Source organism: Cajanus cajan, chromosome 10 (genome assembly GCF_000230855.2).
Source record: "Cajanus cajan strain Asha chromosome 10, NIPB_CcT2T_4, whole genome shotgun sequence".
NCBI lineage: Eukaryota > Viridiplantae > Streptophyta > Magnoliopsida > Fabales > Fabaceae > Cajanus > Cajanus cajan.
Genome location: NC_138526.1, coordinates 42,591,002 through 42,644,523, shown reverse-complemented (window position 1 = coordinate 42,644,523; position 53,522 = coordinate 42,591,002). Strand labels below are relative to the sequence as shown.

The window sequence follows — 53,522 nt, the reverse complement described above, 5'->3', positions numbered from 1 at the left end:
CAAGATTTGTTACTAAGTATATATGGTTTTGTTGGAGGAAGAAAGAAGTGAAGATATATGGTGTCTATTTGACTTGCATTGATGTGAAGTATTTGGTTGCATAGGAACAATATTATTTTCAATAACACCATGTTAGATTGTGGGGAAATATTAAATGCTATCAAATATAGATCTTAAAAATAATTGTATGTAAGGTTAAAACATAAACATTTACTGATTGTAAATTAACATACTCAGCCTCTAATATATATTGAATAATTACCTTAAATATGTATATAGATTAGAGTACCTCTTGTTTTTTAATTAATCTTTAATAATATATTTTTGCTTATAAAAAAACTGTTTGTAAATGGACCATTAATTACAAATAAAATAAAATAGACGAACCACTAATTACAAAAAGTAACGGGTTGTAAACAGATCATTAAAAAAATTAAGAAATTCAATTATAAATTTGTATAGTGTAGAGACTTATTTAAAATAAAATAAAATAAAATATAGACCTATGAAGTTATTATTATTATTATAATGGGCTCTTTAACTTTAACTTTCTTGTTTGTCTTTTTTTTTGTTTTTTGGTCCACCCCTTCATAATATTTTGGTTCATGATATATACACCTCATTTTTTTTTATAAGTATACTTCCTTTTTGAAAAAAAAAATATTAAAATATTAAAATATTTTTAATTTTTAATTTTTTAATTTTATATTTACAATATTTAATTTAGTACTTTTTTTTCACACATCTTTCTTTTTTTTTGTTCAATTTTTACATGCACTCCCTTACCTTTCCTTTACCCCACCTATTTTGGTAGCATGTGAAAACTAAAATTGAAAAAAAAAAGTGTGTGAAAAAGAAGAAGAAAGTAGCAAATTAAAAATTGAAGGTGTAAAATTAGAAAATTAAAAAAAAACTACAATATTTTATAATTTTAAAAAAAATAAAGGAGGTGTACTTAAAAAATAAAGGAAATGTATATATCATGAGCCTTTTTATAAGTGCACCTCCTTTATTTTTTAAAAAACTATAAAATATTGTCATTTTTATTTTATTTTTTTAATTTTATACCTTTAACTTTTAATTTGCTACTTTCTTTTTTATTCACACACTTTTTTTCTCTTTCAATTTTCACACGCTACTGGGTGAAGGAAAGGTAAGAGAGTACATGTAAAAATTGAAAGAAAAAAAAAAGGAAAGATGTGTAAAAATTTACTAAATAAAATGTTGTGAGTGTAAAATTAAAAAAATAAAAAAAATAAAAAAATTTTAAAAATTTAATTATTTTTTTTAAAAAAAAGGTGTACTTATAAAAAAAAGGAGGTGTATATATCATGAAGCTAATATTTTAGTATGGGGTACGTGTAACGGGGTCCACTAAAAAAAACAGAACCATGGTGTATGGTAACCTATTTTGTACCCTCAAATATAATATAAAATAAACATGTGGCTATTATTCAACACCACCATTAATTAGAACGGAGATGGTGGTACTTCATAACTTTAGTTATTAATAAATAAATTATCCCTTTAGAGAAAAGGAGACATTTGTTGATGTTTTACACAAAATTAGCACTGTCCAGAATCATCTAATCCTCCTCACCATTTCACCACAACCTTCCAGGACTCCTTAATAAATTTCAAAATCGGATTTGTACCCTCAAGAAATTGTTTTTTATCAGTAAAATATACATTATCTTTTAATTTTTCTTCATTAGATCGGCTCTGCTCTGGTGATTTTTAAAGAAAAATTAAAAAATGAGGAACTAAACAGCAATTTCAAGAATAAAAGGAATTTAAAATAAATAGTTTGAAAATATCACGACTTGCTGAAACCGGTGGTTTTAGTTTGTGGGCCATGTAAAATCAACCTACATTGGGTTTCAATTTGATTGGGTAACGACAGAAAGATATTGGACCCGTTGAAAAGTCATTTAGCCCAACAAGAAAGGCCCAAAAAATAAAACAATAAGAATAAGAATAGTAATATTTTCATAGGCCTTTAAAGTCAACAGCACCAGTGGTCTAGTGGTAGAATAGTACCCTGCCACGGTACAGACCCGGGTTCGATTCCCGGCTGGTGCATCCTCTGCGGGGATAGCTCAGTTGGGAGAGCGTCAGACTGAAGATCTGAAGGTCACGTGTTCGATCCACGTTCACCGCAATATTTTTTTTCATTTTTTTTATTTAGTCTCAAATATTTATTCTTGAGAATATGATATGATTTATAAATAATGGAAGATGTTTGAGTTTCCCAAAATGTCTATTTTCACAAATTGTTTTTTATGTTCTACAATCTGCTAAACTAGTATATATAGGTTATACATTCATATATATGCATGTGATTATAACTTAAGTAGCAAAAAGTAGCACTAAGAAAAAAGAAAAGTAAAAAAGTTGAAGATTCGTATGACGAATAAAAAAAGTGTCACGATCCGTTGAGTGATGAGTAATGTAAGGTCTTATTCCTGTATGAGACGGGACATGCATAGTTAGAAAATGGTATTGATGTAACTTTGACCTAGAAAAAGGTGGAATCAAATAAAGGGTACGTATAAAGTAATTAAAAACATAATAAAATTGTGAGGTATATCCGGATATTGATTCAGTCAGCACAAACAGGAACTTTGTTATTATTAGTGCATTTATGATATAGATACCAATAAGAGCCTGCCAATTAATGTGTGCATAATGGTTCATACGTTTGCAATATCACCACTTAGTGGAAAATGTGACGTAAACATTATTAGGATGAAGCATGATCATACCATGAAGTTATCTGACTTCTTGTGGTTGTAGCATTACAAAATTGAATCATTTTAACTTTGCTTTCCATAGTCAGCGTAGTTTAAATGCAATTGTCATTTCTCACAGGCTTGATGAATGAAGATGTTAACACCGCACTAATGAATATATTATGTATGAGAGACATTATTGATGGGAATTTATTTAAAATTATAACCTTGTGTAAATCATATTTATTATTTAATTAATAAATTATTAATTGTGATCTTATAATTTCTAAAAAAATATTAAACTAATAATTTCTATAAAAAAATTAAAATTCGTTAGTTTGATTAGTATTACAGTTGATTCTCAAATAGAATAATTTTAATGTAGTTAACATTTTGAAAATATCTAACTTCCAATAGATATTCATGAGAATATCATAATACAAAAAAAAATAGTGTATGTTTTATTAAAAAATATGTGATGAGTTACAATACTGAAATCATAAATGAACTAATAAATAAAAAATATTCAAATATATGCTTGAGAATATAATGTCATAACATATCAATTCAAAAGGTGAGACTAGCTCTTTTCACTAGACTCAACTCCCACCCACTGTTAAATATACAAGAAATTTAAATCTTAGAGGTGTCATTTTAAAAAAATAAAAATTATTTGATTCGTAGTCTTGAAAATACATAATATTATCAAGGACAAAAAGTAAATGAGAAAAAAAATTTATGAAATACACTTAAAGTATTTTTATTTTTGTGTGAAAGGGTTGGTACGAAAAAACAGTTGAATACCTTGTTTGACCAATCAGATGCATATTCAACTCTGGCGGCATTTGTCGATTTTTATCACTCATTTTATTTTATTTTTATTTTATATTGTTTATCTTTTCTCAAATTTTTTCTTACAAACACAAATACACTTTCTAAATAAAATAATTGTTTCATATATATACACCAGCTAATTCTTCCTATTCATAGCTTTATTACACTGTAACAAAATTTGTTATGAATGACAATTATTTAATGACAATAATTTAATTGTTACTATATATAAAAATATTAATGACTAATATATAATAGCCACTAAAAATATATTTATATTACACTACAGTACTGTTAGCGACAATTATTTATTAGAAAAAATTTAAGTCTCACATCGATTGGAGATAAAATAATTAAACAGTATATAAGTGAGTAATAACTATCACTTTACAGGTTCATTTTATAGGGTTGACTCCTAATTCATTATTCTAAATTAGTATCAAATCACCCATTATTATCAAGTTCAATAGTGCTATAAAACAATTAGAGAACAACTTTCACTTTATAAATCTCACGTCTCTTAAGAGACAAGACAATTAAAAAATATATAAATAAAAGACAACTCTCATCTTACAAATTTCACATCGAGTAGAGATAAAAAAAGTATATAAGTTATGAATTTAGAAAAGGAAATTATAGGAATAAATTATTTAAAGTAAAGGAGATAAATGAAAAAAAATTACTTTTTATAGTATTAGCGACACTGGATACATCAGCCATTATTTAAATGCTGGTAAAAAAATAATAACTATTTATATAATCGCTAAATAATAAATAAATTGTCACAAAAAAAATTAATTTTGGTGTAGTGTTATTTTGAATTTTAAAAACACTTTATTTGCCAAGTTGGTGGAGCCTGTCAATTTGTGTTTGTCTCCTTAACAGGAAACTTGTCAAGGAATATAGTTTATTTTTTTACGTCAAGTAGTACTAGTTTATCTCGACCAATATTTGCACTTTTACTGTTCTTTAATCTTTAATTACTTTTATAATAAAATAATCTCGATCTTATCTTTAAACACCAATAAGGTTTCCACAAACATTGCAGCTTTTTGGATTATTTGGCTTGAATATTCCGGGATAATAGAGACCAGAGATGTGATGTAGAAGATATATAACTCGAATCTTGTACTATGCTTGATTTGATTAGATTTTAAGGGTGTCTTTGGATTGACGAGGATGTAAAGATAGGGTTATCTTTTAATTTACAAATTAAAAAGTTTAAAAATAATTGTATATAAAAATATATAAGAGATAATGGGAATTTTTTTCTCAAATAATATTTTTTTTTAAAATACCAAAAAAATATCTATTACACACTATTTACCCAAATAGACTTGTTTACTGTTCACATTCAGAATTCAGTTCCCGAGAAACCAAATTCTAAGCAGTGTTTTTTTTTTTTTTTGCATTTTAGTTTCTGAGGAAGAGGAAAACTAGATTCAGAGCGGGCCGTTCTGCAATTAGAACGGGCCGTTCCAGATAAAAAATATATACATGACGAATGGATCAGAACAGACCGTTCCAAGCAGAACGGGCCGTTCTCCGAGGAGAATGACCCATTCCAGTTGCATAATTGACACATTCCTGAACCCAAAACGAAAAAAAAAAGAAAAAATTTAAACACTACTTAAAATTCGATTCCCCGGGAATCGAATTCTGAGCATAAAAAAAAAATACGCTGCTCAGAATTCGGTTTCCCAAGAACCAAATTCTGAGTGTGAATAGTAAACAGGTCTATTTGGGTAAATAATGTGTAATAGATGTTTTTTTGGTAATTTTTTTTAAAATATTATTTGAGAAAAAAATTCAGATAATGGAGTTGTAAATTTTATTTCTTCTTTTTTGAAATATGGCGAGTCTTATTTATATGTCTAGAGTCTGTTTGATTTACTAAATAATAGGGGAAAATACAATACAAACTTATTTTTTATATTTAATTTTAAAAATATCACGAGACATAATAAAAAAAGTTGACAAAATAAAAATATTAAATCTTATAATCCACTAAATTTATACTTTTTGTTTCGTGCTTAGTAAAATAAAATATCATAATTGACATGTCTTTCTTCTCCATCTCTTGTTATGTTGTTTCTTTTCTTTTTAATGCTTTCTTTTGTTTCAACTAATATATTATTTTTGAATTCAAATCTTTTATTTATTTTTTTAATTATAAGCATATATCTCAATTTAAAGTAGGTAATTAAATCGAAGAAAAATGTCAATTAATGTAAACAATTCAATTGGAAAAAAATATAGCAATGTCTGAGTGATTATTTTAAAACAGTTTCTATAAATATGGTTTGATTAATCACGTGTAAAATACTTGTTCTCTTTCTAAGTAAAGTCTCTGATAAGGTGAGTTCCTCCACACCTATAGCATTTGACACTTGAAGCTCCACCTTGTGTAGTCATTGGAGGTCTCTTTGAAACATAGCTCCTTTGCTGTTGAAAAGGTCTGTCATAAGGACTCCTCTACTATTTGCTCCTCTTGGACTTATAGATGGTCCCTCCTGACCTTTGATTACCTTATTTCCACTCTCCAACTTCTCCACATTCCTTTCTTCTCCACCAAGGCAGGAAACTTCATGATGACCATAAGTATCACCACCCACTTCAGCTCATGCCTCAATCCCTCACTGAACTTCCTGCACCTCCAAGCCTTAGAAATAGCTTGGGAATAGAAATGAACCAAGCGCTCAAACTTCATAGCATACTTTATAACAATCATGCTTCCTTGATGCAACCTTAGAAATTTTTCCTCCTTAGCATACTTCACACTATTAGGAAAATTCTTTTCAAGGAACATCCATTTTAAGTATTCTCAATCCATCACAACAACTTTATTTTCCAACATTTGTTAGGTATCCCTTTACCAATACTCAGCCTCACTAATCAACATGTAGACTACATAAATCAATTTATTCTCCTTGGAGCACCCCATCACTTAGAATATTTTCTCCATTTCATTGATCCATTGGTTAGCCACCTTCGGATTAGCCTCACCCATTGAGGAGGATTACATTTCCTAAACTCACCCAAGTCCTTGCACTCTTGAGACACCACCGATGGAAGCAAAATTAGCATTTTGTTGTGCATAGCTACAACCATCATCTTCGTGGCTCTAACTATCTAATCATACTAGGTATAACCATCCTATATTGAGATCAATAATTCCATGAGCAACATTGTTCAACAACTACACTACACAACACAACATTCACAATAGAAACATAATGAGATCACTCTTACAGTGTTTTCAAAAGACTTGATCCACTTTGATACTATAAAAGTGTAACGACTCAATAGGTTTCTACACTTTATAGCTCAACAATTAGCAGGAAAATATATAATTATTATATCATATGGTTACAATAATATATATATATATATATATATATATATATATATATAAATAATAGTTGTTCCTCATGGAACTGCATCACAATCCTGCACACACACACATAATAATAATCCAAAACTGAAAAAATATAAACCTAGGTTTCTAATCAAGCAACTACTAAGACTAGTTACACTAGGGTAGCTCCAAAACAACTTTGCCATCCTCCAACATGGCTCTCAACACATATGTCCTCTCTAGTCTATCCCTATCCTACCCCCATACCAAATATGATCATTGTAGTCCAATCATAATAAAACATACAAAGGCAAGCTTCCAAAAAACAATATAACAAGTATAGGAATAAGGTTCAACTATACTACCAATTTACACTTAGCATATCAACACAATATATGAACTTCCCCATACAACTCTTACATCTTTTCAAATTAATCAACATAACAACACTTCAACTTACAACAAAACAAATGACAAATCAAAATATCAACTTAATATGTGAAAGTTACAACTATTTTACACAATAATTGATCAACAATATAGTTCACAACATAACAACTTAGACAACATTTTCACATATCAACTTCACAACTCATCAACATATATAACAACATAATGCATCGCCACACATTTTAATTAAGAGATTTCTTACAATACAAGTGAGTAGTCTAAGTGGTTTGGCCTACCAAACCAACTTAACAATGTGATCTTTTTAGACTTGTTAGATCAACAATAAATTTGGATAAAAAATCCATAACACAACATGGTTTCTTAGATTTTTTTACTTGAACTAGGTAAGCTCAGTATTTCTGTCAAGGTTTGGATAACTTGAGTGTGAGTCTACCGTGATCTTAGTATGCATAACTAAGCCTATTATGAAATTAACCCACCAACTACCCTTTAAATATTGTGCCCCTTCTAGTACTTAGTTAGGGATTTGGCCCTAGACCTTGCACCTTACTGATCAGTTTGGTCACTTTATACACATATGGCTTGATTCGACCGTCATACATATGAAACATTTTCAATTTTTCCCTTAAAATTTTTAGAACTAGAAAAATTGAAAATTGAAATTGTTTCATTTTTTTTAGTTCTTTAAAAATGGGATCAAAAAATGAAAATCTATTTTTTGTAGAACAAATTTGTCCATTGATTAATTACCGAATTTGGAGGGTTCTTTTGTTTTAATTTAGAATGAAATATACCTTGTACTCCAAAAAAAGAATTCTTTATTTCATTTTTAAGAAATACAAAATTTTCATGATATTTAAAAACAGATCTTAATTTATATAGGTTAATGTTAATAATCTGGGTTTGTAATAATTTTAAAAATACATATGCTTGTGACAAAAAGGAGACATCACAAGAATTCTATAGTTGGTTGTTTTATAATCAATGTAGCTCAACACCACTACTACAACACTACGCAACATGCATTATTACTATTGTTCAACGCCCAACGCTTGCAACTATGATCAACATAAATATCAACAACCATCATACTAGATCAAGATTTTACGAACTAGAATCATACAACAATATACAACATGAGAGAAATTTAACTTAATAGATATATGTTCAACGCTTAGTCAAATAATCAATCATTCTTCATTCAGCAACTTACGTCTATCACCACTCTCCCAATGCTCAGCATCATTGAGGAAGAGAGCTTTTAGCTCGCCCATGCCAGAATAAATGAGGCAAAGAACCCTTGTGTTAATCATGCTTAGCATGGTCAAACTTACATCCAACCTCATTCAAGTAGAGAGTCTCTGCCTAACTCATACCCAATGTTACAACACTGGCGTTCAACATCGTCTAGGCAAAGAACTTTTGTTTTGATCAAGCTTGACACCACTCAACTAGGGTTTGACATCACCAAGTTAGAGAGCACTAAAGATATCCACGCTTAGCGCTCCTCAACCCACGTACGATGTGACTAAGTCAAAGAGATCTCCTTTGACTCACATTTGGCACTATCAATCTCACGTCCAATGTTAGTGAGGCAAAGAGCTTTTGGCATGCATCATATCTAACGTTTTGAAGTTGCACCTAATGCAATGATGAATTCTACACTTGGTCGATTCACGTTTTGGCACAATTGACTTGAAACTCAACAAAATTCCAACATGCAATACAAGATATCACAACTACACATCATAAGCACCTCATATTTGTCTAAAATAATAGCATGCAACCATTAAAATTCAAAATCATGAATTCCCCCTTCAAGAACAACTAAAAACTCAACATAAGCATTTTATTTTTCAATTCAGAATAGAATCACAACAATTGATAAAACCCAAGAACAACTAAAAACTCAACATAAGCATTTTATTTTTCAATTCAGAATAGAATCACAACAATTGATAAAACCTAGTAAGGATCAACTCAAAAAACACAATCAAGATCAGTTCTACAAGCTCCCCTTTACCTTCGAATCTCCTAGAACCAGTGATAGAATGAGAAGAATGAGATTTTTCTAGGAACTCTACAAAACACTTTGAAGACTTTGATTCAAAGCTCTCTAAGCTTGAATCTCTACACAACAACTCAACTATCTTCAAGGAAGGATCCTAGAAAACTCTAGTGAAATTAGAAGAGGAAGGAAATCTTTTAGGCTCTAGAACTCCTCTCTCTAACTTCCCTATAAATTTTCTTAAGAATTAAACTTTTGAAACTCAAGTCTTAAAAAAATCTTATATACATTCTTAAGACTATTGAAATTGACTTTTACTTAAAATAACCTCCTAAGCAACAAAAACTCGTTAAAATTTCTAAATTCTTAGAATTTCACAACTATTCAACTAATCACAATCACATTTAAACTAATAAAATCAACAATACTAATAAAATTATACATTATTACATAAGTAATTCTTTTTCCAAATGTAGAAGTTTCTGAGTTTAAATTTTGGTTGTTATATTTAGGGTTGCTATATATCTAACTTTCTAGCAACATGTTTATGACTCTCTTGTTTAAGGGAATACTTGTTAGGATTTGAGTTACGTTCACTATGGGGTAGTTTATTTAGAATTAAAAAAAAAAATATTTCTAAGAAATATACTTTTAAAATAAGTAATTCTTTAGAAAGTAAATAGAATTTATTAAACAAATCAGAAAACTACTTTTAAAAGAACAGTTTAGACAAAGATATATATATATATATATATATATATATATATATATATATATATATATATATATATATATATATATATATATATATATATATAAAAGAACACTTATTTTTATTAAAAAAAATACCTTTTAAGAGACAAATTAAACAAACAAGCCTTATGTTTATATTTGATCATTTCATTTGATAGTTAATGTTGTGATGGCTTCATTCGAGTACATAACCATTTTACCGTAAGCATAGATGGTTTATATTCTATGAAATATTAGATTTGTTATTTAAAAAAATATTTAAAATAATTTTTTGATAAAATAAGTAATTTTTTTAATGTATTTATCAAAACTATTTTTTAAAAGCATTTTTATTTTTATTTTTTTTTAGAAAAAACTCTTATATATTTCTTAAATAATTATATATATATATATATATATATATATATATATATATATATATATATATTAAATCACTTTGTTAGAAATATTTTTTTAAAACAAACTGGTCCATTCAATTTGTCCATTATATATTAAATGTATTAATCTTATTCGAAATAATAATAATTTTTTTTTGCAAATTTTATTGAATCTCATAAAATCCAACAAGTATAAGATTGAGTTTAAATTTTTTTTATTTTTCTATCACTATTATTTGTGTAATATTTTGATAGAGAGCAAATATCAAACTATGGTAAATAACCTAAAAGCCTACCATTAAAGTTAAAGAGAAAATAATGAAGGTACAAATATGATCAAATAACTAAAGACTGTTATTTCTTTATTGATAATCATATAATAGGGAAATATAATTTTGTAATAATATAATAGTTTATAAGAAACACATACAAGTGTCAAGTGTCATTATTCTAATTTTAAAAAATTAAAATAATACTAATAGATAAATAAAAAGTATCTTAATATCTCAAATGTATTCGTATAATCTTTTAATCATATGTTTATTTATTTATTTTTGGACATCTATTGGCCCATTCAGTCATTTATATACTTAATTGAAATAAAAAATAATAACTTGTAAAAGATAGAGCATAGTTTAAAATTAGCATAAACATTTTGCCCTAACCACTTTCTCTCTCATTCATTCTCATTTGAATATTCTCCATTATAAAAGGATATATTTTGCCCTAATGTATAAGTCTCTTATATTTTTCATATGAACCATATGATTCATTATTTAAAAACTATTAAAATAAAATATATTTTATCTTCAAAATTTCAATATCATCCCTTTACATCCATTTTATATTTAGTTATAAAAGAAAAACCTGTTATCTCTTTTGAATATATTATTTATAAATTTTACTCCTTTAAAGTAAAGAGATTTCACTTTAAAGAATAAAATATAATAATAACCATTAATTAAAAAATAAATGATAGATATTATAATTAACTTTAGATTTTATTATGCAAATATTTGATTTTATCACAATTTTTAATAGTTGATTTTCTATTAAACAATTGTAAACATACTTTATCCTCTAAAGTACACTCATTAATTTTAGAGGAGTTAAATCCATTATTTTTATTAGCTATTTGAATATATTATTTTCATATTTATTTCATTATTTAATAAAAGATCATTAATAGTTAAAAATAATTTTATACCATAATATAAATTGTTTATCATATATTTAAAATATAATCTATATATTTAAAATTATTTATTTATTATAAATTTTAATTATAATACAATAAATAATATATAAAAGTATTTATTTCTTATAAATTCATTAGTCATATAAAATAAATAATTATTATGTAATGCATTACACATGCTTAAAATGCTTGGAAGCTTATATGTCTATAATTACATTAGTATGATCTTAAAAATGTTTTTTTTAATACAAGTATTTTAGAGCGAACATAAGAAATACAAAACATTAAGAAATAACAATAATAATATAAAAAATTAGAAATCTCATATCATCGTATTTTCTCCCCAACTTTACAAGAATACATTATATTTCCCATAAATGTTTCTTATTAACTTTCGCAATGCTTTATAAAACAAATAAAAATATATTTAATATGGTCAAAATAGTAAAGAAAGAACATTCAATATTTTATAATCAGTAAGTAAAAAAAGTCATTAACAAGTTTAGAATTATTTAGAAAATTCGAATGTATCATAATGATTTTATCTGTTTCCAGTTATTATTTTTGTATAAATTGAAGTGCTAGGTTTCCCACTCACACATTCAGCATACACTCACTTTGGAGAGCAATGGCCGCAGCTTTGGACACAGAATTCCCCATCTTTCTCGTCACTGGCCCCAACAGGATGGAGATGGACCAAAACGGCGACGTATTGTTCAGTTTTTCCGACACCGTTTTTGGGTTTTGGGAGGATCTCGAGGCCCCACCGGAAAATTCATCAGTCTCCGATGACCCTTTTCAAGACGACGATGGTGATCGAGAAGAAGATGAAGATGAAGCTCTTTGCTCTGTGGAAAACAACAAAGTTTTCTGGGAAGAACAATACCACCTTCTCCGGGTATAATTAATTTCATACATACCAAAGTATTTTTTTTCTCTCCAATTTTTTTTTTTTTTAACCATGTGACCAGTAAGAAATATTTATTGATTTCGTGATTAATTTCTATAAGAAAATTTGATTGACTATTTTTAACTCTTTAATCATGTTTTTCTATCATAATTTATATATAAATAAAGAGAGAAAATTTGTTTAAATATAAATTTATAAGTGTTTTTGAGGATTTTTTTATATTAAAAAATACTATTTAATTTCTTAAAAATATTTATAATTTGTATCAAAATAGACTCCTTATTATCATAATTTGTGAAATAATCGATATACCTATAAAAATAAAAAATAAAAAATAAAAAAACACCCACAAGACACAAACATATAGAGACAATTCGAGTTTGAGTTGGTGACATTGTTTTTGACTTTGATAGGCAACTTTATACAGGACTAGTTCAATCGAGGCAAGAGTTAGGAAAGCTACAAAGGAGGGTCTAAGAGAATTGAATATGTCGGAGAAGCAGTGCATTTGCCGGCGAACGGTGGATGTTAAGAGTTGCCGGAATTGCTTGAGGAGGGAAATTTGTGATCGCTTGTTGAACCTTGGTTACAATTGTGCCCTATGCACATCTAAATGGAGGACTTCATCGGAAATCAAAATATCGGGTATATTTTATGATTTTCTTTTTATTTATTTATGTGTAGTAGTACTTCATGTTTGGCTGAAAAGTGATAAATAAAAAAAAAAGGTATCAATTTGATTATATAAATGAAATTGATTCTTCTGTGGGTTTTTTTTTCTTTAACAATTAATAGTATTAATTAATTTTGGATAACATGAGAAACACCCATTTAATACACACAAGTACGTACACGATCACTTAATTAATTTTGGATATCATGGCATGCTTTCATCCGATATACAAAGTTGTCAGAGTCAACTTAATATTTTGAAATGGAATAGACAACGTATGTTTGATCTTCATTATTTTACTAATATTAGAAATAGGATGCCTTATACTTTATCGCTTGTGATTAAGTTGACTAAATTAGTAAAATATAATTAATTTATATGATATTTAACTAATTAAGAGACCAAAATAAAAAATATTTAAACTCAAAGAGAACAGAAGTTACAGAACTAAAATAAGAGATTGTTAAAAAACCCAAAACATTAAAAAAAAAAAAAAATAGTTCATGATTCAGTGGACCAAAACATATCGGTATACAAGTAACTACTGTTATATGTACATGAAAATATAATTTTGTAATTTTGGTATAAAATGAAACTGCATGAGTCATTTCTAATGTCACTCAATAGCAATTACTTATATATATATGCAGCAGTGACGACTTTGTATAGCACAAGTAGCATTATTTAAATTTCAAAATAAAAGCATCGTCATAGGTGGGGCAGGTCTGAAGGACAGCCACATGTTCTTTAGGTATCAGCAAAATGAGCTTATAAAATGATCAAGTTGGATTAATTTTAATATTGTTCGTTGTTTTGCACGTAATTATTTCAGGGGAGCACACTTATCTGGAAGTAATGGATAACTCAAACACTAAAAAAGGAGAAGTAAAAGTGGTAATTGAACTGAATTTTCGAGGCGAATTTGAGATGGCACGAGCCAGTGAAGAATACAACAAATTAATTAGCCAGTTACCCGAAGTATATGTTGGAAAAATAGAGAGGTTACGAGTTATAATTAATATTATGTGTTCAGCTGCACAAAAATGCATGAAGGAAAAGAAAATGCACATAGGACCTTGGAGGAAAAAGAGGTACATGCAATCTAAGTGGCTTGGCATGACAAATAATAATAGGTCCAAAATGACACCACTTCCTATGGTTTACTCTGAACAACCACGAAATTCTAGGGCTTCAATGCTCACCTGTGATTTTTACTAGAAAATTAGTATTCATGGCCTTTATATGTGTTGCTCGTTGCTGAAGTTGTGTGATTATAAATGGTGAATAATTTTGCCCACTCTGTAATAGTTCTTTAATAGTTTATATATATATATATATATATATAATTCTTTCTGTCCTATAAAAGTGCATTAAAAAATTTAAAATAAGTGTTATGTTAATTTTTAATATAATATTAATTATTTTTTTTATTTATAATTCTAATAATATAATGTAGAAAGTGGTTTTTATATTGTATTATTCTATAAAAAAATTAATTATAAAGTTAATTATGTAAAATAATTATTTTATTTATTTTTTAATCTATACAAAATATTTTAAGACATTGTTTATTATAGGAAAAAAATTGTATAGATGACTGTATCCACATTTTTTTTATTTCTGCAACCCCGGAAATATGATGGAAGTTTAAGTTTTTTCGTCAAACTATTGATGATGCCAAATTTTTAATTCTAAAGTTTTAATCATAATCATGAATATTAACTACATCAAATAATTATGACTTGAATATGTTATTTTTCTTGTGTGTCTATTTTTCTTGAATTTTTTTTATATACTGTGATTTTCTTGTGAACTTTTCTCCAATATGTTCTTAATTATAAACATTATTTTGACATTATCGTTATGGATGTGAGATTTTTAACACTTATAATACAAATGACTCGTTAATTTTTATTTTTTTTTATCACATTATATCGGTTATTATGTTTTTCTCTTCTCTCTATATTTCTCATTGGTGTTACGGGTCATTTTTGTAATTTTTTGTCATGACCTAGACGGCTAGATCACCACCCAGTTTTACGTGTAAATGAAGTTTTAGGTTTTATTTTTTAGTACGTCACACATATTGACATCGTGGTCATAAGATTTGTCAAATTGCTATTTAGTCCTTGTTTTAAGTGTTAGAAGCCCGTGTTTGATTGGGTCCTATGAAGGCAACCCAATGAAGTTAGGCCCACGACGAGCTTCAAGAGCGAAGGAGAAATCGAGCCCAAAATTAAAAGATCAACATTATATTCGTTCATGATATATATACCTATTTATATTAATAATACACCTCTATAATTTTTTTTCTCCAAAATTAAGAAAAACAAAAATATCCATATCCACAAATATTTACGGATAAAATCTATCATAAATAATAAATAAATAATCTAAATAGATATTTTAAATAGATATCATAAACAACAGATACAAGTATTTTTTTTACTCGTTTATAAATGAGACGGGGACCAATATGAGTATGATAATATCCATATTCATGGGTATCCACTAAATAATATTAATTAAATATTTATATTTTTATCTTATATTTTTTATATATTATTTTTAACATTTTAAAAAAATTATTATTAATTACAAGTTCAAAAATTAATATCAATTACTTATCTTTAATATTTTAATATACTTAACATCAAATATAAGTTTAAGGTTGATTATAATACTTTTAAAAAAAAAATTAAAATGGGTACATGATAGATTTTTATCTAACAGGTACAAGTATCTTACTACTGTCCCCATAGAATCCATTACCATCCCTATCCAAAATACTCTTATGTTGTGTTTGGATGAAGAATTTTACAATTTCAAGGAATTTTAAATTCTTGGTATTTGAATTACTTTGATTTCAATTTCTATCATTCTTAAAATATTTTGTTTGGATAAGTTAATTCAAATTTCTCAAATTTTAAATTATTGGGTTGGATATGATAATTTGATTCCGCCATGGTAAAATTGATTTTAAAAATATATTTATATGTTGATATTTTTAAATTAAATTTTATAAAAATAAATATTAGCTAATTTTTAAATATTTATAATAATTTTAAAAATTAATATTAGATAATATTTAATAATTTTAAAAATATTTTTAAATATTCAGTAATTAAAAAAAATGAAGAAATAAGAGATAAGATAAAATATATAAGTGAAATAAGAAAAAAATATATGAGGAATTTCAAATTCTTACTTTTTTGGGAGAATTTGAAATTCTACTATTTCAAGGAATTTCACAAATGCTCGAATTTCAAATTTCTTATAAATTGTCCATCCAAACAAGGTATTTCACATCAAAGAATTTGAAATTCTTCAAATAAATAAATTACTCCATTTAAATTCCCCATCCAAACACACTATTAATATATTTATTTTAATTTCTTGACTTTACAGATTCCCTTATTTTCAAGGTTCAATTTTTTTTTCTTCCAAGTATTCACTTTTTTCACACACACTCCCTTTGTGCCTCATGTCTTTAACATGTAACTTTTTTAAAGCACTAACTACTTTCACATTTTTTTCTCAAGAATTTGTCATTCTTACATGCATCCTTTTCTTGTCTTATTATTTTAACATTCAATTTCTTTTCAAGCACTCACCTCTTTCATATGCATCTCCTTCCTCCATTTTTAGGATTTCAAAATAAACTAAAATATTTTAATTATAATTTTTATTTCAAAAACATAAAATTGTATGGAAAATGTGTTTGGTTAAATTGTTGAAAACATTTTTTTGAAAACATTTTCAAAAATAAGTCAAAAACTGAAAATAAAAAATTATTGTTTTGAACTTTTAACTGAGAAAATAGAGGAGTGAAATTGAAAAGAGGTGGTATCATTTGTAATTTTAACAACAATTTTATTTTATTTTTTTATTTAAGGCATGTTAGTGGAACATGATGCATGTAACGTTAAACTTTTACTACACAAATTATTCAAATTAAAATTTATTTGTAATTAAAATAATAATACATTAGTATAAAAAAATTTAAAGAATTAAATATATTGTGTTTTCTTACCACTGCATATAAATTATATTGATAGTAATATTACATTATAATTAATATATATATATATATATATATTAATTTTTTTTTACAAAAATAGGACACGTTTCTTATTTATAATGTTTTTTATCTGGGATATTTTTTAGACCTAATATAGTCATTTCAAATATAAAAATAGAAAATGAGAATAAAAAATGGTTAAACTCAACATATTTTCAATGTTTTTATTTCCAGAAAAATGAAAATGAGAAATCAAAACAAATATATTTTCTAAATTCTTGAAATTTGAAAATGAAAATTGTTTTAAAAGAATGAAAAGAGAAAATAAAATTAGAAAATATTTTCTCAAGCTAAACTGACCCTAAGATTCTTGTTTATCTGTCCTTTTACACATCTGATTTTTGTAATATTAATTTTAGTGTTTTTGAAAAAAAATTAAGAGAATATTTTATAATTACAAAAATTATTTTCTAAAAATGTATTTTTTTTTTTTTACATATTTGTATAAAATACTTTTCGCAACACTAAAGAAGAAGAAGGAAGAGGAGGATGACAATGAAGGAAGGGATGTATATGTCATTAATCAATTATATTTTTTGTTTCGTCCCTGGAGTATCCACCGCCGATAGCAGTGACTAATCTCCTCGCTACGTTGGAGGCACCTCAAAGGATGGGATAGCTGGCTCCAAGATTTAACGCGGCTGCATACACAAGACAGGATTCGAACCAATATTTAAAATTAAACTTTCAATTATTTTTTTCCAAACAGATACTTCTTTCATGTGCATCTTTTCCTCCATTTTTTTAGGATTTCAAAATGGAAAAGAATTTTGAAATTGTAATTTTTCTTCCAAAACATATGATTTTAAAATTATTGCACACTCTTCCTTTCACACACATTCAGTTTTAATATTAATTTTAATGTTTTGGAAAAAAACTTTTCAAAAGAATATTTTTGTAATTACATAATCATAAATCTTTGAAATTATGATTCTTAGAAATCATGAAAATTTGTTTAGTTGATCATAAAATGTTTATGAGAATGTTTTTAAATATTATATGAGAATCAAGAAATTTTAATGCATTAAATAAATAAATAAAAGTAACATGACATTATTAATTTTTTAAAAATATATTTTCTTTTTTGTTTACCAAACACTCCATAAAGAAGGAGAAGGAAAAAAATGAAGGACGATGTGTATATAATATAGGAATATCAACTGAGTAGGGTGGGTACATGTAGTAGCCCCCACTACTCATCCCATCACATAAATATCTGTTATGTATTCATCTTCATATCCGTACAGATATCCATTATGTGGGTACTCATGTATTTTTTCAATTTCTACGACTATCTATAGATATTCGTACCCATTTACTACAGATATCAATTTACAATATCCATTTTCTATGTGTAACAGATTCTTTTCTTACATATCTGTTGGTAAGAATTTTTTTGACACCCCTATATATATGTATATATATCATGAGTCAATTATCTACTTTTAAAATCAATCTTTAAACTTTAACATTCAATTTTGTTTTTTCACACACTCACCTCTTTCATATTTACTCCCTTCATTCATTTTTCAGGATTTTAAAACGGACATAATTTTTAAAATTTAATTTTCCTTTTGAAACATATAATTTTAAAATTCTCGTGTACCTTTCCTTTTCATATGTATATAGTTCTCGTAACATTAATTTTAATGTTTTTAGAAAAAAAAAATTTAAAAAGTATTTTTATAATTATAAAAGTACTTTTTAAAGGTGTGTTTTTTATATATACTTTTAAAAATTATTTTTTAAAACACTAAAAAAGATGCATGTTAAATGAGTGAATGCTTAAATAAAAAATTGAACAAAATAATAAAACAAGAAAAAATATATGTATAAGGAAGGTGAGCATTAAAAAATAAATAAACTTAATGCAAAAGGAGAAGAGTTCATAAAGACAAAAAAGTTAAAAAAATATTTAAAAAAACATATAATAAAAATATAATTAATATTAAAACGGTATATATCATTAGCCTTATATTTTATCCCATGAGCTGCTACTATTTATGGAAGCCCGGAGAGGATAAACGGATTGGGCAAAAGGGGGAAAAGTCAAAACTACTAATTAGTGTGAGAAAGGATCACGTAGAAAGAATGCTATTTAAGTTCATCACCATAGGGTTAAAAATATATCAACTCATCACCCTAATTAATAAATAAAACATAATAAGATTTAAATATATTTTTAGTCTTTTAAATTTAGAATAAATTTATTTATTTTTCTTAAATTTAAAATTACTATTTTTAATCTTTAAGATTTTCCAAAATATTTCTCAAATCACTAATAATATATTTAAAAAATAACATATTGAAATAGTTATGCAATATCAATTAGATTTGGTATGATATTTTTGTTACCAAAGACACTAATAAACAAATTTTATGTGATAATATTTGACAATTTATTTTTATTAAAATTCAAGTATAAGAACTAAAATAATTTTTTAAAAATTATAAGAACTAAAAAATTAATTTTAAATTTGAGAGTTTAAAAACAAATTTAACTTAAATTTAAAGGACAAAAATATATTTAAAACTTATGATTATAATATTAAGTATAACAGGTTGAAATAAATTAAATATAAAAATTCATGTGCTTGGAAGATTTTTTTTCCTTTCCAAATATCAAAATTTTAGAATAATTGTTACATTCATACATCTAATTTTTCTTACAATTAACTTCCACCTCATTTTTCTTCCTATCTCTCTATTTCTTATCATACCATTTTTGATGCTCATCAATTTCTCACACTTCCTTCTACCCACACATGATATTAATTTGTTTTGCCTCTACTTCTAGTTTGATTGACAATGTTGATGGCTTTCTTCTAGTAAATGGTTAAGCATTAGTTGTAACATTTTTTTTTCTAGGTAATGTTTTTATTTTGCTTGCTGATTTCTCTCTCTTTCTCGTGTATATATATATATATATATATATATATATATATATATATATATATATATATATATATATATATATATATATATATATATATATATATATATATACTAGTATAAAAAAAAATATTTTTTGACACACTTTTTATGTTGGATGTTATTCATACAACATACAAACAAAGTTACACAATGACATACTTATAAATATGCTTTAACATTTTATCATGATGAATGTTGACTTACCTGTCATATAATGTTATTTTTATGAGAGGCAAATCAACACCGTCATAAAATGTGTTGGTCATCCTTTGACTCCAACCATTTTATGATGCGTGTTGACTTATATATCCGTCATAGAAAGTTCACATTTTATGATGGAGTAAATCACCACCCATCATAAAATGTCTTGTTATTAGGTTAAGAGAGGACACAAACTCATTCACACTTTATTGCTCTTCCTTTTTCTCTTTAGGGATGAAGTTGTTACTCCATTCAACGGCCTTGTCGAGCCACTTTGTCATGTTGTGGTGACTGTTGATTTTGACGACCTCGTTCAATGAGCATTTCTAGCAACCTTTGTGACCTTGCTCTGTTGTCGCAACGCTTCGTCTTCTAGGTTCATCTTGTCTTGTCTCTTGTTTGTCCAATTTTTTCAATGTAATGTTGGTTTGTTGGTTTATACAATGATTTGTTTCATCTTTTAGGTTGTGCAATGCTAGTTTATGCAATGTTTGTATATTGGTTTATGTAATGTTCACAAGTATTGAGAGTTGCACTATTTTTTGAGTTTTTTTTTTTGTATATGATTTTTGTTGTGCTATCAAGTGTTGTTGAGGTGTATTATAAGGAGGTTGAGGTGCTATTGAGTGTTGTTGTTTGGGTGCATATTTTGGTACTTGGGTGTTGGTTTAGTTTGCTAGTTGATTTGAGTTTGAGATCTATGAGCTTATTTAGTTTAATTGATATGAGTGCTTGAAAACAAGCCCATATTTATTTTCAATAAATTTTAAATATAGAATAATGTTAATTAGGTAATGTTAGGTGTATTAAAATAAAATATATAAATTTGTGAGACAATGTTAAAATAATTAAATTATAGTCAATGTTAAAAATTTAAATTACAAATTTGAATTCAATTAAAATAGTAATAATTAAATAAATATTTTAATTATTACTAATTTATTTTTTGTTGTGTTGACATGGATAATTACATGTGTAGTATATTACAATGTTTATTCTATATGAAGATTTAACTAAGCATAATTATATGCTTAGTTATCTCAAAGTGTTCCATAATAGTTGTTAGAGATATTGATCGATTTTGAATAAAATTTAATTTCTTGTCTAAAATTGAATATAATGGTTAAACCCCAAATCCTAATTTTTTGTTATTTTGTGATTTCTCTTCTAGACTTTTAAATTTTTTTTCTCTCATTTCTAAACAAAATTCGTTGTTTTTTTTTTTTAAACACCGAAAGCAATCAATCCTAAGAGCAGTGGGTAACCTATAGTTTACAAATTATAATTTTTTTTACTTTAATTAAATTATTAGTATATATCTAAAATTTTATATTATAAACTCCTAATTTTATATATTAAATTCACTAATTATAATTTTTAAAATTTATATTTTATTCTTCATACATATTATTATTATTATTATTATTTTAAAAAAATAATTATCCTTCTAACTTAAATTTGTCAGTGTTTTAAAATATTAGGTAATAAATCTTATAACTGTTAGGATACGATGTATGATTCGTTATTTCATTTGATTCTTGTTGGGTAGTGGTAAGCCGTAAGTGAATTATATTTGCCTCGTGTACTTCATGTTCGTTGACCTTATAAAGACGTTGGCATTGTCAAAGCAATTTCCAGGAAAGGAATAGGAATATTCTGCGATGGCTGTGTTCTTGGCGTTTTGCAACAAAATTGAAAACGACAAAGATGCAGACGTGGCACTTACAGTTAACTTGATTGAGTGGGTCAACGGTCAAAGACAAGGACAAAATAAATATATGTGATTGATACATCTACATATGTGATAATAATTTATATCTCTTAATCAAATGTTTAGTGTTCAAATTTTAACTAAATATGAATACATCATATTCACTTCTGTCTACATTTAACACAGAATCTGGACTGTCCACACTAGCCATCACCTTAATACCCAAAAAAGTGTCTAATCAAACTCAATGCTGTCTATGTACAACGTATCTACATCAAAGAACCCAACCAAAGATCACACCATGCACACTCCTCTCCTCTACTTCCACAATTTGCAAAAAACAATCAAAACAATATTTTATTTTAAGCTCATTTTCCCACGGTTAACATCAAAATGATCGAGAATATTGATAATCAACGTGACAAAAAATTTGTTAAGTTGGAGCAATAAAATATTTTATATCAATTTTACTAAAAGAAATTAATATTTTTTTGAAAAATATATTTTTATCGTAAAAAATTTAAAATATCTTATTTTAATAAATTAAATTATCTTATAAATAGAATGATAATTTTTTTATCTGAGATTATATTTAACTATTACTTTATAATTTTTTGTGACTTATTTAATATTAAAGAAATATAATAGTAAAAATTAATAGGATAAAAATAATAACATTATCAATTTATTTTTTTTTAAGTATTTTCTAAATTTCTACACTCATTTAAAACAGAAATATTTTATGAGTGCAATGTTTATTTTTTTTATAAGAGTAAATGTCTTTATTTAAATATGTTTAAGTTAAAAAAATTGTGTGACAATTACTCTCATTGCTCTTAATGTAGATCATCTCCTACCAATACAATATACATATACATGATCAAATGGTTAAAAAATAAAATAAAAATTAAAAATAACCTACATTAGTAAACTAAATTATGACATCTTCAATGAGTAAAGAAGTAATAAATCTTTTAGTTAAAAAATACAGTATATTATAATAATAAAAATAAGAAGGGATATATTGATAGATTTACTTTACTAAATAATTCATGTTCTAAATCAAGTATTTATCCGATCAACTAAAAGTCTTTAATGTATAGATCAAATTTATAAAATTTTTAAAATTATTTAATACTTCATTTCATTAATTTAAATTGATGGATAATTATAAAAAAAATATATGTTATGTTAAATCTATCTAATGAAGTATCTTATGATTTTCATTTTTTTTTTAAATTTGTAAACCTAATCTGATACATTAAAAACTTTTAATTTAACAGTTAAATTTTTAAAAATTTGATATATAACATTAATTATTAAATAGAATAAATATATCAAAACTTATTTTTAGTTTTTCCTCATAAAAAATTAAGATAATTTTATCATAAAATAAATAAAATAAACAATAAAATAAAATATTAATATATTTTATAATATGAGATATAATAGAATAATTAAAATATATTTTATATAAACTGCCCCACTACCGTAAACGTGGATCCGTGGTTGCGAACATCTCGAGGAAAAGTGAACTCAATTCTCTTAAACAACATGTTGGAGCAACTGAATAGAAAAGAAAAGGAAATTAGATTAAAATGATCGACCAAAACTTGATCATAGGGAAAACTAATAGATCCGAAAAAGAGTGAGAATATTAATATAGTAAAAAGATAGAGAATTGTGTTTGAGAATATCAAGTAAAAATATATATTATTGAGGTATTTTTAAATTAAAGTTTAATTATTAATTCGGAGTTGTTACGCTATCATTTATTCTTCATATTTCATCTGATGAGTTTAGCTATATAAACAGTTACAGCGATCACCTAAATCAACTAATGCAAATACATATTATTAAAATCAGTTTATTCATTTTGGTATTCAAAATAATTAATTAATAAATTATATATTAGAATTAATAATTAATGATCCTTTACTTATTAATTAGGTGCTATTTTTTTTTAAATAAATTGATTAATTGTATTAATTGCGTTATTTTTTTTGGACACCATTAATTGCGTAAATTTTAAATAATCACATTACCCTTAATTTGGATATGAAAACTTTCAACAAACTATCTTTCTTTCTCTCTCTCTCTCTTAATGTTTTAAATAATTATCTAAATAAAATGTATTAATTTTCTACAATGTAATATATAAAAATCTTAATTAGCACACATGTAATATGTATGATAAATTATTATTTTAATTAAAGTCGTCAAAGAAATAATTTCTTATATATTAATTTTGTGACCAAAAAATTATATGTTTTAGTGTTATATATAGAAAAAAATACAATATATATCCCAAAACTTAAAATAATCCTTAATAACTCAATTAAAACTAATATGTATTCAGCATCAATTAATTGAGTTTATAATATATAGCGATCCTAGTTAATTGAGTTTATAATATATTGCAATTCATGGCTGAAAAATAAAAGAGAATTAAAATATATACGGATTTTCAATGGAAGAAATAAAACAAAGTAGTGCAAGAAAAATTCGTTTTTCAACGAAAGAAAGCTGGTAGAAGGAAGACAATCAGAAAATTTGCAACGAGTTTTATTAAAAAAAAAATGAAAAAATGGTACATAAACAATGTTTATTATAAGAAAAATAGCACCTTTACTTTAGAGAGATTCTTAGACCACACGCTCTATATTTTGTTTATTCATGATGCTTATATTTCTTAAAGAAAATGTAGAATGAAGGTTGAAGAAAAAAGAAAAGACATGGCGTTGCGAATGCTAATTAATGAATTGCTCATTCTAAAAGGCCAGTATGGTTTGTATTTTAGCAAAATCAGAATAGAATTTATTTAATTGCACAATTTTAAGTTGCATTAATTGTCTCAAATATTTTAATTTCAAAATAGAAACATCATAGTACTAATTATTATATGCTCCATAAAATTAGGCAATATTTTTAAGTCATGGATACATAATTAAACATGGACAATTAATCAATCATCACTTCAATTTTGGACAGGTTAAATTAATCAATAATCACTTTTAAGAAGATGCATTAGAACTTAGAAGTGTTTCTTATTTAGATGCATACACTATTTTCTCATCAAGAAAAATGATAGATAAGCCATGTTTATTTGTTCAAAAGATTTGAATCTTCGAATTGTCTTTATGCATCAACTCGTTTGATCTTGGGTTTTTTTTCGCGGGAAAGTGAAAAAATAATCTCTTAATAAATATTATTATTTATGATTTCAATTTCCAAATTTAAAAGTGTAAACACACTAATAGTTAATCACACCGTTAAATAAAAAATATTAAATGTATCACACATTCATACAAAATTATGAGTTATTATTAAAAATTATTATATAATGAAAAAATGAAACAATAATGATGAATATTATAAAAAAATTCATGATGGATAGATAAAATGTCATAATTTAATTTTAAAATTTTAATGATATATGATAAGTTAATGGTGACACAGTACAAAAAAAACTTGTGACAAAAAGATGAAAGTTCATAATTTGATTTTATATTTAAGTGGAATAAGAGAAGTCATAATTTAAAAATAAAAAAATTAAAGAAATTAAAGATAAAAGAAAAATGAGAAAATTAAAACTAATTTTTTTATTTATAATTTTACATTAACAATATGAAAGTTCACATCGAAAAAGAAAAAAAAAGTTAATAATATACCATACTTTTCTCTTTAGATATAATATTATTGATTTATTTTTTTTAAAGTTATTAATAAAACTTTATTGACTAATGAAAAAATTAATAATTAATTTATTTTCCTCAATAAACTTTTAATAATTAATTAAGTAATTTTTTATATTATATAAAATAAATAATAATTTGTGTACTTCTACGTCTGAACAGTCGTACGTGCTACTGGCGTATACATAGGCACTGTACATGAATGTTAGAACAACGGACAGAAAAATGAAACTTTGTTGAATATTTCACTTTCACCAAAGAATTTCAAATATAAAAATCTCGTGCCAAATTAATCCAACCGCGGAATTCATCGAATCATTCTAATTAATTTAATAAAGTTGTCTAAATGCTGCGAAGCCAAGCCGTTCGAGTTTTTCACTTTAAAGGCGGCGATTGTTGAGGATGTCACAACAACATCACTATTTCAGTCAAAGTTATGCACACGTGTACGAGACAACGAGTAGGACATCACGGATGACGCAACGCAGGTGTGAATTTGAACTTGGCCATGCCCTCTTTTACGTCACAGTAATTCATCTGCGAGTGACGTGTCACTGAATCGTATGATAACATTATTTGTCTTGCTATATAAATATGCATAGCTCACCAAACCGTCTTCTCAGAATTCTATCTGAGAAATTCAATACTAATTATTGTCAAATGGATCAACAACAGGGAAGTCAACCTTCTTCAACCAAAGTGGAAAGAAAGGTTGTAGAAAAAAATAGGAGAAACCAGATGAAGAACCTCTATTCTCAACTCTACTCTATTCTTCCTACCTATAATCCTAAGGTATGCTTTATCTCTCTCTCTCTCTCTCCATATGCATGCATGCATTCAAAGAAAATCATGCCCATGCCAGTTGTTTTTATTTTTTTGTTTTTTTATTTATATGAAAATACTAAGTAAATCTTAGTATTTTGTGGAATTAATTATCTTTAATTACTACTCACAATTGCTTTAACTATCACAATTTAAAACCATGAACGTACGTTGATATATATGATGCAATGTTTTTGTTTAATTCAGGAAGCGGTGCCACTGCCTAATCAAGTAGATGAAGCTATCAACTACATCAAAAGTCTCGAGAAAAAAGTGAAGACGGCACAAGAGAAGAAAGAAAGGCTATTGACGGAAAGGGAGAGAACTCGTAGTGGCTTCTCGAGTGCTTCTGAAGCACAAGGAAGCATGAAGTCTGCAAAAATCGATATTCATGAAACCGATTCTTCTCTCCAAGTCTTTCTAACATGCGGGGTCGAAAACCAGTTCATTTTCTGTGAAATTATTAGAATATTGCATGAAGAGAACGTCGAGGTCATCTCTGCCAATTCTTCAATGGTTGGAGATTCAATGCTCCATGTTGTGCGTGGGGAGGTATATATATTAATTATATAAAATTAATGTTTTGCGAAAAATGGTGATATATTAAGAAATTTGTAAGTGTTGTTTTGCTTTCTTAATTTGCTTACTTCTTCATGTAGATTCGGCAATCCTTGTTTCAAATTGGAGCAACCAAAGTGAGTGAGAGGCTGAAAAGGTTTGTATACGCATCTATCAGTGATGTGGAAATGGAAACTGATTTCTGGGATTTTGAAATTGGTAGTGACATTTGGGAGCTTCTAGATCCTACATTAGACAACTGTTTACAACTAGAAGGAGATATTGACACCAGCAATATTTAAGGCTAATATATATATATATATATTCTATAATGTGTAAGAATAAAATAGTCATGAAGTGCATGACATAACAGCATTGTTGGCCCTAATATCCCAATGAAATAAAGGGAATCAACAGCATATTTTCCCTTTTCCGTGTAATTCAAACATCTTATTAGGTGTCAATTGCCAATAATCTGCGTCAGATTTTGTAAGTACGTTAAGCTATACTAATATACTTAATTAACTACCAGTTCTCTTTTGTTGTACTGGTTTTTGACTTCAATTAGTACAATATCAGAACCCAATTAAATAACAACCTAAAATTAATATAGAACTCTCTCAGCAAGCCAAAGAGATGCTAAATTCAGTCTCAGTGGCTATATATGGCTTATAATGTCAATCTTCTCATCTCCAAATTATTATGTATATTTTGGTTAAACCTCAACAACCAAACTATATGCTTGAGATATTACAACTATATCCTGACAGATGATCAGCGACAGGTGATGTCAAACATGCTAGAGTTCTGTAAAATTAAATTGGATATTCATTGATTATTTTCATTTGTCAACAAAACTGGTTTAATATAACATGACATATTTTAGAAATCACATTTTTAATACTTTGATTAAATGGTCATGATAGGTTTCCTCTCTTGTGTTTATAAAATGATCGAGTAATGTTACTTTTACAATTTTTTCTCTCCATTAATTCTCATATTTTATAAAAAAAAAATGTTAAAAAAAATATTGAATATCTTAAGAACATAAAAGAACATTCAATATGAGAAATGTCAAATAGATATATTCTTTAACCACTAAAATCGGTTTAGTAATGTCAAAATTATAGTATATGCACAAAGTACTTGATTTAATATTATTAACATTATAATTTTTTGTCAAATAGACAAATATTTTTAAAAGTATTTCAGTCTATTCAATATTTCTCATATTGATTATTTTATTTTTAATTGTGTCATCCTATTATATTTATTTATTATATTTATAATTTCTTTCTTGTGCCTTATGGAATTTTGCCAAATATTTTTCATTATTCAAAACTTTGAGTTGGATTGCACAAAAGAGTGTTAAAAAAATTTGTTGTGCCTTTTTTTCTTTTTAATGAACTGTCTCCCTTTTAACATTAGTATTTTTGCTGGCTTAGAATGCTTGAGGCTTACTTTATGATAAAATGAAGGATGTATTTATTTGGAAGAGAGGAGTTGAGAGGGGGTGATAATGGAGTGGAATTGTTTGTTTAGGTAAAGATGAGAGTGAGGTTATATTTAATTCTAGGCGAGCCTGCTTAAAATATTTTTTTTCTCTCTAATGATATGTGCAGTTTTGATTTGAATGATATTAAGAGAATAATGAAACTCTGGAGGAGAAATTAATTAGAGCAAAATCGATAATATATAGGAAGATAAGACTAAAGATATAAAAATGATGTACACCATAATTTTGTTTTGATAATAAATGAAATTTTCTTGTATATTTCTTTGAGTTTCATTTTTTTTTTCCTTTTACTTTTTGTTTATCGATCGGAAAAATAAGAGAATCATACGAGAGTTCAATTTCTAAATTAAATAGTAAGTCTTAAAAAGTAATGAGAGTAATTTTGAATACACTTAATAATATTTGATTATGGTGGGATCTTTAATTTTAAAAAATACAAAATAAAAATATATGAACACACAAATATTTTTGACATAAAACAAGGTAATAGTTTTATCAAGGTAAGTAAGGGGCACCCTTGTTGAGTTAAAAAATTTAAATAATAATATTTTCTTAAAATAACAAGGTTTGTTTTAAATAAAAAATATTCCATGTTCAAAAAAGAATAAATGAAACTTAACTCCCAAAAAATTTCTTGTTATTTTATAAGAGTAAATTAAATATATTTTAAAGTTATATGGATTTTACACATATAACTAGAGGTTACCATTCTAAGAGGGACATCCTAGCTAGTGTTAATATTTTTCCTATGTGTAATTGTTTTTTAACCCAAAATTTGACTTCAAAACTTATTTTATAAAAGAATTTTAATTTTCAATATATTTCCTGAAAAACCTTGATTATTGATGACATTTTTGTTTTTTTATTAACTTTTTTTAAGTGTCTCACAGATCAAATAACACATCTCACACATCAAAAAGGTTATTAATTTTTTTAAACAAATATTAGTGATTAGTGTGTTATGTTAGTTGAGAAATTTAAACTCATCTACTTCTTATCATTTGAGTCTTATGTCTCTCCATCTAAACTATCATAACAAAAGAGTTTTATATATCACCAATTAAAATATCATACCATTTTATAATTTTCAAAAAATTAAATCGATTAGTGATTTAAATAGTTGAATATGTATATTACCAACCAATTTTTTTTAAACTCTTTTATATCTATGCCATTCTACTCTTTCTTTCAATTTGCTTTTCAGATATTTACATTTAAAGTTATTTGATTTTAATTAGGATTCTTTTGTTTATTCCTTTCTTTTTGGTAATTTTTTAATTTACTTTTAATTGCATTTTTTTTTAAATTTAAAGTCAGATATTTACACTACTGCAAAGTTAATTTTCTAAATTTTATTAGCTCTTCAAATTCACCTTCTTGCATATTTACATTTCAAAGCACTCCAATATTACATGCTATTTGTAGTTATTATTATTATTATTATTTTTTTTTGTGTGTGTAGAACACAAGTAGATCCTTCAATGAAGTTAATTCTGTTCAAACCGGTTCAGACCACTGTGTGGTATTTGTGGTTGTAGTCCTTTGAAATTTTAATTTCTTTTAAATTTTACATTTAAAATTTCAATTCAAATGCTTAATTTTTTTATTTACACGTTTTTTTTTAAATTCATTTTTCAAGTTAATTGTTTTCTTTACATTACACGGAGTTTACGTTGCTTTTCTTTCAAATATAGAAATTCTTCAATTAAGTTTCCTTTGAAACTAGTTCAAGTTTTAATTATAATTCTGAACCATCAAATTAGAAAGATTGGATTTAGATTTAAAATAAATCAAAATCAATGCTTTTTTTTACAAATTATGCTAGTTCAATACTACACAAGTTAGTATTCTAATTAGATTCAACTACATCATAAATATGTCGAATCCAATAACTTATTTGTTCATTATCTTAATCAAAATATTGACTTAATTAAATTTGGACTCAACTTCATGTCATTTAATTGAAAATTAAATACTGTTGGTTTGACAAAAAAAAGAGCATAAACTAGTTTTATTGATTCTAAAAGTTTCAAATACATCATTATTTAGAATTAGACCTGAAAAATTAATCAAATACTTCAGGTTTTATCTCGACTTAAAACACAGAAAGATATATCTAAGCAATGTATTATGTGGGAAATCATTTTTTTTTATTTATCTGAGACTGGTCATGGGAAGAATAAATATTGATTATATTTGATCTTATAACAAATGATCAAAATTAATTAAAACACAAATATCATGTGAATTCTTTTACAAGTTTCATGAAACTTTAAAATAACCATATAATTTTAAATATTGATGATCATCCATGCATGTATGATTATGTGTTTCATGTGAGTAATATAATTAAACAATTGAATTGGTGAAAAATTATTTATAACTCATTCCTCCTCTCTGGTGGGTAAATTTTGTCGACCAGTTTAATTAATTATTAGTTTGGGTGTTTAATTTATGGTTAGTGTAAAGTATTGTTCAGCTAATAATTGTTTCTTTGAAAAACTAATTAATAATCGTTTCAAATATATAGACAAGTTTTATTAAGTCAACTTTTAATAATTGTGCCTTCATATAATTAATATAGTAACAACCTTTGTTTTGTATTATTCTACTGTAAATTTAATCTTTTTTTGCAATTGCTATACATTTCCTTTTTCTAATTCTAGAATCATAGGCATGGATGCCGTAACGTAATTACAGTATACAACGTTAAAGTTCCATAAGAGCAACTCCAATGGGAGTTGCTTGTCTCATGAAGCAACTCAAGTCTCGGTTTCTTGCCATTGGAAGACTCTGACGTGGCAACATGAGTTGCTTGAAGAAGAGAGAGAGTTGCTTCCTCAAGCAACCGTTGCTTACCAGATTTCAAACAGATCTTATTAAATATATTTGTGAACGTTTTGGAAATAATAATGATGAAAATTAATTTCGTATATATGTATTTACTATTGCTTTATTTTATTTTTAATATCTACTTATTGTGTATTTTTTCTCGTAATTTATTTTCTTTCATTGTAGTGCAATTATCCTTTTTAATAAAAATTTAAAATTGGTTCATAAATGATTAGAAAAAAAAAATTCTAAAAGTTGAATTCCTTAAAATTTTTTATCATTGGAATAAATTTGTGTTTGAGTTGCTTAATACTGACATGGCACACTGGGAACCTCTTTTTTTATTTTTCAATGCATAAAACAACTCAAATGAGTTGCTTCCATTGGAGATGCCCTAATAGCAGCTTCCATGCATTAATAATGGCATTAAAGTCAACAATAAGCCGCAAAGTCCCTCCCAGACCCACCATAAATCACCCAAACAACCCATTAACCAAAAACGCACATAAGATTACAAACAGAAAGAAACACACTATGCCGTTGTTCCATCCACAAAACCACGAATTAACCCCTGGAAAATGGAAATAACCAGGTAATGCCAAGTGAATAAGACGATAATGTTTCATTCCCACTTACTTTTCCATAATTAGTATTGTCAACAATCTTTTTTTTCAAAGAAACGCGTATCTTTTACGAGTCTGTTCGCCCTTAATTAGGCCATCTGCAATGAGTGTTTTTATGTATGTAGGTTTTTAAATTAAGAATTGGTTACTATTACTATTATTTATTATTATTAATTTTTATTTTTATTTTTTTTATCATTAGAGTCATGGAGAGTGAAGTGACATTACATCAGCATGGGTTCTCTTATACAAAATTCGCAAGAATTGAGTTCTTGCATAAAAAAAAAAGAAGAAAATATGTCTATTGCATGTGGAATTTAGGATATTCAATGTATCGAATTTTTGAAAAATTTAAATCAATCAAACTATCTTTTATAAAGTGAATTAGTTGATTTTTTAAAAGTATAAATCAATTTTATTTTAAAATTGAATCGGTTGGATATAATACAATTATTTATTTTATATTTATATATGGATCATTTTTTTTAAATTAAAGATCTATTTTATAAAAATAAAGGGGATAATCAAATTGATTTTATAAATGGATAGGTTCACTTTTTTTCTTCTTCTCAAAATATATTATATTTTTTAACATGGACTACATCAGTTACGGATTAATTTAGAGTTTTTGCTCACCCTTAGTGGAATCCAATAAAATAAATTAAGAACTCAAATTAAATTCTTCTATTAAATAAAAATAGAAAAAGTTCTTGTATAAATCCTGCATTTTTTTTGGAAAGAATATAAATCCTACATGAACTCAAAATGGATTGTGATATTGGAGATGCTCTTATACGTAGCTGGTATTAATCTGGTACACGTTATTTTGGATCATTAAAATGGTTAGAACATTTTGTTTTACTTGTAGACATCAATGTGATGTTACCTGCAGGCTTAAATACGTTTACTGTTGGATGTAAATCGCCCCTAAAGAAACTTGTTAGAGAACATGTAAATTAAATAGGCTATATCCAAATAATATGATTACAGCAATTAAGGTATTTGTAATTTTTTAATTATTATTTCATTAATTTTATATAATAAAACCTTCACCTTACCCTGCCTTCACCACCTGGTAGATTTGTATAAAATTAAAACACTTTTCATTCACATTGTGGAAATAATATATTTAATAGAAAATTCTGTATTTAATTTCTATCTTGTGGAAAAATCTTCCAAGTTAAGCAGTTAACGGTATTGGAAGTGGATTAGTTTTTAGTCCGGTAGACTAAGTAATTCTCGTGGTATGAAGTCTCATCCACCCTTTTTCGTTTCTTCCACTAGATAACTTGTAATATAATTAAGGGATAATTATTCCTATTTGTATATCCTATTTTTGTCTTATGATTTTTAGCTAGTGCAGATTATTTATGGTTGATCTCGTTCGATGATGATCAATTGTTAATTGATCATCATTATTAGAAATATAACATGTGTGTTTTTTTTATATGACAACATCTCAATTATGTTTACTATTTACCTTCTTATATAACTTGTTTTTCTTGTACATTGAAACAATTATATAAGAACTAAATTTTCCTTGACTTAATAATCATATAGACGTAATTTCTTTTATTTGTTATTTGCCTTGTGGTTGAACTCATTAATTCTGCTAACCAAAATGCTTATTGATGTGAATGAGAAACTTTATCGTCCTTTTGTTGCTGCTCTTTATTTAAACCACACGCAAACTTGCTACATTTAGATAACCACAGTTTTAAGGCATATATATAAACATTACAATAAAGTAAAAAAGTTTATTATAATAAAGTCAAAAGTTTGGCTGTTAGAGATTCTTTTTGTTTTCCTTTTTCTAAAAGCAGTTTATATTATTTGAAAAGAGATAACGCGCGTATTTATAATTATTATAAAGAGAATATAAGAAATGTAATCGTTTTTTGATTTTCACTTTTTTATAGATTATTATATTTTTAAATATAAAAAAAATCTTAAATTTTTTTAAATAATTATATATAATTTTTTAATATTTTATTAATAAATAATTATTAGAATCACGTACCCTCTAGTAAGTAATAAAAGAAATTTGAGATGTTGATTTTCTTGGCGTGGGGTGCAAGGGCACATTGACCGTGTGTATAATAGTACTTAGATAAGGTCAGAAAGCAGCATTACTAGTTCTCACCTTTCGTATCATGAAATCAATTATTCATATCAAAGTCCTTACGAGTGATTGCGCAAGCCCTGAGGTGAGCTTCTTTCTTTACTATCTTATCAGCTTTTGTGTTGAAAATCCTGATTTTTTCCTGTTTATATATTTTTCTATTTTATGTAATATATATTCATTTTATAGTTGTAGTCTTTATAAAATATTCTTATAATTTAATTTCCTGTAAAATTTTATTTCACACTTTTGATCTTTAATAGTATTCTTTTGTCTTTGTAAATTATATGTGTTCATTTAAATCTCTGTTACATTCATTATAAAATTCTGGCGTAAAAGAGATATATATCTTGTACTTATTTCTAAAAAAAATGAAAATAATTAAAAGATTAACTGATAAAGGGATTAGTTAATTAAAAGGTGAAAGACTTGAAAAATGAAATGTAAGATAAAGTAATAAAAGAGAGAATTTAGATTAAAAAAAAAAACAATGAGAGAGAAATAGTGGGTTAGAGGTGACTAGAAGGACAAATTGTGTATACTAAAGGTGATATCTTTTTATTAATAGTATAGATTTATTTTAATCTCCCTTATTTAAAAATATTAAATTAATTCACCAATGAACAACGACAGACATAAAATAGTAAAATAAAATTTTATAAAGTCTATAGTGATTAGAAATATATTTTATAAAAATTGAAACCATAAAACTTTACTGAAGATTTTTTTTTATAATGTTTTTATGGAATGTCTTTCTATACGAGCAATTATTTAGGTATGCAGTAATCAAGGAATATGAAGTATTTATGGTTTGTAAAATCCTATTTTTTAAAATAATAATATCATTAAAATATTATTATGTTATGATTAGAATTATTATTTATTTTTATATATGAAGAATTATTTTATTATATTAATTTATTTAATTTAATGGGATAAGGGGAAACGGTCAGGTTGACCCAATTTAGTGAATTTTTAGGAGATGAGTTAGGTAGACTTATCTTGACTTGTCTCATTTGGCATTTTTGAAAGGACTGAGAGAGAGAAGGAAGAGAAGGAAGGAGCTCTGAAGAGAAGTATTTAGATTATCTCAAATTGCGTCAAATTGTTTAGATCATCATAATAAGGTACGAGGAAGGAGACGAGTTCATTTATAAGTAAGATTATGAGAGAGGATGGGTAGCGGGAGAAATCCTTAAATCTTTAAGATCTTCCTTTTATATTTTGACGCTACAATTGACTATTTAAATAAGTTGTATATTGAATTGTGAATGTGTCTTATTGTATTATTTGGTAAAATTGATTACTTGAACAATAATTTAATTCATTGGAATGTCTCTAGGGTTAAGATTCTAAAGAAATTTGGGTATTGTTAATTGGTATGAAATTTACGAAATCAATGTTATATAATGTGTTTCTAGGTAAAAATAAACATTTATGATTGATTGGATTGCTAGAAGGATGTTGTACATTTGATTATGAATCTTGGTGATATTTTGTTTGCGTTGCATTTTTGAAAAACACGTTGGACTTCGGGCTTGCATCCTTGGTGTGGTGCTTGCATATATACTAATGAATGTGAGGCCTAGACAAGGTTACGTTGGGTGTGGGGCGTATCATGTTAGATGTGACAAGTTGGGAGGGTCTCTATGGTTCATTAGTGTTAGCCTTAATTATAATTAGGTCGAGCGTGTAAATATTGCGTGTAGGCATGATGATCTAACCCGTCCCGTGAGTACCTGCCCGAACCCGCCCCGATTTGGACAGGGAAATCACGTGTTTATCGGGTTCGAATTTTCTTCGATTAATAAAATCGGGGGCGGGGACGGGGATGTTAATACCCACCCCGCCCCCGCCCCCATACCCGCCCTCGCCCCCGTCCCGCTTAATAATATAATTAAAAAATTATTTTTATATATACATAAACCAAAATTAGAAATATTTATATGTAAAAAATTAATTATTTTACTTTTCTTTTATTTTTTTTAAATTTTTTCATATTTATTTAAAAAAAAATAGGAGCAAGGGTGGGGGCAGGGCGGGGAAACCCTGGCAAGTATCGGGGGTGGGGCTGGGGGCGGTTTAAATTTGCGGGGGCAGGGGCGGGGAACGTAAAACCCTCCCCCGCCCCGCCCCGTTGCCATCCCTAATTGCGTGTCCTCTATTGTGGCTTAGAGTCAGGCGTGGTTTGGTGAAGCCCGACGTAGGCTATAAATATGTTATATATTGATGAATTTTTGATGATGGTTGTCTCGTGATGACTATTGTATGATTAAATACAAATAGGGTGTATTTGGATGACTTCATGTGCAAATGTGAGTGGATGTGGCTTTATACTTAATTGTTCATTGGTATGGATAAAGATGATGAATGGATGAGGTGACATGACATTAGCATTTGTGCATGTGTAGGGATGGCAATGGGGCCCATGAGGGCGGGTAGTAGTAAACCCACCCCTGCCCCACTGGATGAAAATTGGTCCCATATCCGCGCGGGTATTCATTAAGCGGGTATCCTTGAATTTCTTAAATACCCACGGATATCCATGGATATTTATAATTTTTTTAAGAAATTTAAAAAAACATATTATAAATAATTTGAAGTTTATATTTAATATCATTGAAATATTAAAAATAAAAATTTAGTGCTAATTTTGAACTTGTATTTAACATTAATTTTGTTGAAATAATAATAAAAATGCAAGATAATCAATAACTTAAAATACATCAATCTCACAAGTAAGTTAAACTCTCATCACAAAGCTACAATAATTTAATCTCATAATTCCAAACAAAATTAAACAACTTAAAATACATAAATCTTATTGGTCCAATCAAAGCTAGAAAATTAATCAAATTAGATCTAACATAATTCTATAACATGTATAACACATGTTGGTAACTTCATCAACCTCACTTTTGTAAGAAAATAAGATGAGAAAGTGTAGTTTTAGGGTTATGTGGTACAATAATAATTAGGATGTTTAAGAAATATTATTAAATGGGTACCCGCGGGTATGGATATCATCATACCCGCCCCCGCCCCATTTATAAACGGGTAAAAAATTATCCGTCCCCATTATCCACGGATACCCAATTAACCTATCCATTTATTATACGTAACAGATTTTACCCGCAGATACCCACGGGTACGGGTATTTTTGTCATCCCTATGCATGTGACATACACATTTACCCTAGCCATAAGTAGTAATTAACATGGCAATTTTTATACACTAACCATAAATGGTGATTAATAGTATGACATTGGTCACAAGTGATGTAAACAATGTGGCTATGTATGGTGGTTCTTGAGAAGATTGATGAAGTTCGTCCATTGTGCGACGTTCTGAGTTGATACTCTTTAGGAGATTGCATTACATATGCATTGATGTGAGCATAAGCATGATGCATGAATTGTATGATGATACGATTGTGGTGTTATTAATTCATGTACATGCATGTATGAGATAATAATATTATAGTGATTGGTTATTACTGCGAATTGTATGAGGGTTGATTATATGTTTAGGTAGAATTCTTTTCTTTTGTCTTACATATAAATAACTGTTTTTCTCACCCGTATACATTATAGTTTTGTTTTAGGTAATGAGATAAGTAATGAGGTCGGTACTCAAGGTACCAAGAACTGAAACAACGAGTTTATTCTGAAAATGTAATATTGGGGCAATGAGATTAGATTAAGATTTTTATCTTTCATCTTAATTTACCTTTTCTTGCTGAAAACCCTACATCTTGTAATTATTTTTGTTTGATTAGATGATTAGAAGTGAATTGCATGTAAATCTATTTTACCTAAATTGCTAAAATTCTTCCTTATTTAATTATATTATTTGTTGGAGTACAATGGATGCCACATGATTCATGCCAATCATTACATTACTTGCTTTTAAATTTTTCAATAAAAATTTAATAATGTTTGATTGTATGTAATGTAAAAACTAGTTAACTAGAAATCATATGGTACATGATCACCTAATAAATTCTCCTTCTTTTACATTTTTCTAGATACACTCTGCATCTTAACAGGGAAACTTAACAGCATGGAGCAAACCATATCACATTCAAATCCATCATTAGAAAGTGATGTGCAGAACGATTTTTTCCCAACTACTGAGTTTGAAGTGGAATCAGAACTTGATGGAAGAACAAATGTCAATGACGATTCAGGGCATGTTTCCAAACTCGTTCATCGGTTCTACTTTGTCAAACTTTGGCCAACAAACCCCGATTCAGTATCTGAAATAAAAAAGAAAGAGAGCGTGATTGAGAAGATGAATCATGATATTCGTGAAATCACTGAAAGAATCAAAGAGAAAATGGTACGTGGAATTTTCATTCCAGAATCCAGATATATCGTTGTAATCTATGTGTGTGTGTGTTTGTGGAGACAATAATAACTATATGATATGATGTCAACAAAAGTTATTCTGTTTTGTGACAGTCAGAAAGGAACCATTCATATTTTAGGTTACAAAGCTTAAACAATTGGCAGAGCCGCAGAGGGATGGAGAAGATGTATGGCCAGAAAAAGGAAGACAATAAATGACTTGCACGTCGCTCTTGATGATTTGTGTTTCGTAAGCCATGCACCAAAGAGAAGATATAATAAGACATGCTTTAGGGGGGAGCTTGATAACCAAGTAAGAATAATAAATATCAAATCCATTTATACCATTTAAACTCTTGCATGCTTTCCAGAAAAGAAAACCATTTACGCCAAAAGGATTTGTAGCTTTGTATAATCCCTACTAATCTTTATATGACAAGTTATTATTTTTTTATAAAAATTATTATATAATATAGATTTGATGTTATCTAAATATCATACTAATATATAAATGAAAAATAATTATCACATTACGAATATATTTTGTAATATTTTGTTAAGTTTCAATTTATTTCTTTGATATATATGTATATATATTAGTAGTATTATGATTGAGTATATAAATTACAGTAACTTGATTTTTCTCATTGAGATAAATTCACTTTTAAAGTTTTATCTCTTTATCGTATTCTCTCTTCTCTGAATTATATATCCTACCAAGATAATATTAAAGTTTATTCTAATAAATATTAATTATCGTTGATTTTATCATACTATAATTGATCGTTATCGAATTACTTGCAACCAGTCTTGATTGTAAGATTGAATTTTACTCCAAATCACTAATTTCTTGAGAATAATCCAAGATCTTGAAGTGGTGATCAATCTTTATAAGACATTGTGATGTATATAGCCTTATTTTTTAATTTACAGAAGAAGTTAATAATGTGCCAGTTGTTACATACAGATTGGTTTAAAAAACATAATCCCAGAACATGTAATAATTTATCCTACATCTTCTCTTTCTGCTGATTTTCTACTCTTGCAACGTGTAGATGTTGAATTCCTTGATGCTATGTGGAAGCAAAAATTTGGCGGAGGAAAAGCAAATTCTAACGGATGTAAACATTCAAGAGAGAGATAGTGATTCATTTAAGTCACTAGAAATGCTTGAGAAAACTGTAATTTATAGAACTTTGCCGTTTTTTTTTTTTTTTTAATCTTGAAACAAACACCTTGTGCTATAATAAGCATTGAAGTTGGGATAATTTTTTAGTACATAACGTTTTCTTGGAATGTTGAACTCATGAAACAGATTAGATGGAATACTTACCTGAATGACTGGCAGAAGCTCCTGAGAGAAATTGAACAATTCCTAGAAAGAGCTTCTGGTAATGCTTCTGTGAAGGGAAAGATTTCAAGCTCGGGATCCTTGAGAAAAGCTATAAAGGACGAAATTAAGGTAATTTATAACTGGCTTGGACTTGAAAGCAACTTGCTCGTGTCATAAAGGTGTTAATTGGTGTTACCTCTGACTCTGACATATTTTCCATTTTAATTCCCTAGCATTTATGCGATGACTCTTTGGAAAACAGAAGAAATCTGATAGCACATGCGATCCGAGTTATACATGCACAGAAAGAGCTAGAGGCCATAGACAAATTAATATATTCTTTGAGAACAAAGTTGACAGAGAGGCGCCAGAAAAAGGGTCAAGCATATCAATCCATTTCAAAATTGAAAAAGTTCTATGAAGGGGAGGTATGGTGTTAAATGTTAATACTTAATAGACACAATCTATACCTTAGTTATCCTGTAATATTTTCCATATGCCAATGTAATCCGCATAATATTTTTTTAACTTTATATATATAAGAATATGATCAGAATCTTTAGGCAGAAAAAGCACATGTAATATAGCCATGATTATTGATGAGAAGTGAGGACCAATAACACATGAAATATTCTAGTTTAAGAATTGGCATAAATGTGAACTTTGTTTATTTCAGGTTATCCACTATTACCAGTATTGTTCACTTGTTAATAAAGTCCATCAGCTGGCTAAAGAGAAAGATGTAGCAGCCCTTGATGAAATATCGCATTCAGAGGTTGGTACTATTGTTTTTACACAACGGATTTATCTAGATAAACTTCTCCCAAAAATAGCAACAAAAATATGAGTAAGCTTTCTTGTTAGTTTATGAATAAGTTAAAACAAAAATTAAAAAATTAATACAAAAAAAACTTCAACAAATTAGTTTATGTTTAAACTAATTTTATCTTATAAAAGTTTATTTTATTCTTCTTTTTCTAAAAAGAATTTTTGGAAGACCAAATATATTATATTCTGCATATTCAAACGAGCTTCTGTTTGACTAGAGTTTATTTTTGTTGGTTTTATGTGTTAGGTTGGAAAATTTATGTTGGAATGGAACAGTAATAAAGCTTTTCGAGAAGATTATGAGAAGAAAGTTGTGCAATCACTAAAGAGTCGGCAACTAAGCAGAGATGGGCGAAGGAAACCAAGATAAATCCTGCACTGCTATGCTTTTCTAGTGGTTGAGGAAAAAATTTCTTTGTTTTTACTTTAAGAAACTATTTCTTCTCTATTCAATGTTATGAATGTTAAAAATATGGCATGTGTATGAAAAAAAAATGAAAAATGGCATTTGTTGCTGTTATTATTTCAGAGGTTACAAATAAATCAGTTATGCATTTCTTTTTCTTTTCATCAATGTTATGACCGTTGAAATAAGGCATGAGAAAGTATTTCTAGTAGATGGTATGAGCTCACAAGATTGATTCTCGTTACTATTTATTTATAATGTTTGATCAGTAAAAATTAGTTAATCTTAAAATATTGTTTAAATTCTGTTTATAGACAAAAAAGATGTTTCAATTCATTTTTTTATATTAATTTCTCTATAAAACACATTAAAAATAAAAAGTGAAAAATTGAATTTTTTAATAAGGTATAATCAATTTTTCTCAGTTAACTTCTCTTATGTTTGGATCAATAATTAAGAGTAAAAGCGGGAAAGATGAAGTGAAAAGACAAGTTATTTCATTGTTTAGTCCGTGAAAATAAGAATGAAACATAATGAAAAAAATAAAAAATCACAATCCATTCACTTATATTCATATTGGGCCGACCCATTTTTGGGCTTTCCAATAAATCTTGGACTTGCCGTCAAGGCCCAGTTAATGTTCGTTTGTTTTGTTCCCAATCGGTGGGCCTGTTGCTGTTTTGTGGAGGTTGCATCACAGGGCAACCTTGTTCCTCCTGCAATTGTAAGGATTTGGTCCAATTTCCACCAATTATATTTTAATATCATTTAATTTGTTGGTCCTAAACTTTTTCTTATTAGGAAAAGATAAATGATATTGACACTGTTTTGATTTTCGCACGCCAACTTTTTTTTTTTTTTTGGATTCTTTAAAATATTCATGAGATGGTGGGTATTACAAATTGACACATGGTGGGTATTACAAATAGACACTTCTCTATCCCTTCTACCCATCATTCAGATATAGAAAAGAAGTCCTATGGCTGATAACATTTTATATTTATTTAATACTAATCAAAATAAATTGAAACATAGAATCTAAAATTTAAGAATAAAAATTTATTAATTTTATATGAGCTCCATTAATCATTTATTGTTGTTCAATTTATTTCATCAACTTTTATTGCATAGAATATTTAATCAAATTTAATACAGTTACTTGACAGTTTTTTACTTGCAAAAGACAAAAATAATTATATGAATTAGTTATTCTTCTTTTGGATATATTTTAACATAATAAATTGGTTAGAAAGTTTTATTTGACGATAGTGATTTTAGAAAATTTTCAACTTGTTATCCTTTTCAATTTATATTTTTTAAACTAAAGTTATATATATATATATATATATATATATATATATATATATTAAAAAAATTTATCAATGCTTAAAAATATTTTTATATCATAATATAAATTATTTATTATAAATATAAATATAAATATAGTTTATATGTTCAAATATTTATTTATTATAAATTTTAGTTATATAAAATGAATATTTTATCCTATTCATTATATATATATATATATATATATATATATATATATATATATTAAAATGTTGCTATATATATATATATATATATATAATATTTTGGTACAAAATAAATAAGGATATATTTATTTTAAAATTAATGAAAATCGAATTTTTAATGTATTGAATAATTATTATTTACACATTGTTGAAGCAATTTAATCTGTACATATTAATTTTTTTTTCTTATAGAATGTTTAGTTAGAGTATAATAGAAGTGAGAAATTTTTATAAACTTTTTTTATTTGGTTTGATTTTTAGAGGACAAGGGAAGGGGAATGGAAAAGGAGTAAAATATATACTTATTTAATTTTATCTCCCTTTCAATATTGAGAGAATTTGGAAAGAAAAGGGAGAACTTTGAAAATATTTTTAATATAATATCTAAAATATTCTTAATTGTGTATTTAAATTAATAAATATAAGAGTACAGAAATAAATTAATTTTCAAAATCTCTCTTTTTTATGAATAAAAAAATATATTTCCCTCACCTTTAGGGACGAAGCTAGAACATTATGTTAAATGAAATCAATTTTTTTTAACACTTATATGTAAATATTCTAAAATTATAAATAATTTATCATCATTTATATTTTTTTTATCTCTATATTATCATATTATATATATTTCTTTTTTGTTTTTTTCTTTTTATAAATTCAAACATGTTGATTTTTATCATAATATTTTTTTATATAAATTTTTAGGGGCTAATTTTTTTTAAAGTAATTTTGACACATTTAAAAAAAAAAAGGGGGGGACCATGACCTCTCAAAGTCTCTCCTCCCTTTGTCCCTGGTCACCTCCATTAAAATCTCTTGTCTCATTTGAATCAAACATATGCTTTCCTTATTAAGGAATGAAGAAAATAAAATAACATACTATAAATATCAATGGACGGAAACGTATAATAAATAAAATTCCAAATCAATGTAGTCAACATGATTTAAAAAGCATAATCTATTTTTCCCATTCTAAATTCTAGTACTGGAAGAGAAGACTGAAGAAGCAAAGATAAGAAGAAATATATTGCGTGTAACATATCTTTGTATGTGCACATGAACCTCATATGCATTGTAATAATTATTATGAAGACAGAACATGCAATTTCAATCATGTGATTGAGAGTTGAATTGCGAGATCATGAAACCGACCATATTACACAGAATCAATAACAATCCAAACAAAGCCAGTTCAAATCAAAGTTGTATACATGGGTCAAGTCATGAACAAATATATATATATATGAACGTAAACGCATGAATAGCCGCAATTAAAGCCAAGAATTTGGATCAATTTTGAATTTGGTGCTCACATAAAAGACCTGACATGTGACGAATATATAAGTGTATCCAATCAAACTGAATTGAACGTTTGAAAAAAAGTGAACAAAAAGTTTCAAAGCCGCGTGCAAAGAGTCTACATATCAACCACAGAGTCTATATATCAAGGAAGAACGAAGAAACCAGGAAAATGCTGCGCAATTTCATTCCCCTTCCAGAAGCTGCGACAATGTTGCGTTTTCTGCTAATATTCTTATTATGGACATTATAGAGATAAGGAGATAAAGAACAACAATAACTCGAACCCTTATATATCATCAGATAAAATTTACTATGGATTGAATATAGATAGTTAAGTGAAGAGAAGACAACCCATATTCATAGATATTCACTTTGAAATTAGTTACTTAAATATTTTTAATTATATACATAATAAATTGATATAATTTATATTCAATATAAATATGACTAAATTGTATTATTATATATATATATAGAGAGTTATAATATAATATCAGTGTAACTTTTATTAAGTATTACACCGCTCAATAACTTTATATTAAATGTGAATTTTGTAAATTCAACAATTAGATTGAAAGTTCTTTATTCTAAGATCATATATACAAAATTTATATTAATACAAGATGATTTGATAATTCATTTTTATAAAATAAAATTGACGTAATATATACATTTCAAAATATATTAAAATATGAATACTTTGATTACTTTCAAGTTATTGTTCAATTTTAACAAAATTTAATATAAACATATAAAGTAATATGAACTTTCAATCTAATGGTTGAATTTACAAAATTCACATTTAATTAATATAAAGTTATTGAATGGTAAAATATTTAGTAAAAATTATACCGATATTATTATAACTCTTCTTATATATATATATATATACATATATATATATATATATATATATATATATATATATATATATATATATATATATTCCAAAACCACGAACATGTTAGGGAATAGAAATAGAAAAATTATATAATAATTTTCTAACATATATAAAATTTTCATTTAGTTCTAGTAGGCCAATCAAATGATGAAGCTATCAACTACATCAAAAGGCTAGATACAAGAGTGAATATGGCGCAGGAGAAGAAAGGAAGAGAGCTCGTAGTTACTGTTCGAGTGCTTCTGAAACACAAGGAAACCTAAAATCAAGATTCAAGGAAAAAAAAAAATTTAACTTATCAAAATTATAATAACGATCAAGATCTTGTACATATTACCTAAATTCCCATCATAGGATAAACCTAATGGTTCATCGAGATTCATGAAATGGGTTATTCGCTTAAAGTCGTCTTAACATGTAGGGTCGAAAACTAGTTCATTTTCAGTGAAATTATTGGAATATTGCATGAAGAGAACGTCGAGGTCATCACTGCTAATTCTTTTATGGTTGGAGATTCAATGCTTCATGTTTTGGCGCATCATTATATATATTAAAATTAATGTTTTGCTCTCTTAATTTGCTTACTACTTCATGTAGGTTCCGCAATATTTCTTTCAACTTGGTGCAACCAACGTGAGTGAGAGACTGAAAAGGTTTGTAAATGGAACCATCTTAGTGATGACAAATGCTAGGGTGGACAGTGGTTACATATGATCTATCATCTAGACCACTCAATATTTTACAAATAAATCTAACAATTTTAATAAATTTGACCACCCTAAACCACAAACCACATGGTCAAGTTGTTCACCTCAGCCTGAGTCATGTTTTAGTATATGTTTGGATAAATTTTTATAGAACTTCTAGAGAAAATTAGAAAGAAAATCAAAATGAATTTTTTTATAAACCAAAAATAACTTATGCTTAAATTAAATTTTTTATTAAAAAGTTAATAAGAGAAAACTTGTACAAATTAATTTATCATCGGTACAAAAATTATCTATCGTGTCATACCTTTAAATTTGGTGTGGCATAACAAATTTAATGGATGATGTGATTGCAATTTTGTAAAGATGAGTGCCATATTTTAAATCAGTTGCCAAATAATTGATTTAGGTATACCACATATCAAATTGGTACCGTTTTGATATGCATGGTGCATGATATTTTTTTAAAATATTGGGAAATTTTTGAAATGGTTATTCACTAATGGAAAATGAGTCTTTTACGTCTCCTCTTTCTCATCGGACATAACAAAAACTAATGTAAAAAAGATGCGGTGATATTTTTGTAATTTTTGTGAACTTTTTTACGTTAGACCTGGTAGGGTCCGACGTAAAAAACAGTAACGAAAGCGAATAAGAAGAGTGCATGGGAGGCACACGCACGCACGCACTCACTTGGATCTCATAACTTTTCTAGATTCTTCTTTGTATAAACCCTCTCCCTCTCCTTTGTTGTTGAATCATTTTTTCTATCTTCTGCAAAGTGGGGTGAACTCTTTGTTACTCGTTTGCACACTGCTGCAACTCAGGTATGAATCAAAGTTTCGCTAACACCTTTTTGTTTCGCATTGCTATTGTGGCTTCTATTCGATCTTTTGGTTGTTCTATTTGTTTGGGTTGTTGACCTTTTCTTCTGGATTGTTCTATTAAGCAGAAGGACTCGATCTCCGAGTAGAACGACCCGTTCTCCAAGCAGAACGACCTGTTCTGCTTCACTCGTTATGGTTTTTTTTTGTTTACAACTTTTTTACGTCATATCTTGGCAATGTCCGACGTAAATTTACGTCTCCCGCATTAACGTCGGACTTTTTTCTGACATAAAAAGCTTAAAATAACAGACGTAAATTACCTCTTTTGTACTAGTGATTGTTAGGCAGTCATGGCAAGCGCACTAGTCAATAGTAAATAAATATTGTATTTCAAAGGATTTGGACAATACATGATAATAGATACAATTAATAATTAATTTAGATAAAAGAATATTCTATTAATTGATATTGGTTTGTAAAAGAAATAAAATTATGCAAAAGAAAAATAATATTCTTTTTGGTATTTTATCAAATAGTTAGAAGGTGGTTTGTATTAGAAATGAAATGACATGTTAATGTTGGGATTAGATTCCACTGAACCCCATTCTCATGCATTTTAATCACTCAAATCTTGTTAAATAAATTTTTTTTTGTGAAGACAACAGACGATCTCTTAAGTTTTAATAATGACAAATAAAAGATTTTCTTTAAACAAAGTCAACATTCTTCAAAGAAATATCATATCAGATGAAATATGGAAAAATATATATATCATCTGTAAGACAAAGGAAATCAAACGAAGCATACAGTCTGTCTCAGGACATTAAATTGAATACTTCCAAAATGAGACTAACATTAAATCTCATTTAATGTGATATTCCTTAACAGATCAAAACTCTCAAAGTTTATTAAAGAAGAACAAGACAAAATATCCGTAAGAAGCAAAAGGCAAAATCCCGGATATCACGAAAAAGGCTATGCAAAAGACTACTCTACTTTAACCTCAACTGCTTTATGCTGACATTAGTTCTTCTATGCTCAATTTAAAAGAAAATGATGATAAGTAGTTTGCAATATCAGATAAGAGATATATGCCTTATTGAAAGGCATTTAATGCTTGCATTAAATGCATTAACGGTAATCTCTAGGATCAACAAAGAAGACAAATGAAACAACTCAAGAAGAAAATTGAAAAGTTCAACTCAAAGTTGATGTAACAATTATCTTCTCCGAAACTACTATAAAATGATCAAGCCTTCAAATAACAGAAGGTAGAGAAATACTAAAAATAAAAAGATCAACACTTACTGAGATGATCATATTGAGAAATATATTGACACATATAAAGTTGAAATACTACAAAGAAGTTTTTCATTATAAATCTTGTACATAGTTCTTCGTAGATTATTTATGCTTAAGTTTCATAACATTACGTCTAGAAGATACAAAACTATCTTTGTAACTCCTTTCAAATTTCTATTTGTAAGAGTCGAGCCTAAAGAGGCTTGTTGAAAGAATACTTAGTTTTTGAGCCTAGAGAGGCTTCGTTGAAAAGAATACTTGGTGATTGAGCCTAGAAAGGCTTGTTGAAAGAATACTTGGATAGTTGTTTAACGAGACAAGTCAAAGACTACTTAGGCTTGAGCTAGAAGTGACTTGTTTAAAGAATACTTGTATCTTTTGAAAGATAGTGGAACTCAATCCAGTTGGATTAAGAACTGGATGTAGTCTTTATGTTTGAGACGAACCAATATAAAAGATTTGTACTTCTTCATCTGTTGCATTTTAGTACTTCGTTTGTCAAAGTTTTTACTACTTCACTGTAGTTCAAAAAAAGTGCAATTTTTTGATATACACTATTCAACCTCTCCTTCTAGTGTGTATCTTTTTCCAACAAATTTTCTTTCACAATTAAGTTAACGTCAATCCATTAGTTTATTGAAATCCTAATTCCTTAAAAGAAAAATCCTAAGACAACTAATGAGTCAACTTCTATTCTTAGATACAAGCTCTATTAGGTATTTTGTTCAAGTTCTAGATAAGAAAATATATTTTTTAATACCTAATGAATCAAATATCAAGTTATTGTTGATCACTCTACAACAAGCATTAAGAGCAAAAATAAAATACTAAAATTGAAATGGAAAGAAATTTATATACATACATACATACATATATATATATATATATATATAAATTGGATGAGAGTTTAGTTGGTTACATCTATTCCCAACAAGAATGGACTTAGCTCTTCATTGTCATAAAGAGCACAAAAAAGAAAATAAGATCAATGATGGAAGATGGCGAGCTAAGGGAAGGTTGAAGATGATGAAGGAAATCCTAGCAACACTCCCTAATCGTCCAAAACTCGTCCAGGTCAAAGAATGGTCCAAAACCATCAAAGAGAGAGGGATAAAATGACTCAAAAAGTGTCACATAATAAAAGTGATACCTGACAAAGGTTGGCCCACTTCCGACATAGGCATTAGAAGCATGGAAGAAGTCTCTCTATCAAGGTCAAATTGGACATGGGTATAGTGGTGCCTAACTTGGCGAGACAAGGACTCTCTACCAAGGTGGTGCCCAACATGATTAGAATGGCATTTAATATTGGAGAATCTGATGCCCTCTACTAGGATGGCGTCGGGAGCATGTAGAGTGGTATCCAATGTAGTGCAATCTTCAAGAAAGACTTTTTTTCTTCACTTCATGTGTCCTCTCTTACTTGAATTGCTCCAAATGGGGGATTAGTGATATAATTAAGTGATGACAACCAAATTCTAATTAATTAAAAAAATCATCAAAAGGAGAACTACTTAAGCTAGTTAAAAGCTAAAGAAAAGTTTCTTTTGTTAATGTAAAATGATCAATAATTATAAGTAAAAAATTAACATTATCAATTATTTGTTAAAAAATTTAATAGGTTCTTTAAATGTTGAAGACATATTGCTTTCATCACCACAAAATTTTAAATGTTAATTGGCAACCTATTTATTTACTTAATCCTTTGAAACTTTGACTTTTGGTTTTTTACCTACCAACGTTCCTATGCACATAACATTACCACCTTCCATTACTGCTACATCATCCACCTGCCTTATTTGATATCACTTCTCCTTTCGCAACCCTGCCCTCCACCAAGGAGGATGAATTACAAATAAATGGATTAGGGGGTTTATTGATAGGAGAAAGGGAAGGGACGTATTAGACCTACTTGAGAAGGATACATAAAAGGATCATTTGACCTTATCTTGAGTGAGAAAGGCAAGTCAAATCCTAATCCATAGCTTGTCCATTTGAATGGTATGGGTAAATCCATGCAAGTCTTAAGTTAATACTTTTTTTTTTTACCAATATCTGGTGTTTGAAAACTTTTTTTGTAAACCAATGGAGTGGGGAATAATTTCCTTTATCTTTCCTTTTTCAATGAATTGCACACCCTAAGCTTGTGATTTTTAAAATGATAACTTCTTTCTATTAGAAAAAATGCAAAGCCAAGGAAAGTAAGGAGGAATCCCCTTCAAAGAGCATTCGAGAATCTAAAATGGAGGTTAAAATATGTATTTGAGGAAAAGGCTAAGAAGTTCTTGAGTTGCTTCAAACAATGTGAATATGATATCATGGAACAACTTTAGAAGATTTCCTCGAAGGTTTCCTACCTTTGTTTCACTTGGAACAACAAAACCCACCCCTTCTTTTGCACCCCAATGACATTGTTGTTTTGCAACCTTCTCCAAACACATACTCTCCAAAAAGTTTTCCAATCTAATGAGTCTTGCTTGCTCCTCAACAAGATTAAACTTGGCTTCATTCATAACAACTTGAAACAACTTTTAGTCTTTGTATGATACCAATAACACAACAATTTCTACACTTTGGGCATTTTCTTCAACGTGGTGAGGGAGTTATTGAACAACACTTTTAGACTTTGGAAATAGACTCTCTTGAACAAACACTTTCTCCTAAACAACATTTTTTTATGGTCTCTAACATTCCCTTTGCTATAGGTTGATTATGATAGAATTGAGCAGAGTCTTTTGGTTGCAGTTGGAGGTTTTATGGTAGCTTGGAAGAGGTTTGTGATGATGATTCTAATGTTGGTGATGACACCATTGAAAAATGTTAAGTTAGTCGTTGATGGGTCTTTGTTTGAGCATGTTTAGGGTCGGGAGATTCTTATGAGAACTAATGTAGTTGGAGTATTTCTCGAGGTACATAGGGTAAATGGTATAATGGAAGATGATTTTTTCAACACTCAAACCATAAGGAATTCTGATTAAAAATAATGGATTAAAACAATGAGTGATAAGACAAGTTTGTACTAGACAATAAAGTTTGGAATTGGTCTCATTACCTAAATGTATCAAAGAGTAATAAGGACATATATAAAGCTTGTCTAGTGGTTAAGGCTATGCATAAAAGAAATTTTGGTAATTCAAGAAATGCATGAGTTTCCATATGCTTCAACTATCGCAAAAATAATTTATGACCTTATTTGTATGTATTCATAAATGTTGTACAAAGTATGATCATTTGATAAATACTCAAGCAATTTAAGTATGAATTATTAAGAAAATAATCATTAATAAAGAGAGCAAAAGTGAATATGCTCACAAATCAAAAATCTGATAGTTTAGAGATTATTAAGAATTATGACTTTGATTTATTTTTAGTCAAAATAGCGAGCATATAATTCATTGAATAAAGACTTTTCCCCTAAGGTTTTTCATAAGCATGTTGCTTATATGGGTATTGCCCTTAAGGTTACCTTAGTTTAGCAGGGGTGTGATATCTTCTACCCTGCATACTATGAATACTCGAATAAATAAAATTGAATAAAAAATTCATTCATAAATAAAATCTAATGTGTTTGACATAAAAAGGTATCACATTTTTAACAACAAAAAAAAAACAACTAAACTTTAAATGAAATCTATCACATGAAAATTAACAATTTTCTCATAATATGACAAAAGAAGTCAATTCCTAAATAAGTCCTGATATAATATCCTATTAGAGCATAACCCATCTATTAGGACTAAGTTTCACTATTAACATCCTCAACATCATGTTGAAGATCACTTGCAACAACATAGAAGATGAACAACATAAAAGAAAGGGAGTGAGAAATATCTCATTTTGGCTCATGCCATAAAATGTAGCCAGATAGTCCAACACAAACAAGATACAATATATAATCATTACAATACTATAAACATACTACAATTGTTCAAAGTATAATAAGCTAATACAATAATTCATTCATACGCGTGACTAGATAGCAAGATACAAGATATAAGCATAACAATAGTATGATAATATTACAATCTCTTACATATAACAAGGTTTATTTTTTAATTGACATCACATCACAAATTCGCATAATAATAACAAGATAATACAATGGATCATTCACATGTATTATGTAACGGACACAGAGTACATTTAATCATGCATGTGGCACTAGTTAAAAATATCGTTTGGTGTATTACTTTAAGTAATATACAGAGTAGCCAAAGAGTATATGTCAAGTCACACCCTCAATACACACTCAATATGAGGATATACTACGTCATGAAAAAAAAACCACGTCATGAATAATGTAACATTGTTTTGCATGACCAAGAATGTAACTGAGGTTTATAATGTCGATGACGAAGAGTTCGACCTCGTTGAGACCATTGATAGCAGAGGTGAAGGTAGTAATTGAGGAGGGGGAGAAGGGAAAGAGGCCCAAGAGTTAGTCGGAGATGGAGGTGGATGGTGGATGGTGGTGGTCCATTCACGTTAAATGAAGGAAAAAGAAAATAAAAATGGAAGAACATAATTATAAATTTACTTCACAAAATCTTAGCCATCTGTTTTAAAATAATAAATTTATGATTTTTATTAATTTGAAACATATGAATCACTTGAGAATATATTTTTGTTTAGTGACTCATGGATGAAATACCTACCAAAGTCGTGCTTTAAGTTAGATTTTTCCAAAAAATATACAATAAAAGATATATAAAAATTATAAGGATTAAGAAAAAAGGTTGGAGCAATTTCGTGGAATATATATACCAGAGAGTTGAATTCTTTGTATTTTTGTAACAAAATGTCAAATCATGACAACGACGATGCAAAGAATCACTATTGCAAACAAAGCCATTGCCAAAATAAGTTGTATACTTGTATTTATGGGTCTACTCATGAACATTTGAACAAATTCGGTATATATAAAAAAATTGTTGTATATTTATTATTATTATTATTATTATTATTATTATTATTATATATATATAACTTACAACAACTTTTATGACATTAATTTTTTGTATTTTTTTATCATTTCATTTTTCTTTGAGAGATTTTATCATTTCATTTATTATAAAGAAATATCTATATATTAACAATAGGAAGATAAAAATAAACAAAAATCAATATTGCATAAATAGTTTACTATTTTATTCTACTTATATATTTTTATTAGATTAACGCATCCCATAAATGAATTAAATAGCCGCAATGAAACAGAAATTGGATATTCCTGTTCCCACTCTTAAAAGACCTGAATAAGTATATATATTCGATGAAACTGAATTAATTATTGAACCAAAGAAACCAAATATATCCGTACCCGCGGTAATACTTGAATCCGTCCTGACTTTGACATGAAATACCTGGTTTGATTAAATATGGATATTGGTAAAACTCGATATATTAAATCAGGTACGAGTATGTACTTACCCGTCCTGTACTTGTACTTGTACTCGTACCCGTCCCTGTTACCATTTTTAATTTAATATCCACTTTCAATTTAATTATATTAAAGAATTTTAATATTTTTTTGTGTGATTATTTATTATAATATGAGATAGAAAAATAACCTAATTATAATAATAAAAAAATAATTTAAAAATATCATATTTTTACAAAAAATAAAAATAAAAAATTTGATGGGTACGGGTATACCCAATACCCGACGAGAATGGGGATGGGA

The 53,522-nt window shown here is 27.3% G+C and overlaps 3 protein-coding genes and 2 non-coding genes across 7 annotated transcripts; all 5 read left to right on the top strand.

The window, feature by feature from the left end:
• The first annotated feature begins 2,011 nt into the window (after window positions 1-2,011).
• Window positions 2,012-2,082, top strand: TRNAG-GCC (transfer RNA glycine (anticodon GCC)). Its single transcript has one exon. It is a non-coding gene; the product is annotated as a tRNA-Gly (tRNA).
• A 6-nt stretch (window positions 2,083-2,088) lies between these two features.
• On the top strand, window positions 2,089-2,161 carry TRNAF-GAA (transfer RNA phenylalanine (anticodon GAA)). Its single transcript has one exon. It is a non-coding gene; the product is annotated as a tRNA-Phe (tRNA).
• Window positions 2,162-12,214: 10,053 nt separating this feature from the next.
• LOC109810386 (uncharacterized) lies at window positions 12,215-14,557 on the top strand. Of its 2 annotated transcripts, none has more exons than XM_020373840.3 (3): window positions 12,215-12,569; window positions 12,995-13,226; window positions 14,087-14,557. In XM_020373840.3, the coding sequence occupies exons 1-3, from the start codon at window positions 12,300-12,302 to the stop codon at window positions 14,470-14,472; spliced, it is 888 nt and encodes a 295-aa protein (XP_020229429.1). In that variant the 5' UTR covers window positions 12,215-12,299; the 3' UTR covers window positions 14,473-14,557. The 2 variants fall into 2 exon arrangements, with proteins under 2 accessions (XP_020229429.1, XP_029129596.1); XM_029273763.2 differs by having other exon boundaries at window positions 12,442-12,569; window positions 13,009-13,226.
• An 11,755-nt stretch (window positions 14,558-26,312) lies between these two features.
• On the top strand, window positions 26,313-27,814 carry LOC109810385 (transcription factor bHLH162). Its single transcript, XM_020373839.2, has 3 exons — window positions 26,313-26,668; window positions 26,906-27,250; window positions 27,358-27,814. Exons 1-3 carry the CDS (start codon window positions 26,471-26,473, stop codon window positions 27,556-27,558), a joined length of 744 nt encoding a protein of 247 aa, XP_020229428.2. The 5' UTR covers window positions 26,313-26,470; the 3' UTR covers window positions 27,559-27,814.
• An 11,064-nt stretch (window positions 27,815-38,878) lies between these two features.
• On the top strand, window positions 38,879-41,801 carry LOC109810383 (proton pump-interactor BIP103-like). 2 transcript variants are annotated; one of them, XM_083065531.1, is made up of 5 exons: window positions 38,879-39,011; window positions 39,754-40,160; window positions 40,265-40,459; window positions 40,708-40,806; window positions 41,107-41,801. In XM_083065531.1, the coding sequence occupies exons 2-5, from the start codon at window positions 40,005-40,007 to the stop codon at window positions 41,227-41,229; spliced, it is 573 nt and encodes a 190-aa protein (XP_082921657.1). In that variant the 5' UTR covers window positions 38,879-39,011; window positions 39,754-40,004; the 3' UTR covers window positions 41,230-41,801. The 2 variants fall into 2 exon arrangements, with proteins under 2 accessions (XP_082921657.1, XP_082921658.1); XM_083065532.1 differs by lacking the exon at window positions 38,879-39,011 and having other exon boundaries at window positions 39,078-40,160.
• Window positions 41,802-53,522: the final 11,721 nt, after the last annotated feature.

Bases quoted from the DNA above. Each gene is read 5' to 3' on its own strand.
- LOC109810386 (XM_020373840.3), top strand. From the start codon at position 12,300: ATGGCCGCAGCTTTGGACACAGAATTCCCCATCTTTCTCGTCACTGGC. The intron at 12,570-12,994 runs GTATAATTAATT...TGACTTTGATAG, and splicing joins AACAATACCACCTTCTCCGG to GCAACTTTATACAGGACTAG. The intron at 13,227-14,086 runs GTATATTTTATG...TAATTATTTCAG, and splicing joins ATCGGAAATCAAAATATCGG to GGGAGCACACTTATCTGGAA.
- LOC109810385 (XM_020373839.2), top strand. From the start codon at position 26,471: ATGCATAGCTCACCAAACCGTCTTCTCAGAATTCTATCTGAGAAATTC. The intron at 26,669-26,905 runs GTATGCTTTATC...TGTTTAATTCAG, and splicing joins TTCCTACCTATAATCCTAAG to GAAGCGGTGCCACTGCCTAA. The intron at 27,251-27,357 runs GTATATATATTA...TTCTTCATGTAG, and splicing joins TCCATGTTGTGCGTGGGGAG to ATTCGGCAATCCTTGTTTCA.
- LOC109810383 (XM_083065531.1), top strand. From the start codon at position 40,005: ATGAAACAGATTAGATGGAATACTTACCTGAATGACTGGCAGAAGCTC. The intron at 40,460-40,707 runs GTATGGTGTTAA...TGTTTATTTCAG, and splicing joins AAAAGTTCTATGAAGGGGAG to GTTATCCACTATTACCAGTA. The intron at 40,807-41,106 runs GTTGGTACTATT...TTTATGTGTTAG, and splicing joins ATGAAATATCGCATTCAGAG to GTTGGAAAATTTATGTTGGA.